Consider the following 60,948-nt stretch of genomic DNA (forward strand, 5'->3'; position numbering starts at 1 on the left):
AGATTCCTGCATTCAGTCTATCTGAACAAGATGCTTTAGGTTTAGTTTCCTCAAGACTTTTGTGCCATTTATGGACCATTTTTGCATGTAAAATAGGAAATTAGTGCACTAAAAATGACTTACACACCAAATTAGTCTGTTTTCATACCCACAAAATCCCAAAGCAGCTCTATTTAACTCTGACCCAAGTATTCACCTCAGGGGTGAATTACCTAGAGAAGCTGGAGTCAGATGGAAAAGCATTTGCAGTTTTAGGAAGCTTATTTTACATATTCACCAATATCTTCATTTTGTGGAAACAAGTGCAGATTTGGTGCATCTTGTGCCATGACCCAACGTGGCAGGAACCCTTCCCATAGCACCAGATCCCCACACTGCTGCCCCTTCTGACCATGTCTGCTCTTCTCATGTCCTTCCAATTTAGATGAGCCCTAAAAACATATTCCAAAATAAAAATGAATCCAAGGTACCCAACCTCAATAAACTGCACACCTTGCAGTGCCACAGTTTCAACGCCATGCTGCTCCTGGGCTGTGAATCTCACACGGGGATGGGGACACAGGTCTTTTATTCCCACACAGAATATTCCTTCTATGTTATCCCCTGCATGACACAGGGGCTGAAGGCACTTGGGAAGGAAAGCTGAAGATGCTGTACAACAGTGTCCCAGACTGTGGAACTTGTTCCCACCCGTTTTGGGGGCATTTTCCAGAAATATGGATATCCTCCCAGTGGAGGAGGCACCACTCAGAGCTTTCCTATAACTGTTTCTCAGCCTCTGGGTGTGGGTTAGCCTTCAGGAGGTCACAAGCAAGAACTGGAATAGAAATTTGTGTCTTTTACTCCCTTTAACTCAATGCAATCTCCTCTGTTTACATCTGCAAGCTACATCAGCAAAAACATCCTGCACAGATGAACTCTACAAGTACATAATAAATAAATAATAACAGTAACAGTTTGTGTTAATATAGCACCTCTAATCCAATTATCTGAAAACTCTTTGCAAACACTAATTAATTAAGTCTTGCAACACCCCTGTGACATAGGTTATTATTACCCCCACTTTATATATGACAAACAGGAGTCACCAGAATTCCACTTCCCTCAAGCACATGTTTAGAGCAGCACGGCCAGAGCCTGTGGGCTGTGCTCCAGCAGCACACATCACATCACATCACTCTGAAAAGGATTGCTTTTGGTAAAGACCATCACACTACAACAGCAGAAAGATGGGAAGCTTCCCAGCCATTACAGAACACAACCAGAGCCAGCCCTCACGCACCGCCAAGCACCAGGCTCCTACTCGCTGCCTTCCTGCCCCTGAGGATCCCTGCAGATCCACACCGAGGGAACATGAGGTCACACCTTACCTCTCCAGCCGTCAGCACAGCATGAAGCAATAATTATTTGCCTTGGGTCTACTCCAAGGCCAGGCTTGCAAAACAAAGAGGCACTGAGAAAGAGCTCCATCCCCAAAAGGGCTCACAGAAGCACAGGACTCTTTCCTGGCTTTGGTTTCCTTCAGGTGCTGTGAATTTCAGCATCCCCTGAAAACTCTGTAATTTATGCCAGGTGGAGTATTTGTGTTTCGTCAGGAAATGGTCCATCCCAAAAGCACAGGTGGGTGCAGGTTGGAGGGAGTGGTGCTGCCCAAGGGCTCCTCACCCTCTTGCCTGTGGCAGTCAGGGAGGATTGGGCTCAGCCCCAGCTACACAGATAATCCACCCTGCTGCCTTTTACATGTCTCAGCAATTTGAGTGCTTGCCTTTTTCATAAACTTTTAGAAGCTATCCTAACATGGAAGCAAATAATTTTTTAGCTTGCATTTTATGAAAAATTAATTGTTTAAAAGAAAGAGAGTTGCTGCTCACTCTCTGTGGAAAGCACGCTGGATTACTTTATGTATCGGGAAAATTGAGGCAAAATACCTCTGAAAATGATTCTTTTTTGCTCTCTTCTGATAGGGAAACACATATGAAGGCCTTCTGATTTGTTAGAACTCTTTTATGCCCACACTTTTTTTAATCATCTGCTGTAGTCTGGAAAAGCTTTTGGAACTCCCTGGACCAACCATCCGAGTCCTCTTGCTACACTTTTGGCAGCAATGTGGTTGGAACCATCCATCACCTCATTTCAGCTTACCCCACTACCAATGAAATGGTGTGAAAATGGAAATATTTTACATTACAGCTGTACCTTTTCAGGAACATGCTGACCTTTGCCCCAGAAGTGTGTTTCTATCAAACTCATCCCTGCAGTGCACTGAGCTGTGGTCTGCTTGGTAGTAACAGGGGGAACCATCCTTTCATCTGCACTGAAATCCATCCTCCCCATTTTTAACATCCAAGTAATAAAATTCACACAGCTAAATGAAAGATGTTGTTAATTATTTTATGGACTCACTGCCAATTCATTCTCTGCTGTGTTATAGTGAGGTCAGTTGGTGAGGTGTAGAGTGAGGAGGTGCTGCTGGGGAAGCAGGAAAGCTGCAGCACCACACGTGCCATGTGGAGAAAAATGGGCAAGAAGGTGTACTGCTTTAAGTCAAACAAGATAAGGCGTGTTTGCCAGTTGATTACTAAACCTAGGAAAGATCAAACGGCTCCAGTGGAGGAGAACTGGGTACAGCAGCTCATAGCAAGTGCTGTGGCTAATTCCAGACCAAAGGGGAAGCAGGATAAGAGGAAATTTATGAGTAAGCTCTTGAAGTAATGAAACGAAAGTAATGCTGATTGGCCTCATTTGCAGCAGTTCAAAAGCTGATCAGCATCGCTGAAGTAGTGAAGGATCAACTGACAATCATTTCCGTGGTGAGGAGAGGAGCTGACCCGCTGAACACTGCACAGGGAGTTCAGGCACGGGGGCCACCGCCTCTCCCAAATTCCCTCTCTGCATCACCTGGACATCCTGCTGGCCCTGCCAGGGCACCAGCCCAGCTTCCTTGGGGAACAGGATGCAGCGCTGCATGATGACCGGAGCAGCTCGTAGGGCTGTGAAATGGGGAGACAAAGCTGGAGAGTGGGGAGTGCCCAGACACACCTGCCAGGAGCTGAGCACCATGCATGGAAAGCACTGCCCCAAGAGGAACCTGTGACCAGGTGGGCTTCACAAGGACAGGGCATTGGCTGAGATCCCAGCAAGAGCTCCTGTCCTTGGAGCTGCAGGGGCTGTGGCAGTCCGGGGGGACCATGGCCGCTGCAGCACATGATCTTCCCTGTGCACAATCACGGGAGCCAGGAGCCAACAAATCCACATGAAAGCTGCTGGATCTTCAACTGCCCTAGGGCCTATATTTAGGATAACAACGGTTTGTAGTGTGCTCACTCAGAAATGGGGCGGGGAGGAAGAGTGGCACATTTGTTACTAGTATGCCTTTGCTTCAAGACTGAGTCTGACCCGTGTCCCGGTCAGAGTTGTATGGGAATACATTATTTGTGAACATGGAGCCATCTGGAAAACATGTGATTCAACTGAATTTGGAAAAAAACATCTGCCTATAGGTTGCAATGAAACGCTGATGGAACATGCAGTTTATGGAAATGTTTGTCTCTTCCTGGCTGATGTGCTGTATTATGACTAATTTTTGAAGGCCACATTGCATTAAGTCAGGATGTGCAGTGGAAACAACACGCCTGATAAAATCTTATGTGAGACAATGAATTGTAATATGTACATTTTAAGACCATGGAGAAAAAAAAAATGGCCTTTTTCATCTACATATTGATTCAAGTCCTTACGTAAGCACAAAATCGCTGACCATAAACAAATACAGCCAAAACCATTGTGTTTCCAGTAGTGTTTCACATACATGGGAGGGAAAAAAATATTAACCCCAAATAAGTTGAGTACTTTTGAGCGTATATTTTGACACTGGACACAGTGAGATGGTTTCGTTTAGTCACTGTAATGGGGAGAATACTAATCCACTCCTGCACCAGCAGTTTTACAGGACACAGTGGTTGTGCCTCAGTGAATTTCTTCCGCACCAAACTTTTACTCGCATGAAGAACAAAATCCTTTAGGAGCCCAAAAGTTCCCGCGTGTCTGTGTAGTGGCCCTGTGTGAGGGTCTCAGGGCCGGGCTGCTCTGCCAGAAATTTCCCGTACGAGAATCTTGTTCTTCTGGGGTGGGAGGGATGGAGCGGTGGGAGGATAGACGGGAAACTGTGGGTGCCGTGAGAGGACACGGTCCCGCGGGGAGGATGCTGTACCGTGGGTGGGATGCGGTACCGCGGGTGGGATGCGGTACCGCGGGGGGGATGCGGTACCGCGGGGGGGATGCGGTACCGCGGGTGGGATGCGGTACCGCGGGGGGGATGCGGTACCGCGGGGGGGATGCGGTACCGTGGGTGGGATGCGGTACCGCGGGGGGGATGCGGTACCGTGGGTGGGATGCGGTACCGCGGGGGGGATGCGGTACCGCGGGTGGGATGCGGTACCGTGGGTGGGATGCGGTACCGCGGGGAGGATGCGTTACCATGGGTAGGGTGCGGTACCGTGGGGGGGATGCGGTACCGCGGGGGGGATGCGGTACCGCGGGGAGGATGCGGTACCGCGGGGGGGATGTGGTACCACGGGGAGGATGTGGTACCGCGGGGGGGATGCGGTACTGTGGGTGGGATGCGGTACCGCGGGGGGGATGCGGTACCGTGGGTGGGATGCGGTACCGCGGGGAGGATGCGTTACCATGGGTAGGATGCAGTACCACGGGGGGGATGCGGTACCGTGGGTGGGATGGGGTACCGCGGGGAGGATGCGTTACCATGGGTAGGATGCAGTACCACGGGGGGGATGCGGTACCGTGGGTGGGATGCGGTACCGCGGGGGGGATGCGGTACCGCGGGGGGGATGCGGTACCGCGGGGAGGATGCGGGGCGGGCGGGGCGGGCGGCTCTGCGGGGCCGTGCGGGGCTCGGCGCGGCGGGGCCCACGAGGTGGCAGCAGACCCTTTGGAATGCGGCGGCGGGGCCGGCGGCGGGCGGGGGCTCCGCCGGGACAGCCCGGCCCCGCCGCGCCGCGGGACGAGCCGCCTCCAGAGGGGTCTCACGGAGCAGCGGCACCGGCCCGCCCCGGCGGGGCTCTGGCAGGGCTGGGCGGTGCGAGAGCATCTCCAGGCGGTACCCGGGAAGGAGAGACAGCATCCCCAGGCCGTACTGGAGCATCCCCAGCCGGGGGGTGCATCCCGAGGAGAAGAGGGCTCAGCCCCAAGAAGCGCTGCCCGGTGTCCGGCCCCCTCTGCCGCCCGCCCCGGGACGCCCCTTCCCGCTGCCGGCACAGCTCGGCACAGTTGCTGCGGGGCTGCCGGAACGAGAAGGAATTTAATGTTGGCGAGATCTTTCATACGTCACAACAGGAGGAAATTGTTCCTGGAATACCTGTGGTTCCCGGGAAGATCCCCTCGGGGCGAGCGGGGGGCAGCCTGCCAGGCTCTCGGGGCAGTGGGGCTGCTGAGGACACGGCAGTGCTGGGGCTCACACGGCCCCTCGGCCACCCCGCGTGTAACAGGCGGAAACTGTTCCTGCTTCCCTCTTTTTCTGTTTCATCTGCCTGCCGAGGCAAAATTAAGACCAAGCAGCGCTGCGCTGTCCACCCTCCTCCGGGAGCCGTGTCCTGGGCACCGCTGCCGTGGGGACGCGGGTGCGGGGGCTGTGACAGGGCTGAGCGGGCGGGCGGCCCCCGCTGCCGGCTGGGACCAGTGGGGCTGGGTTTAACTACAGCTACACGGCAAACCCACGCAGGGCACCGGCAAAATTCAGCGGCTGCCAACCGTATCTGGGGAGCCGCGGGGTGATGGCAGATGGCGGAAGGAGTTTCTTTATAAACTGAGAATGCAGACGTGGAATCGCTGTCCGCACTGATTTTCCCCCCAGTAGAGCTCACGCGCTGATAGAGGCTGCTACACATCTCCGCAATTAAGCAGTCAAGACGTGCTGAATAATAAATGAGCACAGAAAGGCCTGGGCTGCAGCTGGGACCGAGTGCCCCGTTAATGTGACAAGTGCAGCAGGCACACGCCGCGCTGGCAGAGCGCTCCCACCCCGGCTGAGCCAGGGAAGCTCCCTCTGAAGAGAGCGGCGTTCTCGCCAGGCCAGTGCCTTCTCCATGCCCTGTCCCTCCTCGCCTCCCCGCCCAGCAAGGGGGACCAACCCCAAACACGCAGTCGCTGTCCCCACCCGTCCCCTCTCTGCTCACAGGGGCCGATTCCCTGCCTCCTTCGCACCTCTGACACACAACACGGACCGCTGCCCGCTTTAAATGAGCCGCGGAGGTAGTCTGTGTACACGTGAGAATAAAGAAAAGGTAATTAAAAGATATGACCTACATCAAGCAAGACCATCAAGCGCCTGTTACATTAAGTGAGGTGGATGAGTCCTCCATCCTGCCCAGTTTTAGCATTTATTTTTGGGCAAAGCATTAGCACAATGGCATTTTACCTTCCCCTCCACACTTTGGGTGGCAATATACCTTTGTTTAAAAGACTGTAAGGAGCAGAGAAGTGAAAGGAATGAATGTAGTTTGAGGTTATTGCTTGAGTGGGCAGAAGAACATGAAAATTCAAAACATCCCAGCAGCCTATAGATGTAGGCGAACTCTTGGCTGTTCAGGCAACTGATTGTTCAATAAATGCAAATGGACAAAGCAAAGCATCACTGAACTTGAGAGATAAAGGTCCCCTAACAATAGAGGCTTTTTACAGCATTGAGTCCAATTTTTTTTCCTGTTTGTATAAGTAAAACCCAATTTGAGCAACTGAAGCATCAGCTCTTTACAGTGAAAGATAATTTGTCTGGAGCAGCCAATAAGATAGTGTAAGATCCTCTAAAGAAAGCCCAAAATATGTATCCTCATTTCATTAATAAATGGCTTGAATCCAAGCATAAAAATGATGTGACTTTAATGGTTTTTCCAACTGGTAGCCACATTCCTTGTTAGCGAGAGATCCCATGTGGGAACATTAAAGTGAGACAACCCCACGCAGGCTGGGAGTGATGAAACATGACCTAGCAGCTTCAGCATGCATCAGAGGATGGAGCTTGGTAATAAAATATACAGATAAGCAATTCAGCCCCAAATGATGCTTACTGTCCAGATTTTGAAACTGGGGTTTAAAGAGGTTCGTATTTTGAAGTGCCAAGTTTCCATAAGTAAATATGAAACTGAAAGTCAGAAGCTGGTAATTACCACCTGGTTGTGCCTGCATATCTGTCTGATTAATTTAAACATGTATTTTGTGTTAGTCCAGGAAAACTATCAAAATCTAGCACCTCTTTGTGAGTAAATCTTTGTGAAGTTGGCTTGCCACAGGTAGGAGAGGGGTCATGTGATATGGTATGTTCTCATTTTTTGCTTCAGTAGACTCATTTTTTATTGAATAGCAGAGTAAATATTTAAGCAAAACTAGTGTAAACTGCTGGCAGGTATGCCATGCTAAGTAGCAATCATTTACTTTTAAATAATTAAAAGTCAATATACAAGCATAGCATTCTTGTTGCAGTGCGGCACACGGTGCCACTGCTCTGCCTACATGTCACTTCAGAGCCTGATTTACTAACAAAGCATTTAGTTCAACTCATTTGGAGGGAAAAAGAAAAAAAGGAGTGTTTTAATAACCCACCTTCTCTGTTGTGTGTGTTTGCAGGTATTTTGGCTACGCAGACCCCAGCTATTTCTGAGTAAGGCTGAGTCTGCATTACTTGTGGGGCTGGTAAGGAAAGCCCTGATTTCCTTTACTTTATGCATAGTGGAAGTCAGGATGGCTCTGATGGTGTTTAATTAAATATTTGGCAGTGTTTAATTAATTAAATATTTAAACATTAAATACTAAATAGGATGTGATGTCTGCTTAGTGGACATTATGTCTCAATAGCCATTAGTCATTAAATAGGACTCAAATTGGCCCTAGAAGACTCCCCTTAGCTAAGCAAGGTCTTAAGTACATGCACTTTTGGATCTTCATTAATAAGTAATAGAGGCCAATTCAGACTATGTAGCAACACAGAGATCCCTATTAATGGAAACATTAATGTCTCTGTTTGAGACCAGGCTCTCCAGTCTAGACAGCAAATGAGCTGCTGAGGGCAGAGGGGTGGGATGGGGCTCCTCGGGCGGGCACGGGGCTGTGGCCAGGGCGGGAGGGCAGCGACAGCAAAAAGATCCCCACCGTGGCCGTGGGGTGCCTGCCAGCACAGCACCTTCCCTGGCAAGGGCAGGGGTGCAGCCTGCACGTGCCTGTGGTCTACCAGCACCACCATGCCTCTGTGGGACTGTTTTGGGTTAACTGCAGGGGATTTAAAGTTCATTACATGGTTTAGTGTTCGCACACACTTAGGCTCGCTGCATGAGCCCTGCTCGCCTAGGGAGCCCTGTGCAGCCACCTCGAGGTAAATGAGAATCAGGCTCTTCACACCCACCCTTGGCCAGATTCCTACAAGTGCTGGCCACAGGCTGATCCAGCCAAACATTCCCACGTGCCAGCACTCTCAGCCTGCACTCTTCCCACAGCACCGGCACAACAGCTCACACGCTGAAAACTGAGCACAGGCAGAAGTGCCTGGTGAAGTGGGGTCTATAAAAGTGAAGGGGACTGATGTTTTAAAGATTTTTCTGTAATATAATTTCAGCAGGGAAACAACATTTTACAGGCCCATGTGGTTTTGAATTTGCTAATTTATTATTCTCTATTCCCCAGACAACCACTAGTGGCAAACACTTCATACTTTTCACCTCGGTGGTATTTTTGGTAAGATTTATCGGTTTTACCATTAGATCCAGGGCTACACTCTAACACACATTGACACTGCCTTTCAGCACCACGCTGCTCAGAGGTTGTGTAAGCCACACTAGGGACTCAGGCTTCCTGGGGACAAGTGACCCTGGCACCCACCCTGCCAGTGATCTGGGGCTTTCAAGGTGTGATGAACTGACTGCAACTTGAAGCATGTCTGAGATTCTTTTAATTGATGCTAAAGTCAAATTATAATCCAGCAGAGAGATCCCTAATTAGCTCAAGGTTTTGCTTCTTTGGGGAACTGTGGTAATAAGCCACATACCATCAGTGGGACTTGTGGAGGGCCAGAAGTGGGCAGCCAGCAAGGGGCCTGGTGTGCTCCTACCCTGGTGCTTCTCTGTGGATTCAGCATTCATAGATCTCCCATGCCTCCCAGGCTGCAAACACACTGGTAATCAGATTGTGCTTCTGCCTAGTAGTTCTTACTTGAAATATCATTGAGTTAGCTCTTGAGGGATTTGTGTCTGGTGACATATATATTGGTACCAAAGTCAGAGGTCACCTATTGCAAAGATCATCTTGATAGGATGATTATGAAAAAAGCCATGCTGGTTAGAAGACCCTCTAACTAGATTTGGCCATCTTCTTTCAGCATCACATTAGCAGATCCTGGTTTCTCTCTCAGTTTTAGTGATCCAATCTTTCTTCTCCTGAATTTCCCCCTTGGGAGCTTTCTACACAGACATTTTAATATATCACACTATTCTCTGCAGAAGTAATTTGCTTAATAAAGAGACTGGATATTTTTTAATTGTAATATTAGCAGTGTTCAAGAGCAGCCACGATGCCCACACCTATGCCTGGCACGGGCTGGGAAGGGCTGGTCCTGAAAACCAAAGCCATCCCAGCAGTGAGTCAGTGCTTTCACCTTCACATTTCCACCATGCACAGCCCCCAGGGCAGCTGGGACTGGCTTTGGAGGGGATGGTGTGGCTGCTGGGAGCAGTGCTCTGCACAAGATGTTCCTCCACCATTTTGCTCCATGCAAACTCCAGCTGGACCTTTTGTAGTTTTTACAAAATTGCCATTGAAGGGATAGGCACTCTAAAGCGAGCGCCCTATCAAATATTAAGCAGCAGTCCATTGCTGAATTACCAGCTAACTGCCAAATACAGGGTTATTTTTCAGTTTTAACACTTCTTGTTGCACAATGTCAAGCTGTCAGAAGACACTGTCTGCAGAACACAAAACAAATACCAGTGCCACACTTCCTAACAGTTCAGACAGCCTGCTCAGCATCCTCTGCCCACACCACCTTCCCAGGTGACACGAGGTGAGCCCACATGAGCTGTAGGTGGGCTGTGCTGCTCCCCACACTCACTGCTCTCCCAGTTATTTCTCCTAGTAGCTTTGCATGCTTGTTGCGTGCTGTTAAAAGGCTTTTCATTTCCTGACAATTTATAAATATGTATTGGGCCTGAAGGATGAGGGTAAAGCAACTGCTGTTTCTTTTTTTAAAGAAAATTAAACATGACAAACTTAGTTATTCATGCAAACCATCCGCCTGTTATCTCTGATTATGCAGGATCCAAATGGTGAAGCTGAGTGAATGAGTGCATTCATCAAAGTAAACTGTCAGAGGCAGGAACACTGGGTTTAACCTACCCCTACCTATTCTCTTTTGTACTTATGTTTCATCATCTTCAACAAGGCAGTGCAGTTGCTTGGTATCAGGAGCACCTATTTCACTACCCCCCTCTCTTTAAGGGGGTTAATTAACCTCTAGAAAACAGAAGAGACCCTGTGTGTAGTGCTTTCCTGCTTTAAAACATCACTTCACCAGGATATTTTAGCCAGATCATAAGGTAGCTCAGGGGCAGAGGGTGGAGGTGCAGTGCTCGTGTGTCCCTGCACTCACCCAGCGTGAAAGGAGGTGCAGTGTTTTGTTAAGCCTTGGCACTCGTGCACGTGTACATATGTGTGGGACAAATACATAGAAATAAACTTCACACACTGGAAAGTGACAGATTGATTCCCACCCATCCACCAACCTGCCCCACAGCAACAGAGAAAACCCGGGACATGTAAACATGAGAAAATAAGAAAGATTGTATCGTACTGTTGCAAATTTGTGGCAAGCGCCGCTGCTCGCTGGTCTGTTTTAATGCAGAGAAGCTGCTTCAGACATCAGCTCTTAGACCCAGCTTTGATGTGTCTTATGAGGAAGCTTTGATGTATCTTATGAGGAAGATGCCCTTTACCTGGCCTGGGAGGACTGAATGGAGCCAGGTCCTTCCTGAGGCTCCAGAATCACAGAATGAGCTGAGTTGGAAGGGCCCCACAAGGATCATCGAGTGCAGCTCCTGGTCTGCCCAGCACCATCCCCAAGAGTTACACCATGTGCCCAGTGCCATGTGTCCAAATGCCTCTTGACCTCTGACAGGCTTACAAGCCATTCCTTCTTCTCTCCCACAACCGTTACCGGTGCCCTGAATGGTAGCTCCTAACTGGATGATGCCCAGGTGACCACTGAGGCCCCCTCTGTCCTGCACTACCCTTCACTGCCAATTCTACTCATTTTGGTGCAAGCCAGCGACCAGAACTTTAAGCCCCGTGGTGCTGTGCCATGCCAGAGGGGTTAAAGTGTCCAAGGATTTTTAGGGTGGGCTGGAGGGCAAGGAGGACTTCTTGCAGCTTGCAATGCTTTCTGTGGTACAATATAATGCTTTAGAACCAGGAAAAAGCCACAGCACTCTCCCAGCATGATTTACACTCTGGTTGAGTCAGTGTGACAGCAGGACTACTTAACACTACCCTCCGCCCCCACTGTTACAGAGTTATGACTTTAAACGCCAAATATGAATCAAAAATTTCCTCTCCATTCAAGTCCTCCTTCTGCCCTTCTTATCTGACTCGTTTCCAGGCTGCCCACTGACCTTCATGCTAATTGATCATTACTAATAGATAAGAGTAATGCAGCTTTTGAACTGTGCTTACTGTGTGCTTTGTGCTTCTTGATTGGCACAGGCGACATTTTTTTGCCTAGACTGAAATTAAATCAGAAGCCAGTGGACAATACCCCCGCACACTGGAGTGAACTGCCATGCTGCTACCGGCACAGCCTGAAGTGACTGGAAAAGCTCAATTCCATCAGAGGTGGGCATTTGCAGGAGGCTGGGTCTTCTCTAACACCCCCACAGAGCACACTTAGGGTCACCAAGCCCTCTTACACCACCAGGTACCTCCCAGGAAGGTGCCTGAATTCACTGCTCCGGGTGTAGCACTCACCAGCTGCCCTTTCCTGGAGGCTGAGGCATTCCACAGGTGTTCATTAGCTCAGGAAGCCACACAGCACCCCAGATATCCATGGAGCTGAGCCACATCTGCCTCTGGATCCAGGGCACTAGAGGGGATTTAAGTGACTAGTCAGGAGTTATTGGGACAGCCTGAGGTGCAGCTCAGATCACACTTGCTGCCCGCAGCCCCCTCTGCAGCTCTCAGATAATGCCAGCCCTCTGCACCGCACTAATACTGGGGAGCATGTTTCATACTCAAATGGATTATTACTGGAATCCTATAGATAAAGCCATTCATCTCCTGTGGCCCTTGGGACCTTGTATAAGCTGAGAAGCTAACACACATCACAGCAACAAGACATAAAGCATGCAGCACAAAGACAGTGAGAGGCACCTGCAGGAGTGCTGAAAGGGAGACAGGAACCTGAGCAGGAGAGCAAATCTGCACCAGATACACAGATGTACACACACACAAACTTCACCAAAAATCCCAGATCTTCAAGCACTTTCAGGTGAAGTCTTGAGAAATATCAACATGAGCTAAAAGCTTCAAACTCCTTTTGTTCAGCCACCAATTTTCTTGGAAAGACTATCAGTGATAACAGCAATTATCAGCCTTATTCTCAGACTTGCCCATGCATGGGAGCAGTCCCAGGTGGAGGCAGGTGCTGGTGGCGCGGGACACCCAGCCTGCCCAGCCCAGGTGTTTGTACATCTGCCCCTTTATCCACCACGGTGACAAAAATAAGAGCAGAAATCCCAAAGCCCCATTTTCACCAGCTTAAACCCTGGTGTTGACCACTCTAAGAACCCATTTCAGGCAGAATAGAAAATTAATGAGGGAATAAAAGAGGTTGAGTCACACATCTTACATCTCAAATATGCCTTGCACAAATCGGCCGTGATGAATTGTTGTATGAAGTCTGGGCAAGGCTCCTTGCTGGTCAGAATACAGATAAAGCATGTGTGGGGCTTCTCACATGTTAAACAGAGCTCATTAAAGGAAAGATGCTGTTTATCCTTTTAATTCTGACCACATCATTCACTCGTCATCTTATTTAGACCCTATTTTTCCCCAGACTGGCAGGTGATATGATTGCATTGGCCTCAATACAATCACAGCTCACACTTTGCTTGACAATCCAGCAGCAGTGACCAGAGCTTTTGTGCTGGTGCAGCTGGGAGAGCCGGGTGCCTGCTCATGGACATCCCAGCCCAGCAAGCCCACGCGGCCGGCACAGAAACAAAACCAGGCAACTTTCAGGCCATGAATATACATCTCGTTCAGAGCAAAAAGGAGGCTCTCCAGCAGCAATGCCAAAGATGCAGATTAATGACAATGCTTTGCCTGTGAAAATGGCCTTGCTGAGTCCAAACACGTTCTCCCAAGATGCCAGATTTTGTAAGTTAGCAAAAATGTTGAGCTGTCTGTTTGCTTTAAACAATTATGTCAGCTCTGCAAGTAAAATATGTTCCCTTGCCTGACCTCCCCGTGCTGCTAGGTAAGGCAGCATTTGGCTGGCTCTTGCTTTAACACAGACATCAGGGGACAGCTGGAGACTTTCCCTGAGAGAAGAAGGGAACAGTCAGTGAGGGGAGATGTGGCAGGACCAATAGCACCGACAGGGCCCTGCAGCAATGAGTGTTATCACCTGCTGCAAGCCCTAGTACCCCAATAGAGGTAAAAGCCCTGGTCAGGTGTGGGTTTAAGTCTTCAGCAGCAAGTAAAAACAGACCAGTTTTCAGAAGGCAGCTCTTGAAGTAGAGATCTGGTGCCACACTTTATTAAAAATAGAGTCCTAAAGCAGACAATACAAAGGAGCCTGTTGCTGCTCCCACCTCTCTCCCCAAGGGAAAGCTGCTGCAGAAAGAGGGATTAAATGATTTATCCTAGGTCACAGTAGAAGTTAGTGGCAGAACTGGGAATTGCAGAGGCTCCCCTGGGTGCCCACCCAGTACATTAAGAACAAACAGAACCCTCTTGTCCACAGCAGTGGGGGAGAGGCCAGGTCAGGCATTCCCTGCACTGGGACAGGCTGTGTAGAGCCTGGCACTGGGCTGCTGAGCAGGAAATACTGGCTGTCAACACTCAGGGCAGAGCAGCAATACTTATATCAGAGCTAATGGAGGCAAACACCCATTGCTTTCCTGTGATTTATACCCAACACACCACAGCCAAGCTGAGCCAGAGGAGCCCATCCTTCCACCACCTTTCCAAAACCAGCACCCCAACCAGTGGGACCGGGCTAGGGCCAGCCTGCAGGGCATTTTCTCATGTGAGCAAACACTCACTTGACAAATGTTCAGTAAAAAGAGTCACACAAACAGGCTTACCCTAGGGCTGACACTTGATGTGAGACCACATGAGGTCTCAGGCTGGAAAACACTGCTTGGACAAACCTGGGCTAGATGGCAACAGCCTTGAGTGAACTGCAGTGAAAATAAAACTAGAGGGCAACCTAGTGACAGTGCTCAAACACACATCCCAAATATTTCATTACCAGTATCTCCAGAACCCATCTAGGCACCTTTCTGGTATGCGGAAAATCAGGTTTGGGAGAGCAAAGAAAAATCCAGAGTATACTGGGGGTTGTGCTGAGATGGTTGATTAGAACATGAGACAATTCTGAACACATGGAGGGGGAAAAAACCAAACCCATGGGAAAAAAAACCATACAAAAAACCCATAAGAAAAAGAAAGGTATTGTTCGGTTTTGCACTGCATTGCAGGGACTGTGGGATGGCACACCTGGGCCACAAAGCTCCTGGACACTCCAGTACCTCAGCCTGCTCTGCAGGTCTCTGCTCACACAGAGCTCCCTGGCCTGTACATGGAACCTCCTGCACCTTTCAGCTACTAATTCATAAAAGTAGCTTCTTGGGAGGCAACTGCATACAAAGCCAATACTCATCTTGTCTCAAACACACCAAAGAACTGTGAAAATACACAATTGAAGGTACTTCCCATGTTATAATCATGTGACAGTTCTTCAGAGAGAGCAGAACAGTGCAACAAATCCAAAAGCCATGGCACTTCTGACTGTGATGATTTCACTTCCAAGCTAGCAGCAGGTGAGGACAACACCGTTTGCTCTTTACGATATTCAAAGACAGTTTAGCATCAAAAAATCTTTCAGAGTGATCACAGTCCAGGAGAATACATCTAATTCCCTTTAAAATAATTTGGAGCTTCACTGGGTAGAAAATTGCTATTTCTGCTCCAATGCCAGAGAATTCCATTTTTAATTATAGAAATTTCTGTTATGCACAATTATAATATTCTTTCATATTCTCCCTCAATCTTAGCTCAAACACACTATTAGCTACTTAAACTACTGCTATGCATCAGGCAGACACAGGTCACTCCTGTTGCACAGGAATGCTGATGCTCCTGCCTCCAGCATCAGCTCAAACCAAAGAACCGAGGATGAAGCACCTTTTTTTTTTTTTTTTTTTTTTTTTTTTGGTATGTTCCAGGACAAATAACCCTAACAATCAATGACTGTTTGGATACAACCTTCAGTCAGATGCAATTAGAACATAACAATATTAAATACCTTCTCCAGAGTGCAGATATGTGGACTGATGCCTTGTGGAATGCAAGCTAAGGACCAAATTCAGTGAGCAGAGTGAGAAATGCAACATGAGAATCCACAGCAGAAGTCAGTGAAAAAGAGTAGCCCATTACTACTGCCTGCATTTGCAGGATCAGGAAACAGAGGAATAAACTCTCATGTCCCAAACCAATAAACACAAAATTGTCTTTACACAATAATTAATCATCCTGTAGAATGAATCAGCTGAACCAAAAAATATCAACCTGTTTCTGAGGAGCTGTTAGGGGCAGCAGCTGGAGATTCGCAGCTCAAACCTGTCCCAGTCAGATGAAAGGAGAAGACTCCAAACACACAGGAGTGTGTCCAGACACACATCCCTGGGATTAGTACTTGCAAAGGTACAAAGATGATGAATGAGTTGCTTTAATCTGTGGCTGCATTAAACAGATTGTCTCTGTACATTTAGTACCTGCTCTTTCAGTTCCAGTGGGAATTTAGTACCTCTGCTGATCAGAATCGATAACTTTAATTGGTAGTTTAGAGTTAGGTGCAAGGTGCATTGACATTAATGAAAATTAGTTGCTTAATTTGCCAGTGACACCAGGGAGCATGCTAGGGAAGGCGGTGGGAAAGCCAGGCAAGGCTGCTGCTCTCTGTGCGCCATTCCTCAGGCACAGAGGGACGGACAGGAAGGGGATGGGACAGAGGGACAGAGGGATGGGAAGGCACTGATGCAGCCAGGCAGCAGAAGGGTGCGCAGGCAGCTGGCCAGGCTCGCCCAGGAGCCCAGACAGAGGCCACATCCTTGCGTGGGTGGGCACAGAGCACAGAGCAGTGCCTCGGGTGCGAGCACTTAGGAGAGCCGCGCTGCTGCTCCTCACGCCACTGGCACAGGCAGGCTGCTCTGTGGCACCGGGGCTTTCTGGGCACCCAGCAGGTCCCTGGCTCCTCGAGGAGCAAAGCTCTCCTCCTTACCGAGCGAACACAGCAGAGCTCCGAGGGCAGGAGGGGAGGCAGGGCTGTGCCCGCCTGCCTGCACACTGGAGCCTGGCAGGGAGCTCCTGGTGGCCAGCACCGCCACCCCACCGTGCCAGGGGCCACCTTTGGCCTCTGCTCCAGCCACAGCCTCTGCTCACCAAACTGAGGAGGCCACATGCATCAACCCCCCAAGGTCTTCCAATTAAGCTCTTTTGGTGTGGATCCGAATTAAAACACAGCTAACTTGCAGGCACATTGGAAGCCCTCGCTAGCCAGCAATTGAAAGGGTTCTGGCTGGCCCCATTCCCTTTGAAGCATGCCTGCTGGCTGTAGGTTTCTCTTGTGCTCCCTCGCAATTACAGCACTTTTCAGCCTCTCTCTCTCCTTTTTTCTTTAATTTAAATAGAGTGAGAGGAATTAAAAAACCCTCATCAATCAGATTTATCAAATAAAACTGTTGAGGTAGGGCCAGCTGCAGCTACATATGTCAAACTCAGCTGCAGATATGAAAGGAGAGGCTGTAATTCATAGGGTGCTCAGCTTTTTGAGGGTTTAGCAGCAAAGCTAATCCCATTGCTATATTCCTAAACCTACAGAGACGCCTCCAAGCTAGGCAAGGATCAGTCCCTGCATACACAGGTCTGTCTGGACTTTGGCCCCTGTGAAAGGAGGTGTCCGTGCTGTACTTGCTGCCTGGGCACATTCCTTCACAATGTCCCCCTTCTCAGGGCCTGGGAAGGACTCAATAGACCTTTGGTTTCTTTCCTTGTCCTTGCACCACGTGTGGCTGAACAAAGTGGGTACATCATCTGTCTGAGACAGTGTGCACAGGTTACTCCACCTGTAAGAGCTCAAGTGAAAGAGAAGAGTCACAGGAAAACTTCTCATTGATTAACATGGGTCAGTATTTCCCCAGCCTTTGCAAATTTTGGTTCACAGAGGTCCACTTTTGTTGAACACTATTAGCTGAGTGACAATGCAGCCAAAGAAATCCAAAAGCAGGTAACATGCTCAGAAACCTACACAAGAATCTTGAGGTGTGGGTGAGAGCAGTCTTCAGGGGGCACAAGCTGAAAATGGTGAGGAATAGGTATCCTGGAAATGGAGAGAGTCAGAGGTGGAGCAGTCTTCCCCCACTCTACTAAAAAATACTTTTATTTCCATGTCATGCCCCAGAATACCAGTGTTCTGGGACACGAGTGATGCCCATGATTCTTCTGCAGATCCTGCTGGCCACTACTTTTTGGAAATGCCCTGATCACAACCCTCCTTCTGTCATGGCAAAGTGTCAAGGGCAGCACTGAGAAACCACAGCATCCTCTCTCTCCCTCTGCTTTTCCACGCTGCTGTGGAATGGCCAATTCCATGCAAGGAGCATCTCAACAACTGCTGACAGCAATTAACAACCCCAGGACATTCAGGGACAAACACGTGTAACAAGAGACACTCGGGGGTCAGAAATGTGGAAGTACTTCATGGTTTTCCTCATGGTTAATCCAAAAGGGGAGATAAGAGGTTTCCCAGCCAGTGGAAACGCACAAACCTGGGGCAGGCTCTGCCTTTGCTGCGCCTGAGCACCCACGGAGATGCTCTGTGACACATCACAGCTGCCTTTGGACACATGTCACAGTGCTGACCAGCATCTCTGCTGGGAGCCGGGGGCAGGGCAGGGCAGCCCGTGTCCCCTGAGCCCGGGCAGCCCTTCCCAGCGGTGCCAGGCAGCTGCCCTGGCCCAGCACGGCCCCACACGCCCAGGGTGTGCTGGGGCTGTCCTGCAGAGCTGCTGGCACTGAGGGGCACCAGCTGCCTGCGCTGGCATCGGGGCACGCCGCCTTTGCACCGCCCAGCACAAAGAGGCGGCGAGGGCACAAGCCCTCGGACCGCTCCCGGCCAAATCCCTCCTAGCAGCGGCACGGGACCCTGCACTGACCCACCTGGGCCAGCAAAGCTGCAAGAGCAGCAAAGCAGCTGCTGCAGGGGCCCTGCTGCACCATCCACCAACTTCTTCAGCAGAGGTGCCCAGACCTCATCTCACAGGGTAAAGGCTGTCAGCCTTCCCTCGCTTACAAAACCCAGCCGCTTCCTCGGGCTGCTGCCAGGCCCTCGTGTCCTCCAACAGACTCCATCTGCTGGTTTTTCAGACGAGCAACTCCTGCAAGGACAAAATAGATCCAGTTAAATAGTACACACTTCATCTTCCGTTTCTCTCAGCAAAACTGTGCCATTTTTGGAGCAATTTTGTAAATACAGATTTATTGTGATTATTTTTCATGCTATGGCTACCACAGTGACCATAGAGAATTTATGGAGGTAATAATGTATTTAAATAGTCAATTTTGAAAAAAACTGAGCCATTGCAATGGATTAACACTCAAACCATTAATATTCAAACGTATTAAGTCACTTGAAGGATTTTTTTTGTGTGTATGCATATTTTGGGGTATATTCTTCTCATAATACGTGGAGGGAAGATATGCTTTACTGTTGACATTTAACACATTTTCTTTATTGCTTTTCATTTCATTGTGAGTAAAAGTGTCATTTGTCCACCCAGCCTTCCTTAGGACGAATGCCATCATTTCTGTTTGCAGAAGCAACCAAAAATTAAAGGAAATATTTTAGATGTCAACATTAAATGTCAAAAACTGATTTTAAGTAATTAGTAATACCCTGGCACAGATGCATTTTATTCAGAAAATTCCTGTTAAAAATATTCATTGGGGGATATTCAAATTTATTATGTAGAACAACATGGCATTAACGTGCTGGCTTCTATTTAATGCTTTGGTTCATAGCAACAAAGATACCAATGGGAAATCATTAAACAAATATGAGATTTTTTTGCAGCATAATGGGTCTATGTTTGGTATCACTTGAAAAAAGAAGAAACCCCTCACCGAGCTCAAACTGACAGAAAAAAATGAAATGATCAGGCAAAGTACAGCAACATTATAAATGTTAACAGATTTCAGAAAGTGATTTTATGTTAATTCAAATGTTAACGCTGTCCGAGGCTGCTGAAGGGAGCGTGGGGCTGCGGGAGGAGATCGACGGTGCCGGCAGGGAGCACAAAGGGCTGCCTCTTGCTGGGGGGTGGGGGGAGTTTTATTAATTATATTTCCTTTAGAGCCCTAACAATAACATGTCAGTAATCTACACATTCTGTACTTAATTGACGTTAATGATTTGGCCGGCCGGGAGCCTCCCCGCGCCGTGAGAATCGCGGCCGTCCCGCGTTCCTCCAGCCGCCGGCGCAGCCCCAATTAAGTCGATGAGCGTGGGGCCGCTGAGCTGCTCCCGCCATCCCCACGGCCCCTGGCCCAGCCGGGTCCCATCTTCCAGCCCTCTCTTGGCAGCCCTGAAGGAGCACAGCCCCCAGCGCAGCCCTGCACAAAGGGACATTCACGCTCCCCCCGAAGTGACCGCCAGCACGCACGGCCACCCTGCCGTGGTGGCAGAGGCGGAGCCGGAGCAGGCTGCTCAGGCTCCCCTCCGACACAACAGCCGGGGAGAATCTGGGATTTCTCTGCCACGCAGGTGAGCAGCAGGTCCCAAAGCACACACAGCCATCCCACGTGCCTGCGGCTGCCCTCGAGGTGCAGGCACTCAGCAGCCCGGTGTGCAGCTATAGCAGGGAAGTGGTGCCTCAAACCGGCCCTGCCTGGGCTGCTGTAGTAACTTCACCTGTGGTGCCACTCAGCCAGCACAGGGTGCCCCAGACTCCCACAGCTTACCTCTCCAGAGCCAACCCTTTCCATGACCGCAGTCCCTGGAAAGGTGGTTTGTCTTTAGGAAGGCAGCTGGGGAGAAAGTCCAGTGGGCTGCAGCAGGATCCACACCCACTGCAGCTGCTGGCGCTTCCAGACCTTCTGCCAGTGGCAGACAGTCCTTGGGAATGGCAGGAGAAGCCTGGAGCCCTGCCATAGTCCAAGAGCACATGGAAGTTACAGCAACAGCTCCACCGGGTTGCTCTGGGCAGATGAAGGATGACTTCCTGGTGTGTTGCACCAATGCATCCCCTGCATCCTCCCAGCACAATGGTATGCAAGGAAGTCATGCAAATTTCTCCATGAGGACCAGTAACAGACCTGCTTTTGTGTATGGCATTTCCTCCCTCCTTGGGGCTACTCTTAGGCTCATCTCAGTTCAATGCCAGATGTGCATCACAGCTGCCAGTGCTACAGCCCCAATTCCTTCTTCCTCTCTTCCCACCTTTGATCCTGCCAGCCCAGAGCCTCCACCATCACTCATCCAGGGTGTGGCCAAGCAAAGAGCATGGTGGCTGAGGATCAGTAGCTTGTCTGACTCCTTTTTCTTCTTAGCTGCATTAGCAGAAGTCAGATCTTCTTTAAATTGTCCAATGGAGGAAGCCAAGAGACAGAGAAGTGGGGAGAGGAACCAGAAAAAAAAAACAACTCCATGAGACCAGATTTGGTAGGAAATCAGGTTAAAAAACCTAACCAACACAGTCACTGCAAGCAAATACCACCCCCTATTAAGGGGTTTCTAGACCAGCCATCCCACAAGCAGCACCTCTCCCACTCCCAGCAGAACAGGGTGGCCCAGGCAGCAAAACATTCAACAAATTGTTCCCTTGCCACTTCTCAGGGGAAAACATTTGCTTAAAAACAGTCAGATGAATTTGGAGTGATCTATAGGGCACTTTGTTATGTTAATGACTGTTACCAACTGTCTGTTCTTTATATTAAAGTGTTGACTCATTGTCAGTTGGGGCGAGACAAGACAGCTTGCTTGTGCCTTGCAGTCCTTTTGCACTCACCCAAACTACTCATGTGAAGACACTTTAATATGAAGAGACACTGTCTGTGGCTATTATTAATCTCCTGACTGAAGCCCAGAATACTAATAACACCATGCAGGATCAGCTAACCTTTCCTCAGAGCATTCTTCATTCTGCAGGATTTTGGCCAAAATGAAAACATTTTTTCTCTGCTCTCACAAGGCTGACAACCAGACTTCCCAATCAGAGATGCAAAAAGGTTTTCATTTGCCCTCTCCTGTGCTCAAATAACATCATCGTCATCATCATTCTGGCAGAGGTAAGAGGGGTGCCTCCTGTGAGCCCAGAAACATCAGCTTTACCCACATCAGACAGCAGCATTTGGCAGGTCTGGCTGAGGTGAGAAAGCAACTTGTTTATTCTCAGACTGATCTTAAACCCAAGTGTAACAATCAAACCTCACTGTGAGCTGTACAGTCCAAAAATGACATTGGCATCTGGTAAGAACTGGAAGATGGATAATGGGGTGAAAAGATAAAGGTTATCTTTTAAGTCTTGTAATGGTCAATAACTCTTGACACATAGAAAAATTGGGCTGAGGTGCTGAGCTGTAGAGGCTGGTGTCCTGATAGAGTGCCTTCCCCCCCAAAAATCCAAACACCTTGCACGGAACTGCAAAACAAAGCACCATATTACTCTTCTCCATCTGATGCTGCTGCTCTGGGATCCAATCCAAGAAAGCTCAAACCATTTATCCTGGTTGCACGCAGAGCACTCCATAGGTAAGTTTGTGTAACTGGAGTCTGAACACGATAACCTGAGCAAATCACAGCTGTCCCTACTTCTCCTTTTGCCTTGGGAGGAGCCCAAACACATTCCTACACAGTTTCATTACATTTTTACTCTCCTCTTTCCAGCCAAGCCATCCATATTGAGGATGGCCTCTTCCATCCATATTTAAGAAAAAAGCTACAACCCTAGATCAGAGCAGTATCTGCTCCCTGCTCAGGCAGACCAGCCAGGCTCACCCTGTCAGCTTTAGTGGACTTCACATCCTTGTGTCACCAACAGCTTCTTTCTGGAAACACATCTGTACATAAGTTACTTTGGGCTCCTGACCCTACTGAAATAAAAGAATCTGCCCCTTAAAGGAAGAAAATAGACCCAGCTATGTTTTTAGCACCAGGAAAAACAGGCACTCCACATATGTGATAACTGCATGATTTTCCAGAAAATGTTTAGGCTTGTTGCTTTTCTCTGTCAGGAAAACTGTTTAGCTCTTGGTCAAACCCCTTATTTAATTTTCAAGGAATGCTACTGTATACAGTTTGTGAGAGAGCCAAACATTTGATACTTTGTTGTTACCTTAATAGTATAAAAGTATAATATATGTGACCAAATACTGATTTTTAAATGTAGAGTGACCAACTGTAGCATTGCCAGAAAGACATTAAGTGCATTTAGATTTACAGAAGCATTTCCCCTCCCCAGCCACTGTCCATAAACAAAGTAACTTCTCTTCTTTCAGTAGTGACAGGAATTTAAGAAAGCAACAAAACTCTTACTTCTTTAGCCAAGCCAAGGCAGAAGTTAACATTTGAGACTCATAACAGCACAGGCTGATAAAGAAAATCTTTTCCCCTCAAATAAAGACAGTTCTTGTCAGGCACCTGCTCTCCTCCACCCCAGAAGCAGGGCTGGGGCACATCTGACAGAACAAGCACCAGGTGGGAGAAGCTGCACACATAATTTTTCCTCATATCCCAGACAAACACACATGCTGAGGCAAACCTTTAGGATTTCATATTTTTCCTCCTTGAATATTATTGCCATCATACTGAAAATCAAAAAATCAGTGCATTATAAAGATATTTCCTTTCTTACTATACCAGTTACATGAGAATATGTTTGGCTTAGTAAAACAAACTGAGTTTTCAAGTAGATTTGCACCTCCAGTAGACAGTCTGCTCCCCTGAATTGCCAGCATCTGTAGGACCAAAGCCCCTGGGATCAGAAAGGTTTTCCTTCCTTCTTTGAAAGCTATCTCATTTAATTTGCCCTCAAACATGCCAGTCTGGGGAGTTTTGAAATCCCTGGTTTTATTCAGCCTACAAAGAATACTTTTTCTTTTTCTAGTGTGAAACTCACCTTTAACAGAAGTAAAAAGCTTCATATACAAACTTACTCTTTCTGCTGGACATAATATTATTTCAAGAGATTGAAAGGAATAGCTCATATAGCATTGCAATATTCTGCAGTCTTAGTTAAATGTTTGATTATGTGTAAGTTGTGGCAATAGTGGACTACTCAAAATTTGAGAGAAACACATTTTACACTTTAAAGCTGGTTTGCAGATAGTGTGGCTGAAAGAGAACAGGATCATCATCAAAATACTGTTCATCAACTCAAGCCAAGTGGGAGCTCTGCTGTAGTTTTAACTTCAAAGCAGAGGTTTCAAAAATTGCTGTAACAACAAGAAATGGACATGAAAGTCTGCTCATATTTGTACATACTTTTCTTCTGCCATCGCACAGACACACAAAAAATAAAATACAACCCCCAAACCTCTGAGTTTCTCCACCTTGGCTGGCCACCCCACAGCTGGGGTGAGGGCAGGACGACCAGAAGGGGAAGAACACTGCTGCTTCCTGCCACAGGCAGCACATGACAGAGCTACACCCCCTATTTAAAATGCCAAACCTGAACAGAGACCACAAGAGTCCAGGCCAAGCTGCCCCTGGCCTTACCAGCAAGGCAGAGCTGTTCTTAATCCCCAACAAATTCAAGGCTAGACAAAGCTAACCTGTGTTATTTCACAGCATATGCCAGTGTTGCTCTTATTTTGATGGTAGAGGCTTGTGGAAGATGGGGTATGAATCATCTGGTGCTTTAAATGCATGTTGACCAATACCTAGAGACAGCAGTTCCCTGAATCCCCAGCACAGAAGGTTCATGCCAACAAACGAGGGGGAGCAGGTACATCCAATGTCAACCTGCACGCTCACCAGTCCCCTGCTGCACTGCACCCTGACCAAGTGTTCCAGAAGGTTTTACCTTGCAGGTGTTACTCCAAATAAAGCCTGGAAAACAGCCCATTGTAGGCTATGGCAACTCCCAAGCTGAAGTTGAGGTTCCCTGACACTTCCCGCCAAGAGCAGATGCTGCTGTGAGCCTCCAACACTGGCAGTGAGGTCTGACCTGACAGCCTGGCTGAAGAAGAGTGTCCCACCCAGCCAGGGTGGGTGGGACAACCCCTCCTGGATCAGGCTGCTGTGCAGGCAGCAAATAGCACCCAGGAATAGAGAGAACCCTGAGCCAGGCCTGAGGGCTGGTTCTTGTCTCCACCTCGTGCAGGCAGGGATGTAATAAAGCCCTCGTGTTGTAATTCCTGAGAACCAAGAGGAGATGCTGACCTGAGACCTAGAAATAGAACCAGAGAAACCACGCTCCTGCTTTAGGGCAGACAAGCTATGCAGAACTATTTCTGTGAACTATTTATACCAGTATCTATTTCTGTTAGGCACCTACAGCATTTACCAGAGCTGCACATCTGGCTGACTCAGTGGGGAATGCCATGCCTCCATCCTTTCTGCTCTCCAGCCCCGTTCCCCTCCACCCCAGCTCACAGCTGCAGCCTCAGCTCGCTCATTTGGGGTTATTTCCTTCAATACACACACAGCAACCCCCAACTTCCAATTTTACAGTATCAGTTATGCAAAATTAGCACTGGATTCATTTCTGTTGTTCAGTTTCTCTGATGCCCCCAGCTTTCAGACCAAGGTGAGGGTTTGATGCATTGTTATGACAAACCTTTCAGGAGGAGAAGATAATCATGCACCACCTGGGTTACTGCAAATTCAATTTACTTTGCAGCATGCTTTATGCTGGTCTGGAGCTATTAAGGAGATACAGTTTCCAGTTGAGGAGTGTGCAGCACTGCACAGCTAAATTGCTTTCTCAGGATTGCCCAGTGCTGCCCCTCCTGCATCATCCTGGGGCTGCTCCCCCCGGGGCCTCTTCCCACCTCTTGGGGTAACACATCCGAGGTCAGGGCCTGCAGGAATATTTAGTATGAGCCTATCTTCTTTGCACAAACTTCAGCCCAAATACCCCAAGCCTTTTTCTCTTACCTAGCCAGGCAGAGCTTACTTCCCTCCACCAGACTGGGCCAGAATCAAAATTTAGAATAGGATTCACCAGCAAAGATATAGGGAGGAAACTCCCTTCTGGAGGTGGTTGGCTTTTTTCTAATAGGGACAACTATCTTCCTTAAAATTACCTGCACTCTTCTTCTCTAAAAATCTTTTCAGCTTGTGGTAACCAAAGCAATTTTTTTTTCAAGCTACCCTAGAAAGGCAGCAGCAAACAGACAAGACAGTATCCATGTGTTGCAATAGAAAACCAGAAACAATTCTTATAAAAGGTGAGAAAGTAAGAAAATAGCTTTCAAAATAAGTCCCCCCAGCTGGGATGTGACTGCATTCCTACCTGGGGAGCTGCAAAGCCACCATCTCCATGCTCTGAACACACCACCTTCCATCACAATAAAGGAGGCTGACCTTTCACAAAAGAAAGAATTGTCAAATTAGCAGGATTACCATCTGAAGCAGAAGTCACATTTGGAGAGAGGCCTGTTGTCTGAACAAGTTTAATTCACAGGTGTATCTATCTCTCAGATCCTGGTTTCCCACATAGCCCAGAAACACATGGAACATCTACATTCACTCTTGCACAGGTATTAAACATAGTTAAATATTTAGCCTAAACTCAAAGTTAAGAGTTTACCATGTCTCTAATATTGCTACAGAACATTTTCTTGCACAGTTAAATGCAATCCCCAATCTTCAAAGGACAGTTAGAAATTAAAAAATGGAATTGTGATTTTGTTGTGAAACATCCAAAAGGGACTAAGATCAGAAAATAAACACCAAAAGGCCTAGCACTGAAGCATGGTTGCTGATTTAGGAATTAAGCCTAGACACTACCTTTCAGCAAGATTAGCTTCCCTCATCCATTTTTTGTTCTACATTTAAGGACAAAGCACCAAAATATGCCTTGGCAAATCCTTCAATAATCAGCAAAAATTACAACCCCTTTGTCTAGGACAGGCAATTCTCTGAGACATTAAAACCTCTCTAAACTGGCACCAGCAAACACGTTCAGCTCACATTTGCACTTGTTAACACAGAACTTATAACCATTCATTGCAAGGAAAAAAAGCCAGCAGCACCAAAGAACTTGCTTACTATTGATTACCACAGGCATTTTTATTACATTAAAGCTTTAACATTTATCAGAATACTGGGTCAGGGAAAATAGCAGAATAACTTAAAAAAATAATAATAAAAAGCAGCCTTGCTGGGAACTATTGTTTTTTAAAAATCTAACCAACAACATAATAGGAGTTTCCTGAAATATTAAAATGCTGTAGCATTTAAGTTATCTGCAGCAGGACATGATGAACCCTGGTAGCCTCACAAGTTTTCAGTGTTATTGAACAGTCCTTCAAAGCAAGCACCAAAAAACATGCAAAAAACAAAGAGCCGTTTATTTCTGTGTTCCCCTCTTCTCCAGAACCATGAGTTTTCAGAAAATGTCCCACTAGGACCTCTGTGATTCTCAGTCATCACAAAGGTCAAAGACTTCCCTGTAAAAAGGCACATACCTCTCCAGAATTAAACTCTGCACACATGATTGTTTGTCAAATACTGGGTCAAACCCCTAATGTTTAAATTATTTTTTAGGAAGAGGTAAACTTTTCCTACTGATTACCTCAGGGTAACAATCCAGACAACCTGATTCAAGAATGTCCCAGTAAGCTAATCATTACAGAATGTTAAGGAAGCATTCCTCATGTACTTGTCATGTCTATTATCCCTTCCCCAGCCTCCTGTACCCGGCTAGAGGAAATCCAAGTAGCCCAACATGACAATTTTACCTTAGTATCCAAATAGAAAGTTTCCATGGATAAGTCAATAGTGGTAAATAAATAAAGCAATACTTACTACACTATTCATCCCCAACTCCCACACTTATTAATGGTCACAGTCTGAAAAAGCCTTAACTGATCATAGTTAAAAGAAATATAGAAATATACATAAAACCAGCTGTCTTAGACAGCATTTTTATTAAAAATGAGTACACAGAGACATAGCAGCTTTTACAGTAAAGAGTTTTTAAAAGGCATCAAGTTGTAAGCCAACCATTCAAAAAAAGGCTTTGAAATGTTGTCTTCCACAGCACTTTTTGCCCATTTGTCAACAAGGGACAGAAATCTGCAGATTACCCGAAGGACAAACAGGCACAGTAACTAATCTAAACTTCAAGCCCTTTTTCTGAACAGTTGATCAAGCATCACCCTCCGTAGCAGCATCTGGAGCACACTTCAGTGTTCTTTCAAGTGGCTGGTGTACTTGATCCATTTCTTTAAAATATTTTAACATTCAATAAAACTATTTCAAATAGAAAAACTTCTGTCACATGAAAGTAAGGTTTCCTTTTCAGATTCCGTGAAAGCTTATGAACTTCACTGGCAGCATTTCTGTAATGGAGCAGGAGCTAAAACCAGCAGAACAGGCACTTCAGCAAAATTGTCTGTCAACAGCTCCTGAAGTTATATTGATTGCAGTCCAGAAGACAGTTTCTTGCTACTTTGTGGCGGTGTAAGGACACCAGTGGGGAAAGGTGAAGTCCTATTTTGTTCAGCCAATATGGCTTGTTTTGCTTGAGCTCTGTCCTGAAAGCACATGAAAAAGAGAAAAAAAAAATCTTTACTTTGGTGTATCTATGGAACAGATCTATAAAATTCAGTGTTTTATAATCTGATAGATTGTTAATTTGGAAAAGCATATCCATATCTAACCCCCCAAAGAGTAACTGATAAATCACATAGTACACAGTAGTTACTTGTAGTACAACTCAAAGAGATCAGTATTAGTTTCTAGAATCTGATGATTAGCATTAGGCATTCATAACATACAAGCACTCATGTACTTTCTTGAAAGCAAAATGCAGAAACAATTGAGCAGGAAGAATTTTATCTTCTACCTAGAATTCAATAACCTAAAGCAAAAAACTAACCCCAATAGCTTAAACCACAATTTGTTGAAGGGAATTTTCACCCTCTACAAGTTTCTCACACTAAAACCCACTGCTTGTCAACAGCCAGTTGGCCAGTGTCACGTAACAGTCACACTAGATCAGTCTCAAGTGATCAATCTTTACTTTTCTCTGGATCAGACAAGACAATATTAGTGGTATTTCCTAGAGAGAAAGGTCTAACCCATGGTACTTGAAGTATCCCAAAGGGTAGAGAAATGCTTCTGATTTCTAGGGTAATTATATGCTTTTGATATGAGAGGCTGAAGGCACATCTTTTTAAATCATCTTTTTAAACTAAATACTGAACAAAACAGTCCCAAGAAAAGTCTTTGTCTCAGGACTACAACCTTATGCCTTTTATCATCTAAATACACTCAGTCTCAACCTGTTCAGGCTTCTCTTAAGTTGACTGGATGTCCTAACCAAAGAAACAAGACTTCAGAGACAGGTTTTTGTCTTCATTCTGCACATACATACCAGCAAATCAAAGCTGTTTATGTGCATCTGTATATTGTGCAAATCTTCAGGAGGTATCCCACTAAAGCGTTTGAGTTTGGAGCTTCCTACTTCCCTTAGAGCCATGGCAAACGGGACCATCCATTTCACACAGTCCTCTATCTCACAGAATTCATAACCTGCAACACAAGACACATGCTTATCTGCCTGAATGAAGACATAATGTTTGTCAACACACAAGATTTAAGTCTATAAATGCCAATACCTGAAACTTTCTGCATCAACTCAGATGAAGAGAAGTGATACAAAGCAGAAGCTGCAAGTATTCCATAGGTATATTCCAAGCAGCCAATATCCAGCACACAGAGATCCAAGAGCTAAAAGATAACAGATGTTTAGTAAGCCTGACAGAAAAACACTTTTCCAGGTAAAGCAGCATTTGAAGGAAATCAGTCTTACCTCTGTTATTTGCACAAATATCTGCTGTGGATATTGTGGCAGCATTACCTCATAAAGATCATTTAAATATGCAACTTGCAGGTAAATGTTTAGCCACGATACAACTGTCAGTGGATTTAAGTTCCAATTAAGAGCCTGAAAGAACAGACATACACAAGATTTCAGTGCCAATTCAAGTTAAGTTCCTAACTTAAACCATGCAAGATGGTTAAACAATCACAAGCTCTAATCCCAGTTGGTTAAGGCATCAGAAAATGCAAATCAAATACTCTCCTGTAGCTCTTCCTGCTGATACAGTCAGGGAACAAATAATTTTGTTAATACACACATACTGGTGGATGCTTTAGATCACTTGTTACCTAAAGAAAACACTGCTTTCTAATTAGTAATAGAAATTGTGCCTCTAAGCAGCACCTAAGATTAACTGAGAAGCTCTGCTTTTGGTCTGATTGTGCTATACCTTTTTAAAAACTAATTCCACTTGTAAATATTACCTTCATGATGATCAATTCCATACTGATGATTTCATCTTCTGTACAGGCTCCATCTGTAACATAGGCAAACTGGTGCAACTTTGGTGGATAAATTTCCTGAAAGATAGGAGATCAAGTATTTAATTTGTGGAACAGGCTGCAACTAGTTTCATGTGTTCCTTATCCCCCCATCCAAATCCTGTGCTCTCTGCCTTTAATAGACACAGATTTCTTGTTCATCATAGCCTTCAACTCTCACTTTGGAGGGATCAGCACAAACCTACATTGTTTTACTACAGCACCACTGTGATTGTATCGTAACTGAAATCAAGATTTTTTTAAGCATCCTAAAGAAAAGGCCTTTTATGTCTTGCTTAAGAACAGACTGAACAGCAGCTCTCTTAAATGACTAAGAACTTTAAAAGCACTGTGTATTTTAGTAGTTCAAATTGCGCCAGTCAATAATAGCTCAGACTAACATGCAGTAGGTACTCTATTGCAATGAAATTGCAACAAGTGGTTTCTGTATACAGCAGCCAGCCAAAAATTCATTTAGTAACTGCAACTAAAACATTAGATTTATTCCAACACTGAATTCTCTAATGGGAAAACTAGCTAACATCACAGTATAATTTTACCCACTTCTAAAAAAACAGGAATGTTGAAAAAAAATATCTTTGTTCTGTCTAACATTTGAAAAAAAAAAGATAGCAAGTAATTCCATAAAGCTTTCCACAATGTGTCCAGCATCCAGTAAGTGTGCTGTGTGTCCATTCACATTTTTATGGTAAGCCAAGCTGGAGACACTTACCTCAAGCTTTGCTGCTATGAATAGAGAAGTGACACCAATAAGCTGCAATAGTGTTTTTACAACATCCTGTTGTGTTGCCATAAAGCGATCAAAGAAATCTTGTGCTAAATAAAAAGTTTCTCTATGAAGTTTGTAGGCTTCACAAACCTGGAGAGACAACAGAGATTACAAAGGTCAAGAACAGTGATAAAAAAAAAATCAAAAGTGGATGTTACATATGTATTAAAAAAAAGCATGAGATAGACATAAAATTTATATTGGCTTTCTACTTCACTGCTATTGTGAAATTAACATTTTAACTAACTGCAAGAGTTAAACAGTTTCCTTTGACACAAGATGACCACCATTACAGTAACTTCTAAGAAAAAAAAACAGCTCACAGTGAAAACCCTTCTAGGAAATGCAAGCACATGTTCCAACTATGTCAGAACATCAGGTCCTCATTTTTGCAAAGATCTATCATTCCAACACCTCAAGAGAAAATTCTCACAAGCTGTTTAAAACTAAGAACAGGGATTATGCCACCAAGTCATCCAAAGAGTGAAACAGACTCAGACACAAGAGGAGGTGTAGCACATTCTGCATGACAAAAAAAGATAAAAAGGCTGGAAGATGGATCTGATCTCTGAGCTTCCCACCTTCCTTCTTACAGTGACTTCTGTAATTATTTGCTGAGCCTTTGTCTGCAGTGTGACCTTAAAAGCTTACCTTGTGCTAGGGACAAATTGATTATTGCCCACTATCAACCTAAATGAGTAACAATGTATTGACAGTCTGCAAATCATCAGCTCAGTACATCATATAGTCTTTAAGTTTGGTGTCATTCATTGACAAAATTTAAGATGAAGACAAGTATCTGGAGCTAAACATGCTCCTGAAGTGCACTCATGACAGTTATTAGTGCACTTCAACAAAAGCACACTTGAAACACTCACAAGCACAGAAAAGCTTACCTCCATAAGCCAGTCTAGAAGGATGGTTCTCATTTTAGGCTGCAGCTGGGGGTGCCTTTGCAAGTAGAATTTATCCCTCACGTAGGTCTCTTCTTTGTTTATCATATTTTTCCATACATCATCCCTGTTTGCCCAGCTAAAAGAGATCAATGTTTAGTCTTGGATCATGAGACAAGAGGAAGGCAGAGCAGCAGCAGTCCAGCACACTCACCCTAGAGCTGGCAGGGGGGTGGCTCTGGTGGGAACAACACTCAGATGGACAAAGCGCGAGTAATCAACATGAACGGGATCGTCGTCTTTATCCGGAGTGGGGATCAGCATGTGGGCATGCTTGTGAATGTTATTCCAGGACTTCTGGCAAATCAAAAAGGAAATTTTACACTGTGCTTAAGTAATCATTTTAGTTATAGATAAATAATACTCATAACTTCTGTCACAATTTCCTGCCAATGTCTTACCTCTTTGAACTGCACAGAATCACAGAATGATAGAGACTGGAAGGCACCTCTAGGTCTTTTCATCAAGCTCCCTGCTCACACAGGGCCACCAAGAGCCAGTTGCCCAGGACCATGTCCAGAAGACTGTAGAGTCTCTTCAAGGATGGAGACACCAGAACTATTTTGGACAACTTGTGCCATGCTTGGCTGCCCTCACAGTAGAAAGCGTTCCATGATACTCAGGGAACCTCTTCTGCTTTAGTTTGTGTTCATCTCCTCTTGTCCCATCACACAAAGAAGAGTTTAGCTCCATCTTCTTTACATCTTCCCTTCAAATAGTTATAAACAATTGACACAAATTGCCACAGACCTTTTCTCCAGGCTAAACAGCCCCAGCTCCCTCAGCCTTTCTTTATCAGCAAGATGCTCTGGTTCCTGAATTACCTTAATGGACCTTTCTGGACTCTTTCTTCTATGCTCAAGTCTCTTTTTTCACTGGGGGGCCCACAGCTGGACACAACGCTACAGATGTGGCCTCACCTGAGCTGAGTAGAGGGGATGTTGCTTACAAGCACAGTAGAGAAAGTTTGGAACTAAAGCTGAAGAACATTCACCTGCTCTTTTGAAGGCCCACAACTGTTTCATGGAAGGATACCCATGTCAGAACCTCCTACTCTCAATGCTATGTTTTGTTTTTACCAAAAATATACTTGCCCTCAGGTAAAGAACAAGCAGATGGAACTCAAAGACCCCAATATGAGGTCAGGATTTCTGGTAAGGAATATGTAGATAATATGCCTGAAGCCATGCTTTCATGCAACACATCTCAGATGATGAACACAGCAAAATAGTTTGTAGGGTTTTGTACTCATTCATTTAGCAGAGTTAAGATAAAAACCCAAAGCACATATGACCCAATTTTCAGAATACAGCCTAGTACATGTTAAACGATTGCTACTAAACTACTAAGCTGATAATTTTACATGCCAAATTCTGCCCTGGTCTGCAAACATCAGATATCCAAAACTTCACCTGGCATTTGGACCAGAACTTAAATCTAGAACATTTTATTTGGACCAGAACTTCAATCTAGTTTACTCTTCTACCATCTAACTCTTAAACAGGATCTTGTACACTTCACATAGTGCCGCAGGAAAACATTACTTTATTTGCAGTAGAATACAAAGCCAGCACCGTGTCACCATGCCTAAGCAAATTAAAATTTGGCATTTCTGTTTAATAATGAAGTCAGCCATCTTGCAAATTGATCAGTTCTGCACCACTAAAAGGACGGAACTCCAACAGATTTCTCATGTGCTAAAAAAATAAATTAAAAACAAGTTCAGAAGAATCATTAGGCACTATCAAGTAAAACACTATGTGAAACTTTGCCTCTTGCAAAAAAGCTTCCACAGCTGATTTTTGCCATCTTTCTTACATATGACATCACTTTCTAGCAAAATGGCTCCTTCCTGCACCAGTTTCACAAACAGAAACCACTGACTTGATGAAACAAAAACCACATTTCACAGTTCTCTCACAGCTAAGACTACTTTGCACTTTGAGTTACTGACACACAGATCAGTCTTTTTTCTTCTTGGGAGTTCTACAAGCAAATACAGCATAGATACCTACCCAGCCATGCCAAGATGTAATTTGGGTAGAGAGGAGGCAAAACAAGGGAATAGTATCCTTATCTTAAAAATTACAGACTCATTACAAACTGAAAGTTTGAATGAAAATGTCGCATCAGCATTGCTTAGAGTTAATTTTTGTCTTCCCTCAAAACTAGACTTTAGTCACACTTTGTTCTCCAAACTGCACAGCAAGCCCAGCTGCCAACAGCCTTTGGAGAAGTGCTGTCTTATCAGTTAATCAGCAAACAGAAAAGCAGTAGATTATACAGTATCTATTTAAAGGTGCCTACTACACCAGCAGCTTCTGAAGGACAAGAGACTTGCTCACAAAGCTCTCAGACACATCACATGCAATAATACTAAAGATATTTCACCACCCTCAGTTTTCTGTAAGGAAATAGAAATCAAAGTTCAAGAGCCTCTTAGGTGTTTTGAAAAGAAGGGAAAACAAAGTTTTTGACAACATAATGTCACTTAACAAGACACTGGGGAAAAGATGTGAGCAACACTACAAGTACACAGCTCAGCTAGAGACAAGAATGAAAATAATGTGCACAGCCTCAAAAGAAAGCTGCCTATGGGGAAGGAGACGGGAATTAATTAGTGTGGGTGAAGGAGCACCATAACTCTGGCACAGATTTTGGTTGAGAGAATGAACATATCAATCAGGCTCTTGAATCTTTAAAACAGATTTCGCAATACACTCAGTTGAAAGTAAGAATCACTATCAAGAAATTGCATTACTTCACACTGCAATTGTAAGGAAATAGGAGCCACCATTGAAAAAAGGAACAGTTTAAGATGGGAAGGGTATGAAGAAACCATGAAGAACTTCCTTTGGGCTTTCACAGAGCCATTTCAAAAGTGGAGACCTGTCAGAAAGCATCAGATATTACCCAGAATCTGTGCAGCCTAACAGAGGCAACACTACAGTCCTGAGCTTACTTCTGAGACAAACAGGAGCTGAAGCAGCACACAAGCAAAAACATCAGTGGGGAGAATGGCCTCTTCAAATCTATGTGGAGCCCAGCAAGAAAGCTTGGTGGCACCCACAGTACTGTTCCAGGTACAGGAGCAACTAATCAGATGCTGATCTCAATCTCAGACCTAAGAGCAAGAGACAGACTGGAGGAAAAAAGCACCTGAGAAGGCTCATTGGGAGGAGAGGTACCAAGAGGGAAGAAGGTGGGTGATAAGCCCATTAGAGCACCCAAGCCCATACAGTTCCAAACAGAGAAAACCCAGGAGTTCAGAAGTGGGAGTCTTTTTAAAGCTCAAACATTAGCAGGCCTCAGTTTCCTGCAGCATGTCACCATTCACTGATACATCAAATATTCATAGAAAACAGTAATTTTGAACAACCTTCAGGATATAGATCAGACACAAAACAGCAGGTTGACCACTGGGGTTATTGGTTAAAGGCCAGGCAGGGCCTTCAGTGAAGAAGAAACACCTAAAAATACAAACTACTGAAACACTTGTGCACCTCAATGTGAGTGAGGAGCCACCAGAATGAGCTCCTACTGACAAGAAGTGCAGCAGGAGGGAGAGAATGACACAGAACTGCATTCAAACAGCAACATCAGAGGTTTTTCAGCATGGCAGGGGAACAGGCCTGTTTGTTACCCTAAAAGGAGCACCTTATACCATAGACAATGGTATCACTTCCAAGTCCACAGCCTTAGCTTGCCCATCAGAAATAGCAAAACCTATAATTCTAGCCATTTCTCACTCACAGGATGCATTACTTTGATGTAATTTTTCTTTGCATCAGAAAGGAATTCCAGATTTAGCAAACAGGACAGAAAAGAGCAGCTCACACAATTAAGTTGGTCCAATCCTATTGGAATAGCATAGGAGCTTCTACTCCTTTAAAATGAGAGTCTAAATGTCCTGATCCAGATTAGAGCCAAGTCAGTTCTCAACATGCGTATAGTTTAGACTCCTTTTTTGTGGGCTTTTTTTTTTTTGTTTTTTTTAACTGAATTGTCAAAAGTTTATCTAGATTAGTAAAAAACTTTTTTGAGGCTATTTTCAAAACACTTAGGTGAAACACTCTGACAATGCTAAAATCAGATTCTGGAAAACATCTAGTGAGGAACTGATCAAAACTCCTTCCTGAGAGTTTACTCCACATTCACATGTGAAAACATTAGCTAGTTTCATCTAAAGATACTAACTTATTGATTCAATTCTTCACTTTATATGGAGGTGACCATACAAATTGTATCACAGTTACACAGATTATTCTAATCTAGTTAGATTAATTTTGTTTTACATGGAGCCTCAGAAGTGTATTCATCCCCACAAAGCAGCCAGAATTAGTAAGAGAATTGCTAGCAGAATTACAGCAGTGCCAGTTCTCCAAAATCAAACACAGAATTTATGCAATATTCTGCTGTCACAGACCTGATGATATAGCCACCCTTTCATCACATAAAGGGTAACGGCATCCTAATTAAGAACTGAGGCCTTATGTTCCACAGAAGCAAACTAATGAATTGACTATGAAGATGTCATAAAGTGGGATGTGCCTCTGATATTTTGCCTTGTGGATAAACTAGTGTCAGTAAACTATTTATTTAATGTAGAAGTCATGTGGCATAGGCTGCAGTGGATTTATAGCTGCTTGCATTTTAGAACTGTCGTGTCTCCACAGAATAACTGTCGCCCTGGCTATCATTCCAGCCTGCTATACTGCTGCTGGAACCGTAAACATATTCTCATTAGTGGTCCATGGCAATTTATATCAGAGAATAGCTTGTGTCACACCATAGACTGAAGAGCTGCTGCTGTGCAGCCAAATGTTAGCTTTTTTAACCAGATCTGGAACAATCTGGCTACTTTGTCACAAGAAAAATACCTGATCTATGTAGGGAAAGATATATAGGCATGATATTATTTATTGTTGATAGAATGAAAGGGTCAAATTCCACCAGCATCCTATAATTACCTTGAAAAATTCCCAAGTAAAGATTTTTGATGCCTACTGCCTATATTATCTCAGTTTTAGTTTACCTATCCATACTGAAATAACACTGAATGGCTACCAGGCCAAGAGCACAAACAAGGAGACAAAATTGGAAGTCTTTATCTGCTTTGAAAGCTGAAGGTCAACATATGCAAAAGATACTTCAAGTTTCCTTCCACTGTCTTTTTGGAAGACAGTAAAATTGGGTCCCCATTGAGGTTTTCAAGCAAATACCTTGTTATTATACAATAAACATGCAAAAGAAGGCCTTGCTCAGTTTAAACAGAGTGAATCTTCTGGTGAAGGAGAAAGTTGCAGTGAAGGACAGGCAGCTCTTCCTTGTCAGAAGTGAGAAATTAGTTTAATATACTGTGCAAAAGAAAGACAGAAGGGAAGGAGAGATCCCCTCATTAAATGCTCACCATTTGAGCCCTGCTTAATATGTTGACTGATAACTAGTGTACGCAGTTGCAACAAGCAGAGGCCATTCCAAACAATGATGCCCATCTGTTATGGTAGCACTTCAGTCTTAGAACTTCCAGCTGCCACTTCGGGTTAGATGTGCCACATTATGCACAGCCTCGCCTACCAAATGAGGACAGGCTGCACACCCTGACCGTGACTTCTGCAACTTGGCATCACCCTGTGTGAGCAGTGACAGGCTGAAGTGACAGGGACTGAGCAGGAGTGCACGTGTTTAGGGAAAAAAGAAGGGGAATGAACCTGTTCCAGGACACAGGCTACTCAAGGTACAAAAGCATCATGCTTTCAACATCGCACACCACACAGCATCCAACAGAGATCCCAAAAGCATCTGCTTTTTCAAGAATATGGAAAGCACACAAATGGAACTAGAGGACACCAGTAAAACTAGTTTTGACTTTTTAAGTTGGTTCATTCTACATGCCTTGATGAGAAAGTTGGCAATAGTCACTATCAACCTCCACTGCAGGACTGATTTTCACAGGTAGGGTGACTTTATAGAAATATTCCTTTGTTCTGCAGAGAAACAAAGCCTGTTTTACTATACCATGAGCATCTACTATACACTTCCAAGTTCTAACCAGGAACTCCTTACTTAGCCTGTCTAATAATTACCCTTGTCAATGGGAATAGAGCTGATCTAGGAGAAAAGGGGACACTTTCCTCTTTCCCAGAGGACAGAGAAGTAGAGACATGACTGCAAAGAGAACCACCTCAAGAGATGATCCTGTCTGCTTGCTTAAGGAGCCCATGTACAAGGTACATAAGGACATGACTGTATTTTTGCACCTCTCTAGAGAAGTAAATGCAGAGTAGGTCTAAAGGCTTGACAGGTGCACCTTTGCACCCCCAGAACAGCTGAATTCACTTCAGCATTAACATAATGCTTCAGACCAACAAAGGCCTTATATCTTACAAAGGCTTCAAAACTGTATTGAAATACGAACTGTATTGCTCTGCACACTCCATCATCAACCAGGGCCAACAATCCCCCTTACCCACTGCTATGCAACATGTGGCAGAAGCAGACCTGTTTCACCACGTTGCCATAAATAACGAGGTACTGCAAAGTAAGTGCAGGAGTAAGCAAGATGATAATATTTGCATATGAAGCCAATTCAATTACCTGTTTTTCACACAGCTTTTTTCTAGTCATCTCCATTTTGGCAATTTCTTCATCAGGATCCTGTAAGAACTACAAAAAGCGACGTATGATTACCGGAGCACAAACCGCGGGACGAGCAGCTGCTGGCAGCTGTGACACGCGCCGGGTCCCCCAGGAGCACAGCCCCCGGCCCACCCGGGCCCCGGCCCACCGCGTGGGGCCCGCGCCCCCAACAAAAGGCGGCGAGGGCGCGGGGGCGCAGCCCGGCGGCGGGGCGGGCGCTGGCCCACGGGCACCGAGCCGGGCCCGCACTCACCGTGGCCACATCAGCTTTCCTCTTGCGGGCTCGCATGGCGTACTCCGCACCCGCGTCCCCCTTGGCAGGATCCTTGTCGTCCGCGCAGCCACTGCGGAGAGAGCGGAAGCTGAGCGAGCGCCGGCCGCGGGAGCCTCCCGCGGTGCCCGGCGGGCACTGGGCCTGCAGGGCCCCGCGCAGGGCGGGCCCGGCGCACTCACCTCCCCCGGCGCATGGCACCCGCCTCGGCCGGCGGGGCGAGCCGAGCGCCGCGCGGAACGGGCCCGAGCCGCAGACCCACCCCCCCCCCCCCTTACAAAGGCCGGCAGAGGCGCGCAACGGGCGGCCGGACCGGCCCCACCAGCTCCCCCCGCCCCGCGGCCGCCCACCGCCCCCTGCCCGCCCGCGCTGCCGCTCACTCACCGCCGCGCCGGCCCTTGCCGCCCGGGAGCGGGAGGTCGGCGGGTGCCGGGCCGGTGGGGCAGGGCGGGACGCGGGCGAGTTCCGCCGGCGCCTGCTGCCTCACGGCGCGGCCGCTCCCGTCCGTGCGCGCGGCGCGGGCCGCGCCCGGCGGGACATTTAAACGCGCGGCGGCGGCGCGGGGCCGCCTCCCGACCGCGCACGTGGCCCCGCGCGCGGGCCGGGGCGGGGCCGGCGGGGCGCGGGAGAGGCGCGGAGTCCCGCGCGCGGCAGGGGGCGGGGCCGGGGGCGGGGCCTGCGGATCCCGCGCGGAGCCGCCGGGGGCGGGGCCGGGGCGGGGCCCGGACGCGGAAGCGGCGGGAGCGGCTGTGGCACGTGGGACCGGGCCGAACCGAGCCGAGCCGGGCCGGGCCGAGCCGAGCCGAGCCGAGCCGAGCCGAGCCGGGCCGAGGGGCTGAGCATCCTGTCCCGGACTCGGTCCGAGCCCTGGCTCCCGGCCCGGTCCCTGTCCGGTCCCCGGCGGGAGGCGGGGCCGCCACCATGGCTTGCCCGGCCCGGCTCCGCTGACGCCCTCCTCCTCGCCCCGCGGGCCATGCAGCGGCCCGGGCTGTTCGGGCGGCTCAAGGCGGCGGTCGTCGGGATGGTGCACGTGGGAGCGCTGCCAGGTAAGCGGCGGGCGGGCGGCACGGCCGACGGGACCCGGGCCAGGACCGGGACCGGGTCTGGGTCGCCGGCGTCACCCCCTGTCCCGGCTGCGGTCCCCCTGGACGGCTGTCCCTTCACCGCAGCCACGGGCCCCGCATGAGGCGCCGTAAGTTTGGGCGCTCCCCGTTTCAGAGGTAAAATAGGCGGGAAACAGTTCCACACAGGGACCTGAGCTGAGAAAGCAGCGTTTGGGCTCGGTGAGTCTGTGCTCCAAGAAGCAAGGCTTAGGGAGTTGCACAGATGGGCGCTGGGATAGGATGAGGTTGGATAGAGCTCTCTCATGCCCTTAGAGGCAGTGGGAAGCTCACACAACAGGCAGGATCTGTTCCAGCCTGGCCTCCTTGTCCGCCTTTCCAGGAGCTCCGGGTGGGCAGAGCTGGTCAGGACAGCCCACCTCGCCCTCCACAGGCTGATGCCCAGAGCTCAGGGTGCCCCACGTTTTCCCAGAAGCAGCCCCCAGGCAGTACGGCCAGCTCACCCTGTGCTGGGAAATCAGGGCAGCCAGCAGAGCTGACACAGGGCTCAGCTCAGTCCCCACTGCACACTCCCACTGCCTGACCTTAGGAGCCCAAATATCAGAAGAGACTTTGGTCTTAATGCAAATTCATTGAACTCCAACAAAATCTGTATGTGTGTATTTCTGCCATGAAGATCAGAGACAATCAACCCTGCAGATTAAGGACAGCTTTAACTGGTTTTTAACTCACTGGTGCTTAGCCTAGGTGTTCTATGCTCACACAGAGGTTAGTCTTGCCCATGGGTTGTATTGTCTGGAGCATCACTAATGCAGGATAAATTACAGGGATGTGAATAGCAAGCTAAGAGCAGACCTAGTGCAACAGGGGATTATAGCAGACATTCCTCAAGTTTGTGAATTAGATTTAGGAGCTGAATGGGTACAGCAGCTCTGCCAAGTTCAGCTAAGGAAAGAGATGTCACTAAGGCATGTGACAAGGAGATAGGGCAGGCTTTGAACAAATTTGACCTGTATGTCCCTGTTTCAGTGTGCAGTCCCCATGGATGACCTACCCAAAGCTGTTACTGTCTGTGGGTTTGGTTTGTGCATGCCCTGGGGTAAGCAGCATTATTCTTGCAGGGACACCAAGAAGTTCTCTTCCATTGACCCAGATCATTGATCAAGCTTGTCTGGAGGCAGAAGTTTACAAGGATGCTGGAGTTGTAAGTTTTGGTATCTTTCTTGCTATGATGGCCATTGCACAAAACCACTTCTGCACAGCCTTAATTTTAAATTGACCCTATAGCTCAAGATGCATCAAAAGCATCTTGAAGCTCATAGATTAGAGATGCTTAAATCCATGTTGTTTATTTCACCATAGGAAGTAGGCCTTCAGGATTTCAAAAAAACCCTAAGATAAGTATCACTTGCACCCAAAACAATTGAAAAAGCTTAAATTCAAATTGTACTGTTCAAGTTGTTTTTGTTTAAGTTGGATGAATCAAGTCAATTTAAGGAGTTAAAAAAAGTGGCCAGAAATATGGGCTGCTGCTGGCATTCAAGGTCTCTGGCTGTAGAATGTAGAATGCTTCATCAATCTAGTCTGACAAGCAGCTGTATTTTTAGCTCTGTCCAAGCCTCTGGTTTCCTGAGGTCATGGAGGTATGCCATGTGCACAGCTGATACACTGCTTGCATACCTCAGGAGCTGGGAGGGTGCAGGATCACCCCACAGCTGTGTTGGTAACAAAACAGCACAGGGAGTTCAGGATCTAAAGAAAAAAAAAAAAGGCTCAGGTCCTTTTCTGCCCTCTCTAAGCCTCTCTCCAGGCCCCTGGCAGCAAACATGCCTGCTTTGCACGTCCAGAAGAGCCTGCCCAAAAGGCCATTCTCAGCCAGAGGCAAGAAGAGACTGCTGTCAGAATTGCTGTTGGACCTAAAGTGGTGTAGTAATCTTCATAGGTCAGTAGATTTTAACAGGGTGTATGTCCTTTTGAAAGGTCAGGTATGTTTTAAACATTTCATTACACCTTGTCTTGGGTTGTTGATGTGCTTTTTCTTTGACCTGCCCACAGCATTACGAGCATTTTCTGGTGGTGTACTAATGTCCAAGGTTTGAAAATGTCTTCAGTGAACAAGCTGTCACTGTTCCAAGCTGCTATTTTCAGAAAAAAAAAAAAACTTTATTAACAAGTTGGTTGAAACATTTTTAATCTATAAATTAGAATGATACTATACAGACAGAACAAAATTGAATACAAGAGCTTAGTTTAAAGAATAGAAGAACACGGTCAAAATGCAAGACAAGTCACAAAAGGTAGGTTATGGGCAGAGCCCTGGTAAGGCCAAAGTAGGAAAGAATGCTGAGAATGGAATCATTGAAAGGATAAACAGCACTGGGCTAAAATGATGCTAACCTGGTGGGTTTCAGTACCTGTGAACCAGATGTGAGATGTCCACCCAGCTAGAATAGCCCCTGACTGCAAACCGAACAGAACAAGGGAGTTTTCTTCCTTTTCATTCCTCCTGAAAGATCAGGTGTGCAATAACTGTATTCTGTACTGTGCCTTTATATTTTGTTGTTGCAGTATCACCATGAAGTATAACGTGATTCAATCTCCATCAGAAGAGTGGCAAACACTAATCTCTGCCTTCCTGTGCCAGAGGAAGTGCTTGCACAGATAATCTATAACTCATGAAGTCATTGCTCCACATTGCAGTGGAGCAATGTTTGCTCATTTCCTTACATAATAATTACACTTTGAAACCTTCAACAGCAGGGGGAAGACACCAAATACTCCTGAAGGTGAAGGAAGGTACAGAAGCAGTTACTGCCACTGTTGGCATGCACAAAGCTGGAGCAGCTTTGAGATAAGCTTTAAAATCACTACTAAGAAAAAGTTTCAATTTGGCTTTTATACCTTGTCTTTTCAACAGTTGCACTGAATTCTGCAGTTCCAGCTCTAACTGGTTTACCTTTTCTGCAAGTGCATTGCAGTCTCTGAACTTGAATATATCTTTAAACCTGTCGGGAGACACATGAGGTGAAGGCAGTAATTTCTCTACACATTTGGACAAATTCAGGGCTTAGAGTTATAATTAACCCATTTTCCTGTAGAAGTCACAGGAACATCAATATACTTCCACACCAGTCTTCATTCTAAAGGTCTGCTCAGTGTTAGAGAATAGAACAGAGCAGAGTTAGAGCAATATAAGAAACAAATCCTTTGTTAAGGGGATAAGTCTCAGAGATGATCGGGAGAGCCTCCATAAACATCAATAGGTTGCTTAACACTTTCTGCAATTCAATTCTTTAGTTCTTTGTGCTACTTTAAAAGAAATGAAAGTTTTCATGATAGATGCTTTCAGGAGCTTCCCAGCTTTTACACAGAGGTCACTACTGCCAAACTATTCTGGAGTGGGAGTCTATTTGGGTTTCTTGCTCAGTATTCCAAAGGAGCTGTTAAGCTGTTTGTTTTTCTTGTGGAAGAAGAGCTAGAGAAAGGGTTTTTTTCCCATGGATGTTTGTACTGACAGTGTTCCCAAATGCTGCCCACAGTAGCCTTTAAGAAGATACATAACCATTTGCTGCTATTTAGATGTTTACATATTGTCTCAAATTGTTCAAATCGGTGTTAATATTTAAAAATAAAGTATATGGTCTTGCTCACTCCATCTGTGTTGCACTTGGAAGTAAATCCTGGTATATTCAGAGTAAGGTGACTTGTCTGGCACATTCACAGCTTCACATAATAAATATGAAAGATTTGTCATATTAGAGCATAGTAATGAAAACAAGTGAGTGCTCAGTTAGGAAGCCATCTGTGCTCAAAATGTATATGCTTTGTACTTGTGTGTTGCTAAACAATGAAATTCCCTAGACAAGATTTTATAAGCAGCAAGCTATGAAGCATTATAATCCCTCCAATTTGTACCTGCTTTTCTTTAAGGAAGAGGCAAAATATATCTATTCAGGTTAACTTTTATACATTCCATTCAGCCTGGCTGACATTTATTTTGTAACTAGAAAATAGAGCACAGATTCCCACTTGACTGTTAGTTACTGTTCCTAACCGTAGCTACTGGAGTAGCTGACATTAAAAACAGTTACTAGTATATGTTTTACATTGATGTGTTTAAAAAATGAAAGAGTGGTAAGCCTATGGCTCTTATAACTACCATGATAACTGGAGTTCACAACTTAGACTTTAATAACAGTGGAGACAGAACAAAGTAGTATCTCTACACAGAAACATGAAGTTAGCTTTCACTTTGATTACAGAGGTTAACATTTCAAATCTCAGCTGTATTACAGGAAAATAAAATAGCAGACTGCCTACAGCTACCTCCTATAGAGAGTGCAGGAGAACATGACATAGCAGCTTACTTCTGTTAAGGTAGTGACTGCTCTGGAGGTGAGTTTTTAAAGAAGTTGCTAAGAGCTGTGCTTACAAATAGCAATTAAATTCTCTGCAAAGGCACCTGATTTCCTCTATAAGGGCCACATGAGGGGTAATTGCTGCCATTGTCTTAGTCCCCACCTGAGCCTGGATAATAACAGGGATGGTGCAAGGCCTGCTCCCTTTCTGGAGGAAGGAGTAGGGCTGATGAGCTTGGAGAGGTGTGTACTGAGCTGCACGTGTTTGCAGGTAAAGCCTTTCTCTGGGGAGAAACACTGGCGTTAAAGTTGCCCTGGGAAAAAGTTAGTTAGGTATATGCTGAGTTAAAATTTGGGCAGTTGTTACCTCAGTTGTGGTTTGTTACTGTTTTGAGGCTTTCCTGCTCTCATATGTGTGAGGCTGAAGTGTTTTAAGAGGTTATTTCTGTAAGTGGAATACAGCTAAGAAAACTATTTTTCATATGGTTAGAGAGCTAATTAAAAAACCTATTTTTCAGTAGCTAACTGTGATACAAAGGGCACTTCATGTGTAGCACTTCAGAAGTCATTCAAAGTAAAACAGAAATATATTGTTTGAAAATTACTTATAATACAGCTATTGCATATAAACAACACTTAAATTATCTTAACATTCAGTAGAAAAGGAGCACAGAAGGTGCTTGCAAGAGTTTTATCTCATACTATCTACGTAAATCCTGCTTTGGAGGATATAATGCAGAAGCTGTTTCCATAGGCTTCTAAACCATAAGCTTAAGTTCCAAGAACTTTAATTTAGCATAACTGTTTTCTTTCCCCCATTTTAATTAGCTGTCTGATAGTACTGAAGTGTATTTCCTATACATATCAATTCAGTAAACACAAATCTGTGGTGTTATATTTTTATATAAAATATGAAAGAAAGCTTTGACTTAATGCATCTGTAATTCAGTTTTCTGTATTGCAGAACATATGTTGTTCTCTTTTTAATTAAACAAAGCATAATATGCAAAAGAACAGTCAGATGATACCAAAAGAATAACACATTATTAAAGTTCTACCAAAAATATTCACTGTAACTGTGGACCTTGAGGCTATAGGAAGAGGCAGTTGCTGAAAAGTGAATATAGTAAATTTAAAGCAGGAGAGAGAACTGTTGCAATTCTCCCATATGCCTGCATTTTGAGTTAGAATTTAATGAGACACTTTTTATGTGTATTACTATGGCTAGGGGTTTTTATAACTTATTAAATGAATTAATTCATTAATGTAGCTAATGGAATAATTTGCTTTATGCAAATCCAGAACAGTCAAAGTAGTAGCAAGTTGTGAAAAACTCTGTTTCACTGTGGAATTCTGCCAGCCTATTCTCTTGCTTTTTTTTTTTTTTTTGGCTACTAGTGTGGCTCTTTAGGAGCTGAGCATTTTGAAGCCCCATTCCCAGTTGCTTTTCTTCCTTTTGAGATCGATTCTTGACTGCCTGGAAGCCTGGGGATGCTGGTTTGCAGATCCTGGTTCCTGGCCTTTATGATAAGCTTGGTGTTTCACTGATACCCAGATTTTGCTGAAGTCTGCCAAGTAGAGCATTTCTGAGCCAAGGGCTTCCAGGCTTTTTGGCCTCAAGGAATTACCTAGTTCTGATGGTTTATTGCATTCTTTTGAATTTGCTTTGTTAAAGTATTATAGTTCTATGTTAGTCCTTTTGCCACATGCAACTACTGACCAACTTTGCATTCTTGCTGAGACTGACTTAATGGAGACAAAGAGGCTTAGTGAGAAAAAGAGGCGCAGGGTTTTTCTTTCTGTTGGTACCACAAAGGATTCGGTAGCTGTGCATCAGGTACCAAGACCATTTGGTCAGTTCAGGTTTGTTGGAGCAGTCCTAACCTAACTCCAGAAAAAATGACTAAAAATGGTGGGTTTTTTTGTGGTTTTCTTAGGACAGGTTGTCATCTTGGTCGTATGGCTACCTCCCATCACAGGTACAGACGTGTGGATGTTGCATATTGAATTGGACACACAAAGTCAAGTACAGATGTTTTGGTTGGTTGCCATACCTGGTGCTCCTTTGCTTAATTCAGGTTTTCCTGGGCTGGAATTATGTAATTAAATATGTTGGTGAATGGCATCACAAAGTGCAAAGGTCTGATGTGGCCTGTCATCATATCAGGTCACCTTTTCCATTAACAGGTTGTATCCCATTGCTTTTTAGGTAGCATGTCTTTTGTGTATTTAAATACTCAGCTGTATTTAAATTACTCAGTTCAGTAATTTGGAGAGGGCAGCTGTGCCCTGGTGCATTGAATGTTTGCAGGTTGTGTGCTTGGACTGACCATGTTGCTCTACTGGATTATTTCCTTCTCACTTTTCCCCAGCCTCTGTGTTGAGTGTTCATTTATGATGCTTGTGCCATAGCCTATAATTCAGCCATTAAATGCTGGCACTATTTTGTATACTGTCTTATCTTTTACTGCCGGAAGGGCTTCCACATTACAACAAAGATTAGAGAAGTGTCACATATAAAAGATTTTTTAAAAGGAAACTTTTTTTTGTTTCCCCTTCCCGATTGTCTGTGTTATTAAAGACCAAGCTGCTATATTTAATCTCTAATTGTACTTTTTCCCAAAAATGTTCCTTCTATTCTTGTTCAGTTACCATCTCTGTGAAAGGTAAAGCTCTCATTTTAAAGGATTAAGATGTGTGATAAAACCCCAGAGAGGGCAGAATTTATTTGCTATATTTACAATTAGTTTGTCTATTAAACTTCTTGCATTTTTAGAATGAGGCTGGTGAGAAATATCTGATTTCTTTTCATCTTCTTACTGCTAATGCAAAATACCAGGCATGGAATATGTTTCAAGGCTCTACTTTTGTTATTAATCCTTAACAAAATTTTGTATTATCTGCAATTGTTGCAAACTTTTTGGTGTAGCCTATGCAATGATTAGAAATGTGTGTGGCATCGGGTAATGTGCAAATTGTATCAGCAGAGTATTTTATTCTCACTCCATTGTTGGCTAAGAGTATGTCCGTGTGGATGGAGAGGTGTAATAGATAATAAATAGCAGTATCTTCTTTCCAGTAATTCTGAATACAGAATGGGAGAAATATCACTAGTTCATATATGGCATTTGGCACAATAATAGTCAAACAAAAAAAAATTCCTTTATTTATCTAAAGTAACGCTTATTTTCTGACATTAATTGAATTGAAAATTGCCCTGATTATCTCAGAGTCCTCCGTTATCCGAACATACTCAATATCCTGTATTCCCCTTGGATAATTGAAGTTTGACTTTACACTATTTTTAATGAGGTATAAGATTTAACTCATTTGCCTATAGTTCACATTTTAGGATGGATCAAAGGGACCCAAATTGATGAATGTATAATTAAAATCACATTTATTTCTCTTCATGATTTCACTGCAAATACCATGCTGTTGATGAAAGCACTTTTATAAGTGGTTGTGCGCATCAAATGCATCAACACAACTTGCTGTAGATAATCCTCCCTTTGAAGGAAAACCTTTACACTTGTGTGTCTCAGTACACAATATACGATGGTGAACTCGCCACGTTCGTACAGTGCAATGATATTTTTTATCACTCTTTCCCCAGGATGGGCTGATCCTGGAGAACATGCACGACGTGCCGTACACGGTGCGCCCGGGCCCGGAGGTCACCGCAGCCATGGCAGTGCTCGGTGCTGCCGTGAGACAGAGCTGTCCCCGTGTCCCTCTGGGTGTCCAGGTGCTGTGTGCTGCCAACCAGCAGGCACTAGCCATTGCTCTGGCTGCAGGTAATGCAAAGGGCTCCTCAGGTATTGCTGTGGCCTGAAAAGGCAGCAGTTGGCTTCTGAGAAAGATGCCTGCTTGATTAGAGTGGATGGTACTTGTGCACTGCCTCAGTTGGAGACTGCTAAAGGCTGCCACCACAGCTTTCTAGGTGAAACCTGTCTAAATGTAATCATTAGTTTAAATCTGCTCATGTCCAAAAGCCACCTGTGGTGTAACTCTTATTTACTTCACTTATATTATATGGGAGGATTGATTTAACCCACTGTGGTTAAGCATCCTGTTTCAGCATATGTTGTTGCTGCTACTGTTGTCCATGAAAACTAAATTTTTGTTGTCTTTTTTAATGAATGAGTAGAATGAAGCTTTTTATATAATGACAAAAATTGAGGAATAGATAGCCAAAGTACTCAAAATTAAATTGCCTTTGGGGGAATTAAATATAAATTAATCTATCCTTATTGCATGAATCCTAGTCTTGGCTAAGCTTCCTGCTCTTACTGTTTGCTGAAGCAATTTTAGTTTTTCATATGTAGCCCTCACTGATGTAAAGATGAAGGCTGGCTTAATATGGAAAGCCTGTACTTCCTAAATTCACAAATTGAGAGTTAATGCATGTTTTTGCCCAAATTGACTGTCATTATGGTAAGGATGCACTTTTTTGCATGTACAAATTTTATAGAACCAAGCAGAAGATGCTGATGTTAAGTGAAAGCCATACTTCAGGTACAATCATGTAGGCTAACCTATCTGCAGTGGCAGGTTTAATTATGCCTAATATGTTCTAAAAGCTTTAAATTCTCGTTAATAGATGTGTTTTGAACTGACATTTGTTTTGTGAGCCTTAAAATCAGATGTTGCTATTTTCAAAGTATCTAGCCACTTGAGAAATTGAGAGAACCTAATTTTTATTGCTGCATTGGAACTTATATGAAAACCTCAAATAAAAATGGTAACAGAAATCAGTTTTAGTTTTTAGAGGTTGCTGCATATGGGCCACTGGAGGTACATAGGTATTTAGAAAAATAGCACATAGCCTATTTTTAAAAGCAATCCTCTGAGTAGCAAAAAATCATCACTAAATAAGGGATATGGTCTGGGAACAATGTATTTCTCTTCTTTGCAATTATTAATGAAGGGGAGAATTCCTGGAGGGCTTGGGTTTTACTCAGCTCCACTACTGTTCTGCACTATTTCCTCTGTAACTGTAGAACACCAACCAGGAAGGGCTTGTGTTTAATGCATTTCATTGCACTTCTCTAAAAATGATTGTCTCAAGTTCACTGAACAGGGAAGCAAAAAGAAAATCACTTTAAGCAAAACCATGGTAAAGTGGATACTACTTTGTAGGTAGCAAATCTTTAAACAGTTTTTCTGTAGCAACTTAGTAGTGACTTTAATGTCAATTAAATTCTGATGGGTAGCTATTAACAAAGCAAATCCTGTATACTGTCACTACAAAAATAACTTGCTGAAGGTGTTTCAGCTACAAACCATATGTAGCATCTTCTACATACTATACAGTCATTTCATTTTCCCTGTGGAGATCCCTGTCTTTGGTAGGAATAACTGTTAAGAGAACCACACAGGGAATTTATAACTGGTCTCTGGGAGAAGGTTGTGATTTTATTTGGTAAAGGGTGGGGGGAAATCCAAAGGTCTGCAGTGTGACTAGGAGCTCAACTAGCTTGAGCAAGGATTGTAGAGTCCTGTGCCTGGGTGAGCCTGGGTCACTCATCATGGATCAGGGCTCAATTTTTAAGTTTATCTCATAAATTTAGAAAAAAATGGTTCAGTTGGAAAGGACTTTAAACAGTCATCTAGTCCAACTGCCCTCTCTACTTGAAGCTGCCCATTTTCCTTTAAGAATCAAGTTACTGAAATTCCAGTTCTGGATCAGTCTTCATCAGTGATGATGACACAGTTGATAGCTGATAAACAAGGCTTCATGTCAGGACATATCCCAGATCTCTCCATGTCTTTTGCAAGCACAGCTTTGCTGTCTGAGCCTATTCCTTTCCTGTACCAGCAGAGTGGGAATTTACTTGCTATCATCCATGACACTGTTTAGGGTAAGACAGAATTAGGCAGAGCTGCGTGCTATGGTTTTTGCTGTCCTTTTTAACTGCCACCACATTAATGCAGTGGTGAGGGGAGGCAGCTCAGCTGAGAACTGCAGCAGGGGGCACCCAGAGGTGCTGTGAAAGGCAGGAAGTGCTGTGGATCCTGCTGGGAGTGCTGCTGGAGACCCTGCCCCTGAGCCCGCAGCCCATGCTGAGCACGGCAGGAGCTGCTGCGAGACAGTGTCCTGAGAAGCTTTTTGCAGCATACACACACTGTGCCTCCAGTATCAGCAGCAGACAAAGTCAATGCTCCTCTAAGGGTTCTGTTTATTAGTTTTTATTGGATATTCCCTATTCTTGTTTTCCAGTGAAACTACAAAATGTGTTGTTCCCATATAAGTCAGAAATGGGACTCTCTATTAACTATTCAATGACTATTACTTTTCAACTTGCCAAATGTGAAAGTAAGCAGTAGTATAATTCTCACAATTTTATGAGCATAAAAATGAATTCATTAGCAGAATCTGATTATGGCTTCATAAAACAGAAGGGTAATGATATGGTGCCTACACCTATTACACTTGGTTAAAAATTGTATTTTCATGGCCTCCAAAAACCCAGATTGAGAGTGCAGCCTTGTTAAACGAAGTACAATCCAATGTTTAGCAGAAAGTCTTATATTACTGCACTAAGGAAGCACAAACCAAGCATCAACAAATAAATGAAATTACTGAATGAATAGCTCATGTCCCAAGTTAAACCTCAATTGCTGTGAAGGTGTCATGTCTCTAGGCTCATCCACAGTTTTATGATTAGAGAAATAATTATCCTTATATAACTCTGAATTGTACTGCAAGCTTGGGTGATGTAATTAGAAGCTATAGCTTTTGTTCCTAGATGTAGAAATCTCAGTATAGCTGTTTGCACTGTGTTTATCACCAGTGTCTACAAGCACCTGCAATGGTACTTGTGGCACACTCTTGTCTTTGGATCCTGGTAATACTCCGTGCTTTGCACTAATCTCAAGGCACAGGACAGCTTGCATTTGATTTGGCATCCATCTGTGATGTTTCTTGTGAGCTGGAGTCTGTGTTGCTAAGCAATACAGGCTCTTCTCTATCAGGCGTAAGCTTCTGTTTCTGCAACTTCAGGGCTTTTGGAATGAAACTGGAATTTTAAAATAAACAGACACCTTGTCATTTGGTAAATAAATTTTCAAGATCATCTATGTTTATAGCTGGAATGTGCTAAGGTAATGCCTCTGTTGCCTAATCAGTTGTGGGTAGGATTGCATTCTTGATGGCTGTTTCCACATGCATTGCTTTCCTTTGTATGATGTCAGCTCTAATTAAATGTGCATCTGACTCCAAAGCTGGAGCAGTAGCAGAGCTTCAGAAGGGCTTGGAAGGCACCTCCAAAGCAAACTGGAAGAGCAGCAAAACTGCACAAGATGAGTGCAGAGCTTTCACACAGTTGTGTAAAAGAGGCAGGTTTTAAGTGACAGTCCAAGGCTATGACAGACAGGAGAGAAGTGGGGATTGCAATAAGGGAGTCAGAATTAAATCTTGTGCCTCACTGCTGTGGTGGGCTTATTGCTCTGTGGTCCAAGGCTTCAGTCTTACAACAGAGATATTTCAAGCCTGTGGAGGGGGGCCCTGGATGTCAATGACTGGCCCACATGAAGCAATTACAATTCATAATCTTCTGTTCAGTATCCATCCCACAAAAACTTCCTAGTGACAAAACTTAATGAATATGGTGGAACCTATGTTACTAAGGCATGGCAGAATTGATGATTGGCGTAGAATGGCTTTGACTCTTCCTAAGCCTTTGGCACAGCTCTAGAGGCAATTTGTTGATGTGCTGCTGTGTAGGAAACACATGCTCCATTCAGATGGAGTCATATGGGTTGCATATAATGTGTTTCGGGCTGTGCTTTCTTGCCTAATTTCCTAAAGAAAGATGACAGTGCTATTCCTCTGTGTCTGTAGCCTGGAAAAATGCAAGTTAGTGACCCTCTTTGGAGAGAAAACACGTCATCAGAACAGAGAGCTGTGTTTTGACCCACCTACTCCTCTGTCTGGCCCATGGTGGCAGCAGACAGGGCAGGGTGTGCAGCTGCCTGTTCTGAGCCACACAGGAACAAACTGAGGGGCTGAGGAGGAGAGAAGGGGACCAGGGGATGGGGGAAAACTGGTGGGGTCAGTGGGAGAGATGGGATCTGAAAGCAGTGAGATGGGAAGAAGTCAGAATAGGGGCAAAAATAAAGAATGGAAAATATGTGGCAAAGTGAGGTGGGTTAGTCCTAGAGCACATGAAACAATTTGTGTTGGGATCAAATAGGAAGGGCAGTAAGATGAATTTTCATTTGGTTTTAGTGTTTTTCTTTTCCACTTCTCAGTTTTGGGCTAAAATGTTGCTTTTGACTGTTTTCAGGTCTTGATTTTATCCGGGCTGAAGGGTTTGTGTTTTCTCATGTGGCTGATGAAGGGATTATAAATGCCTGTGCAGGTGACCTGCTACGATACAGAAAACACATTGGAGCAGACAACATTCAGATTTTTGCTGATATCAAAAAGAAGCATAGGTAAATACAAGCAAAATTTTATGTAAATATAAATGCAATCATGGTCTTATATCTTTCTCCATTTTCTGATTTTTTTTTTTAATGTCAATTTTCCTTCCTGAAAGTTAATCATATAGGGAGAAGTTTATTATTTAAGCATGGACTTGCAGTGCTATAAGGGGATACATTTAAAAATAACTTTGCAGCTGTAAGTTGCAAGTTGCTCTATCTGTGAAGTTTGTAGTTGTTTAACCTTCAGGTTTTCAGCATGTCAGCTATGAAATCCTTGCATCTGGTATTGAGACATTGTATGCATGTGTAAATGTCTCTTATGTTTAAAGAAGTTTTGTTTCTGAAAGTTAGGTATCCACGGTTGTTTTTTAGTTATGAAGGCAGTTGCCATATAAAAGCATCCAAGTGATCATAATTTGGCATTTAAAAAAGCTCTTCTCTTTCTTCTTCTTGCCAATAATACTGATTCCTGCTACTTAAATCAGTGCTGTCTATGTAAGAGTTATGTTCTATGATTATCAAAAAGAAGGAACTTATGACAGCTAAATCCAGTTTCTTTTCTGCTTATACTTTGTCTTACCTGTCACATGGTACTTTCAGCTATTTAGATGTCACTCTTTGGATTTGTTTTTTTTTCCCCCAGAAGAACTGCTCAAGTGCTATGTATTATACATGCTAAATAACCTAATTAAAATGTTTGTGTGTAGTATGTGAGCCATCATGAGAATAATCAAGTTTGGAAGATCTTAAATATATAATAAGCAGGTAATAAATTTCAGAAGAGAAAGGAAACAATGCAATGTGGTGGTCAGATGAAGCTTTTCAGGTCCTTTCAGAGAAGTTTCTTTCTGATGATTTTTTTATGTATATGTATAAATGCAAATACACTGCATTAGACTTTCTGTAAATGAAATTGCATCATGTCATTTTTATTCTTAGTCTTGACAACTGATATTTGGATTATATTTTCCATTTTTCAAAGAGTTGGCCTTTAAGAAAGGCAAAGAAGTTCTTGTTTCGGGCAGAAACATAAGCTCAGAAGGAAATGCTGAAGGACTTTTTGGTTGAGCTTTTTGATGTAGAAAAGTGCAGCTGCCACTGAGAGCTGCTATGCTCCTGTTCTTTAAATGAGGAGAAACTGTTCTTGTGCCATCAGCACTCAGCAGTGCAACATATTTGCCATAGCTGTTGTATTCTATTTAAATACAGAAAATCCAACAGTGTTGGATGTTCTATCAGCCATGGCTGGAATTCTTTCCAAGTTTGGGACCACATAAATTAATAGCTGCTATTGCGATAGGTTTCAGACAAAGCGTGTCACCCATACATCAAAGCCTGCTGTTGAACAGCTGGGATGCAGGTGTAATTGATGCTTGTGAAAGATGATTCCTGTGGTTATATCATAGGTATTAACTATACTTTCTGTTATTGGACTTGTGGAGGTGGTTGATGCTGCCCTAGGCAACAGGATCTGATTTCTGAATGAGGGCACATCCACAACTCCCACTTGAAGTCGGAGAGCTCTGTGTGCTCAACACTTCTGAAATACAGGTGCTTGACATGTAAGCAGCTGTCTCAATTGACACTTGGTGGTGCACACTTAGCACTCGCTCTCTAGAGCCAGGAGACCCGGAGCAATCACCGATCAGTGAAGGCAAAGGTTGGTTTTGAACTCCTGCTCGGGTGGCAGTGTCACTGCCAGTGTGAAGCTGGACACTGGTAAAGCAGCCCCTGGGGGTTGTGCTGGCAGGAGGGCGGGGAGCAGGGCGTGGGTCCCACGTGTGTGACAGGCTGTGTCCCCGCAGTGCCCACGCCTTGACGGCCGATGTCAGCGTGGCCCAGACGGCGGCCGCTGCCCAGCTGTTCCTGGCCGACGGCGTGGTGCTGACCGGCACGGCCACCGGCCACCCCACCGACCCCCGGCAGCTGCCAGGTGAGCGGGGACACCCAGCCTGGGCAGCGCTGGGAGACAAGGGACTCTCACCCTGGGGTTTCATTTGATCAGAATGCTTTATTTGAGGTGTTACTTAGATGGGCTGTGGCATGTTTCTATACAACAGCTTGGCAGGGCAAAAATGACAATTATTCCAAGCCTTTATAACACTGAATGAGGCTGATAGAAAATACTATTTCATTTGTAAAACACCCTAATATAAGAAAAAGCTGCTTTATAATTCTAGAAAACTAGCTATGCTGAAACTAGCCATATTAAACTATCTAGCCGGCCATAAATGTTTCCATTGAAGAGTTCAGTGTTTTTTATCTTTCACAATGAAAATGGAATTCCTACAAGAAAGGGGGCATTTTGAAAAGGCAACATTCCCAACATTAATACCGGGGAAAGTACTGCTTGGAAGATTTTCAGAAAGAATACAAATTCATTGGTAGACAGGAAGATATTAACATCAAAATAATTTTTAAATAGTGTGGACTTTTGTCAAGGGAGACTGATTTGACCTATGAATTCTGACCTTTGCAGAAGTGCTATGATTCTTGATATTTTTATATTGGCATCAGTTTGGGCTGTGTTCATGAAACAGTATTGCTCCCATGCTAGAATTAAAGTTCTGTCATGGGGACATTTAGTTTTCATCACTACTTTTAATTTAGATCAATGGCTTGAATTTGAACGTCTCACTCCATAAAATAGAATGTGTATTTTTTTTAGGTTTTACTTTACCTGACATGCTGTAACTTGGCATGTTTTGAAGTTCCAGTGCACTGTATTGTATTCAACTTAAATTAGGGGATCAGCATGAAAAACATATTTTACCTGTCAGAGATAACCTGTTGAGGTCCAGGTTATTTGTCTCTTTTGTGTTGTATTTTTATATCTTTTGAAACAACATAAAATCATTCAGTGTTTTCAGGGCTTTATGTATATCACATATGCTTAAGAGCATTTAAAATGAATGTTGAACTTGTCAAAATGGTTATTTCATACACATTAAACTTTTTGCTAAAAAAAAAAACCAGATTACAGATTGCTATGCCTCAGTCACCAATGGTAAAAAGAAAATGATGGCTTGGTGTGAACACAGCCTCTTGAATCAGCTGGGTCGTTTGGTACAGCAAATTAGAAATGATACATGGAACAGGTGATAGTGGAAGCTATGCCTGCTTTAGAGATCTGCAGATCAAATAACTTTAAAAAATATTTGATATGTCTTTTGGCAAAATCCTAGGTTAAATTCTGCTTTCATGTATGCACAGGCAACCTCCATTGATTTACTGCATCAGAGAGCAAAACCTGACCTGTAGGCCTAGAGGCATTTTTGTCACAGGACCCCAACCAGACAGAACCATAGCTTCTGCTTTTCTTTCATGTGAACAAACTTGTCAGTCCCTGTCTCTTTCTCTTTCTGGGTCCAAAGAACAAAATGAATCAGAGTTGGCAGCTGTAATGAAGTACACGTTAATTCTGTGTTTGGATTTGTGTTATGAAAGCAGGAGTGTGCAGATCATGGGTTTATTGTGCTTAGATCACAGCATTTTGGATGTTAGCAGGCCCTCTCATGAGAAAGATGTCTTAAAACAGGTAAGAGAAGAACTTAAAAATGCCACAGTATAAAAAAAAAAGACAAATTAGGCATATCTATGTCAGGAGATTCTTAAAAGGGATCAGATCTACAGTCTACAAAGTTGGTGTTGATGTGAGTGAGATTTTGCATTTCAGGAATTTATGCAGCCTTGGCAGTGCTGTATTACGGTGATACAATTGGGCACCTTTCATCACGCTGCAACGCAGCTCTTGAAAGCAAAGCTGAGAGACAGATGAGATTTTTGTCATGTCTCTTTTTCAGCTTTGTTGTGCAGTAATATAGAAGTGGTTTTGTCTTTGTGCAGAATTGATTGATTTGTGCTGGGCTGTGGGAAGTGTTTCCCTGTCAAGGCAGAGATCTGCATTCAGTCAGGTTTTGTTTGCAGTTTGTGTTGCTGCCTTCTGGAGGCTGCCAGGCTCTGCCCCAGGGCTGCCTGGGCACTCCAGGGCACCAGAGGTCGATGGAGTACGAGGTCTGAAAAATCAGGCTTCATGTTGTTACGGAGTAAGAATTATAGCTGAGCATTTTGAAATCATTAATAAACTCTCTTTTCATCTAAGAGGTTATAGAAGTTCCAGTTTGCTGCCTTGTGGAATGTTCTTTGGTCGGATGTGTGAACCCATCAGGTTTTTTCTTTGGCTGTAACTGCTGAAATACCTGCTTTGCATTCAGTTTGTATTTTGAGTGACCAAAGCTGTGCATAATGACTGCTCAGTTATCTCTTTGAACAAAACAAAGTGTCTCAGCTGAGTAACCTGTGGAAAACAGGTACATAATGAAATCCAACAGCTGGCTGTGACTGTCACCTCCTTAATTACTGTTCATAAAAGGGGCCTCAAGACTGACTCACCCTCTCTCATCTTCTGATGGCCAAAATAGATGCTGCTGCCTGTGTGATACCCTCCGAGATAGAAAAAGTACTGATCACTCACATCTCCTGTTTAAGCCCTAAATTTAATGACAGAGAAAAAGTCCTTTGAATTAAAAACCTAAAACGTGTTAAGAGGGGAGCATTACCATAAACATAGTGTTGTGTATGGTACAGTGATCACTGCAATGAGAAAGCTGTTAAGGAAGAGTAGTCGAGCAAGTTATTGGCACAGTGGTGCTTATTTTTACACCACTCTTTGCCATTGTTTTCAAGCTAGGAGCATTTGGCTTTTATTTCATGAAACTTGTGCATACCATAGTTCAAATGCTTTCATTGTGCTTTGCAACCAAGCACGATTTCATTAGGTTTTATTAAAGACCTGTGTGCAGCTGTGCTGCCACAAGAAAGAGCACAGTGCCCTCTAGTTACAGTCCACAGGAACAGAGAAATCCGTGTGAACTTCAGCATCTTGTTACTGTAAAATCACAGAATTGGCTCCTTTTTCTCGCTGTGTCAAAAAAAAAAAGTCAGAAAAAGAATGCCAGGAAAACGGAGAGATTTGAAGCAGAGCTCTGTGTTTAGAGATATTTTGACAGTGACTGAACATTGCCACACAAAAACACATCTCACTGCTGTTGCTTTATTTTCTTTTATAGGTTAAAATTTATATTAGCATAGCCAATAGACAAATCACCTTCTACTAATCAACTTTAGGCCCTGATGTGCTTGGAAAGGACTTAAAAGTAGCATCTGTAGCATAGTTAATGAGGTAACACATCTCAGTGCACACTGAGCACTCCCTTTGCCATTCTTCACACTGTCATTCTGGATAGATCTCCAGCCCAGGAGATGTGTGTGCAGTCTGTGTGCCATGTGTAGATCACAGCAGCACTTGATGCCTTCCCACTTTGGAAGGCTTTAGGTTGTGCTGGAGTTTCAGATCAGTCTCAGGTTTCACTGGGTTTTTTCCTTTGCCCAGCAGGGCTGAGCTGTTGTCTCAGACCCATATGAACTTGCTCTGTTTAATTATTTGGCTCTTTGTTTTTCCTGCTGATGTGAAATAATTATGAAACAACTCCCTGCTAACGTGCTTTACGCACTTGTAAGAACAAATATTGACTTGGAGCCCGGTTCCTGTGGGGATTCAGTCAAGTACTGCCACAAATCTCTGGTCAGATGCACCTTAATTGTGTGCTGGTATTGATGTAAAGCAGATAGGATATTCCTAAGAGCATATAGATATTATATAAATTAAAAATAATATTTAAAATAAATGTCCTGGTTTTTAGAACAGGATATTCATGACAATGCTGTAAGTAACTCGAAATTAATTATTTTGTTGCTGTAAGCAGAATGACTAAGAATATCAAATATGCAAAGAAATAACTTAAGTTTTAATCACATATGCATGAGCCATCTGATTTGTTGTACATTTTCAGGAAGGGCTCTGTTGAATGGTTTTATTCTTGTGTTAAAATATTTTTAAAATGGTGTAGAGCATGTGACCTAAAAAGAGATTCAAGAACATTTTAATTGATCCCCTTTCTTCAGTGAAGTAGGAAGGTGATAAATAATTAGTCTTCCCTGAAGCATAATTAATAAGTTAGGCTTCTGATGAAACTTCATTTAAAAAGTGTTTTGAAGCAGAGTTTTATTTGTTTCATGTGTGCTTTCCCTAGTTACCTCAAGCTATAACTACCTTACCATCAGCTTATCACTAATTAAGCCAATTTATATGTTTTTAAAGGTCAGAAATAATGGCTGACAACATTCCTCTGAGGGATGAAGCATCCAGTCCTATGAGTCACTCTTTGGATGGTCAGTTTGACATAAAATGATGAGAAGGATGCTTAAGTAATTCTTGAACTGGGCTTTTTTTTCCTCCTCCCAAAGCTAGTACTGTATTTTGAGCCTTGTTTTTGTCTGTTTCTCCTCTTGAAACCAGGTAAAAGCTCAGATGGGCAAGTAACACTGCATATAGGAAAAATAAAGAGGCTTTTTTATTCCATTGTCATTCCTCATACTGATAAAAGACCACTTCTCTTTCTGTCTTTTGCTTTCTGGAAAAACTAGCTGAGCTAGTCAGTGGTGCCTGTATAATCCCTGCTCTCTTTCATACAAGCAAATATAGCAAATATACAAGCAAATATAATTCCAGACAACAGTATGTAAAAAGTAAGGGTTTTTTTTTCTCTTTAGAGCAAAAGGTGTTTTTTCTAGAGAACCGGTTTCATTCTGCAGTTGAAGTAATAAATACCACAATCACAAATTTCTCAATACATTTTTTTTTTCTGTTGAAAAACTATGCAAATTAGAGTCTTTATGGAGACAGTTTCAAAGACAGGAATTAACCCTGATTTTTCTGTTTTCTTCTCAGAGGTTAAGCATGCTGTGAAGATTCCTGTGCTGGTTGGGTCCGGAGTGACTCTGGAGAATGTGAGGAATTACTTGGATGCAGATGCTCTAATAATTGGTTCATATTTCAAGAAAGAAGGATATTGGGCAAATGCTGTTGATCCTGACCGAGTCAAGAAATTCATGGAACACATAAGTAAACTGAGGGAATGAGTTTGTCAGCAAACACTGTTTGTTTGTAGAAATGTTTGCAGTGTGGTACGTCCTACGGAATTAAAGCACAAATGCGCGGCCAAATGGCAAATAATACCAAATAAAAATGCACATCATCTCCATAACTATCTGGGAAGCTTGGTGACATACTTCACAATAACTTGGTGCTCTGATGTTTGCTTCTAGGCAGCACATTTCTGTGGTGCTCAAAGCTACCATCAATGCAAAGCCAACTCTGAACTCTTGTGTGAGATATTCTCTCCTGTAAGTTAAATGCTTACGGAGTTTAAGAATTTTTAGAAAATGTTCATCACAGATGAGCCGAGTTCTGTTTTGCCTTGAAGTACAATAGGATGCCCTAAGTTTACAGCTAAAATTGTTGCAAATTGGACAAGTTAATTAGCCTTTCAGTTTCCCCATCTGTAAAATGATGATAATAGCACCTACATCACACAAGGGCCATAAGACATAATGAATGAAAGAATGTATAGCACTTTCATCTCTCCAAATGAAGGGCTCTTTTAAAGTTCAAGATCATTATTTTTTCATTAGAATTGTGCATTTATAAAATTACTACATTTTTGTAATACCACACAAAAATTTAAGATAATTGGGGTATTGATTTACTTACAATACTTATTAGAGAATGAATGTAAATATTTAATTACATTTTAAGCAGATTTGGAATGTAGTCAAAATGCTTTTGCAAAATCTGGAAATTTTAATAAAGGTTTTATTATTTTTCAGCAAGCACCTGCAGCTTTGTACCTCTCTAGACTAGTAATAGTGATGTAAAAACTTTCTTGGAATACACAAGGTATAATTACAATAGAAACCTTTCAACCAAAGCCACAGGTAAAGAGAGATTTTTATTTTTTATGTAAAATGTAGAGGAAAAATATTAGAGTCTCACCGTGTATGTTGTAAGAGACTCCCCTTGAATTTGATCCTTTAGCTCTAAGGAATTTTAAAGAACCCAAGGAATACCTTTTATGTCATGGCTGCACTAAATGTGGGTGTTTGTTTTCATTCCTTGGTACTGGGAGCTCAGTTTGTCCTCTGGGATATCTCTTTTTCCTTCATGTGTATAATCAGGCTTGTGCTGATGTCAGTGAAAGTTAAATTGTGGGTATCAAAGCAAGTCTGCAAACATGGGTTTTGTGGCAGCTGGAAGAGCACCTGTGCTTTTCTGAACAAGGTACATCCTCCTTCCAAAGAGAAAGATTTTTCAAGATACTTAGTTTTGTTAACACAATGGTGATTCCAGAACATCACAGTATGGTTGATTCCAGAACGTCACAGTATAATGTTGTCTTCTCAGGTTTCTTTTTCCTGCACTGGTCTGTTTCCTACATGACTCCCATCAAAAGGAATGAAATCTCTGGTGTGTTGCCCTGCTGGAAAAGATGTTCATTAGGCCCTGTGGCAGCCATGGCTTTTCTCCCTTTTTCTCCTAAATGCACTGACACAGCTTCAATGCACAGAAATCCTTTCAGGATTTCAGGTTTGTTGTGGCTGGCACTGCTTTGTCAAAGTGCAAATTTGCACAGGCACTTTCAATCTGTGTGGTGGTGCTTCCCTCAGAACCAACAGTTG

At 44.3% G+C, this 60,948-nt stretch overlaps 2 protein-coding genes across 6 annotated transcripts; one reads left to right on the top strand and one right to left on the bottom strand.

Moving 5' to 3' along the window:
* Window positions 1-27,393: 27,393 nt before the first annotated feature.
* On the bottom strand, window positions 27,394-39,037 carry CCNE1 (cyclin E1). Of its 2 annotated transcripts, none has more exons than XM_068202585.1 (11): window positions 38,904-39,037; window positions 38,502-38,592; window positions 38,207-38,275; window positions 31,764-31,906; window positions 31,553-31,688; window positions 30,600-30,746; window positions 29,810-29,905; window positions 29,316-29,450; window positions 29,122-29,233; window positions 28,878-29,035; window positions 27,394-28,035 (listed from the first exon to the last, which is right to left on the bottom strand). In XM_068202585.1, the coding sequence occupies exons 2-11, from the start codon at window positions 38,535-38,537 to the stop codon at window positions 27,913-27,915; spliced, it is 1,155 nt and encodes a 384-aa protein (XP_068058686.1). In that variant the 5' UTR covers window positions 38,538-38,592; window positions 38,904-39,037; the 3' UTR covers window positions 27,394-27,912. The 2 variants fall into 2 exon arrangements, with proteins under 2 accessions (XP_068058686.1, XP_068058685.1); XM_068202584.1 differs by lacking the exon at window positions 38,904-39,037 and adding an exon at window positions 38,702-38,730.
* Window positions 39,038-39,414: 377 nt separating this feature from the next.
* LOC137481100 (uncharacterized protein F13E9.13, mitochondrial-like) lies at window positions 39,415-60,103 on the top strand. 4 transcript variants are annotated; one of them, XR_011003327.1, is made up of 7 exons: window positions 39,415-39,565; window positions 40,702-40,784; window positions 47,555-47,735; window positions 52,230-52,380; window positions 54,177-54,304; window positions 56,048-57,553; window positions 59,162-59,365. XR_011003327.1 is itself a non-coding variant. In XM_068202578.1 (6 exons), the coding sequence occupies exons 1-6, from the start codon at window positions 39,493-39,495 to the stop codon at window positions 59,350-59,352; spliced, it is 807 nt and encodes a 268-aa protein (XP_068058679.1). In that variant the 5' UTR covers window positions 39,417-39,492; the 3' UTR covers window positions 59,353-60,103. The 4 variants fall into 4 exon arrangements, 3 of the variants coding, with proteins under 3 accessions (XP_068058679.1, XP_068058681.1, XP_068058680.1); XM_068202578.1 differs by lacking the exon at window positions 56,048-57,553 and having other exon boundaries at window positions 39,417-39,565; window positions 59,162-60,103; XM_068202579.1 differs by lacking the exons at window positions 39,415-39,565; window positions 56,048-57,553 and adding an exon at window positions 42,498-42,604 and having other exon boundaries at window positions 59,162-60,103.
* Window positions 60,104-60,948: the final 845 nt, after the last annotated feature.

This window comes from Anomalospiza imberbis, chromosome 12 (assembly GCF_031753505.1).
Source record: "Anomalospiza imberbis isolate Cuckoo-Finch-1a 21T00152 chromosome 12, ASM3175350v1, whole genome shotgun sequence".
In the NCBI taxonomy this organism is placed as follows: domain Eukaryota; kingdom Metazoa; phylum Chordata; class Aves; order Passeriformes; family Viduidae; genus Anomalospiza; species Anomalospiza imberbis.

Coding starts and splice junctions, on each gene's coding strand:
- CCNE1 (XM_068202584.1), bottom strand. Junction 31,689..31,763: donor ACCCCCCTGCCAGCTCTAGG/GTGAGTGTGCTG, acceptor GATCTCTTTTAG/CTGGGCAAACAGGGATGATG. Junction 29,451..29,809: donor TGGAATTGATCATCATGAAG/GTAATATTTACA, acceptor CTGTTCTTTCAG/GCTCTTAATTGGAACTTAAA.
- LOC137481100 (XM_068202578.1), top strand. CDS start 39,493: ATGCAGCGGCCCGGGCTGTTCGGGCGGCTCAAGGCGGCGGTCGTCGGG. Junction 39,566..40,701: donor GCACGTGGGAGCGCTGCCAG/GTAAGCGGCGGG, acceptor TTATTCTTGCAG/GGACACCAAGAAGTTCTCTT. Junction 40,785..47,554: donor TTTACAAGGATGCTGGAGTT/GTAAGTTTTGGT, acceptor CTCTTTCCCCAG/GATGGGCTGATCCTGGAGAA.